We start from the raw sequence: 72,089 nt of genomic DNA, 5'->3' as shown, positions 1-72,089 counted from the left end.
CTATGCAGTGACATTATTAATTATCTACTAGGCATTTAAATGCTCTTGTCCAATTTTCATTTTTGTAAGTAGCCATAGGTGAGCAATAATTATAGTCTGGTTCTTAAAGTAGATATGCCAAATGAGGTAGCTAAGCATGGTGTTCTTTAACATAAATAGAGGACTAATCTAGCATCAATAATAAGACTTCCATTTTTTTCTTTTCAGTTTTATATAGATACATTTTCAGTTTATTAACATTAAAAACAGTTTTGGTCATAAAATTGGTTACATAAACCTGTCTAATTCAAATGCAAAAAATTATGTAGACACAACCTGGGTTACTTTAAGATAAAGACCCATTACCTACAGTGCAGGATAGTACAGACCCAAATTAATAAAAGGGGTAAAAGACTGTAAGGTTATAGGCATTAACATTAAAGCCTGGTACTCTTGATTTAAGAGTAGTGAGACTGCTTAAAATCAAGACTTAAAAATTAAAGTTAAATTTAAAAGGCCAAGGAAAGCAATATTTGGCTCTTGTCTTCCAAGTCAGTCTGAATCCAGGGAACAGGGAACTTCTCTAAAGAGATTTGAAACTCTGGGCCACATAACCTCCTGCTCAGGGAGATTAATGAGACGACTGGAGGACCAGAAAACCAATCGGTGAACTTGCTATGAAGAGGAGTCATTGGAGAAGAGAAACATCACTGATGCTTCCAAGGGAAGTCACATGGTGAGCCAGACCTTGACCCATCCTACTGCAAATGGCACTAGCAGAATTAAGAAGCTGCTTTCAAGTTCCCCCAAGAGTGATGCCCATGGGAACTCAGATGACTCTTAACAATAGATAGAAAAAAAGTCAGTTTGACCTGCTTCATCTTAAACACCTAGCAAAAACAGTTAAAACAAGCACAGCCATTTCTGGGCATTAAAATATATAAAATAATAGTAGTTAAATGTAACTTAAGAAATACATTGTGTTAGTCCTGAAGAATAAGTAAGACTAGAGGCTACAAAAGAGAGATTCTTAGGAAGGAATGCCTAATAAATATCAAGTCAAACTGCTAAGTCAGAAGATTTTTAGTTAAAGGCCTACAGATCTTCCTAACCATCTACATAGATAGGATTAAGGTTTTCTAATATAATCATCTAGCTCTAAGTACCAGAATAAAGGGGTCACTAGTAAACACAGAGGTTATACCAATAAAAAAGATATTTTACAAAATCAGATGACATTAAGTAGCTTAACTACATCTTATGAGGATGGACATCTGTGACATTAAAAAATAAATGTTGTATTTACATATCCCTGATAACTCTGACAATGTTAATGGTTTACATTCCCAAATAAAAGCCTTGTCCTCTCCAGCCTTGTTGTGGGGACAACTTCTCAGCCCTCACACCTCCTGGTGAGAGATTATTGGCTTCTGTCACCATGATATTCATTGACATGTTCCAGATGCTGCAACATTTATTTTGTACTGATATCTTTTTGTTTATCTCTCATAGAAACGCCCATCCTCGGATGACGTTACAACCAGTCCTTTCCCAGGCAGACATTTACCTATCTGATCCAACTTCTAAAAAGGAACTTCAAAACTTCTTGCTCCACCTCACCTTGCCCCCTCACAGCTCAAAGCAGCCAGAATAGTTGTTGCCCCTTCTCTTTACAGCAGTAAGGAGTTCCTAAAATTAGAAGTGGGAATGAAGCCACATAGGCAAGGGTCAGATTCAGAGAATGGAGGAATTGAAATGTTAATGTCTTCAGAGCCCTTTCTCCACCCAATCAAGACAACCAGCCCCTGATCCAAACTGTTGCTAAGGTAACCTGTCCCAGGAATTACCCCTCCCTACAAGGAGTTATAAAGTTGCTAATTAATGTGTCCTGGGCTGCTCCATCCTGCCTTTCCCCCTTAAGCCCACCTGTTTCCCAGCTTTGGCCATCCCACTGAGCATTTCGTGGGCCTAGTCATCTGAGCAGGAAGGAAAGAGATAAGGGAAAGAGAGCAGGAGAACAAAGGAAGCCTAGGACATATAAAAAAGCAAAACACCCTCACTTCTTGGGATACTGGGATACCAGCTATGGCTGGGAAAAGTCTATGTTACCCCTTTTCAAATAAGCCCTGCTTTATATGCCACCCCCCAAAAAAATCAATGTAGAATATAGAATAAAATCTTCTCAAAAGAGTTTAAATTTATATACAATTATGTGCTGCAAAGTAATGTTACAGTTAATAATAGATTGATAGTCCTATGCGATTATAATAGAGCTAAAAATTTCCTATCACCTAGTGATATACTTGAAGAAAATTAAATAGAAAAGTAAACCGAAGAGCACAGAAAATTCACAGTGGAGAGGTTAGTAGTAGTAGCTTTTACAGACCAAAGGACTTCTTCACCCAAAGGCTTTCTTCAGTAAAGAGCAATGTTGATGATGTATTACTTGTTTACAAGCAAATTCATCATTTAAAAAAAAAAAAAAGAAACACACACACTAAGCAAACCAGTGTAAACTTACTTCTGAAAAGTGACACTTCCACAAGAGAAGCCTCAGGCAGTCCTTTCAGGAGGATTCCAGAAGAACCCATTTTTACAATATAACAGTCTCATGTCTGTTACTGCCCCCTAAAGCCCTTCTAATGGGACAATATATGGACGAGGAAGATAGAGATATTGATGATCTGATAGAAATATTGATGATCTGAATCCTGTGTAGTCTTGGTTTAATGTGCATGTTTGTATCTTATTTTTAACAAAATTTTTTAAAGTAAAGAAAAAAAGGTTTGGACAAAGTTCATATAAAAATACAAAAAACAAAAATATTTTGTACAGCTCTATAATGTATGTGCTAAGATGTGTTACAAAAAAACTGAAAAGATTAAAAATTAATAAAGTAAAAGATGACAATAAGCAAGCTTAATTTTTTTGAAGAAATAAAATATTTTTTTACATTGCATGAATTATATTGAAATATTAAAACAATCTTGTGATTTAGGAATACACATGCAATGTATACTATTTATTTTTTAACAAAAGCAGATCCATTAATTTATGTAATTTAGTAGTAAGTGGAACACTTACTACTGCCAGAAACTTTGCACATATATTCTTTCTTTTCTTTCTTTTCCTTCTTTGTTTGTTCTGTTTGTATATACATGACAATAGAGAGTATTTTGTAATATTTTATATATATATATATGGAGTATAACTTATTCTAGTTAGGATCCTATTCTTGTGGCTGTACATGATGTAGAATTATACTTGTCATATATTTGTATGTGAACATAGGAAATGTAAGCCTGATTAATTCTATGGTCTTTCCTATTACCATTCCACCTCCCTTCCCTTCATTCCCCTTTGTCTAATCCAATGGACTTCTATTCCCCTCCCCACCCTCCCTTGTTATGGGTTAGTATCCACATATCAGAGAGAAAACTTGGCTTTTGTTTATTTGGGGGGATTGGCTTATTTTACTTAACATGATATTCTCCAGTTCCTTCCATTTAGTGGCAAATGCCATAATTTCATTCTTTATACCTGAATAATATTCAATTGTGTATACCACATTTTTTTTATCCATTCGTCTGTTGAAGGGAACCTAGTTTGTTTCCATAACTTGGATATTCTTAATTGAGTTCCTATAAACATTGAGGTGGCTGGGTCAGCTGTAGAATGCTGATTTCAAGTCCTTTGGGTATAAACCCAGGAGTGGAATAACTGGGTCAAATGGTGGTTTCATTTCAAGTTTACTAAGGAATCTCCACACTGCTTTCAATAGTGATTGTACCAATTTGCAGTCCCACCAGCAATGTATGAGTGTACCTTTTCCCCCATACCCATGCTAACATTTATTTTTACTTGTATTCTTGATAATTGCCATTCTGACTGGAGTGAGATGTAATCTCAGTGTAGTTGTAATTTGCATTTCTCTAATTGCTAGAGATATTAAACATTTAGAAAATATTTTTAAAGTAAATTTATTGTCAGGTGTTTCTAAAGTCTACAGTAATGAATGGTAGCATCCTAGTACTTTACATTCATTCATTGCTCACTCACCACTCCTCAGAAACAACTTCCTATCCTGCTAGCTCTATTTAAAGTAAGAGCCTATAAAGATGTGCCATTTTAAAATTTATACTGTATGTTTTTTACTATACCTTTTCTCTGTTTAGATATTCTTAGACACACAAATACCATAGTATTACAATTACTTATAATATTCAGCAAAGTAACAGGTTGTATGGGTTTGTGGCCTAGGAGTAATATATCATACACCTTATGAAGGTTGTAGCCTGTGCCATCTAGATCTGTGACATTTACATAATGACAAGTCACCTCTATATACATTTCTCAGAGCATATCCTTGTCATTAAGTGATGCATAATTATATGCACATGAGGGGAGAGAGAGAGGTTTGCATTCTTACTTATTCTATAATCTTCTGCTTGTGTGCTGCTTTAAACTATTAAAGTATACCTTCAGAGTAAGATCAAATCAATTAAATATTAAAAAATCTACCTAATAAATATTAATCTTTACAATAAAAAGACCTAATGATAAGAAATTTATATTATTATTGTGTTTGTGACTTTGGATTTGGCTGCACATTTCAGAGGGCTATAAGATCCCAGGTGACTCTCATCAAGGAAAATCACCTATGAGAACACTGAAATCATTGTAGAAATACAATAAATAACTTGCTAAGTCATTTCCATTTGATTGGAAGTTTTCATTTAATGTAAGTGATAGTTAAATTTCATCATACTCATTCTATCAATACCTCTTAATTATTGCAAAGGTAAACTATGATTCCCAAGGTCTTTGTTTTTGTCACTCTTCTTATTTGATCCCTAATGATATAGTTGTATATTGTTCTTTCTTGTGTTTCCTGAATTCAAACTCATTTCTCCAAAGTTTCTGTAGATGATGAATATCAAATTTGTACCATTGATATGGTAAGTCCTTTATTTCTCAATAAAATAAAAGCATCAATGATATGGTAGAGAAATTCCAGAGAACCAAAAGAAAAATTAAAACTAAAAGATAAAGAAAAATTTATACCCTATAGTAAAATTAGCTAAATTTTCACTGCATAAACACTTTTTTTACAATTTATCAGAATAGCATTCTATTCAACACTTCCAACATTTTTCAGAAGTCAATTCTTTCATTGTCTGTGGAAAAGAAAAAGATGAATTCTGGCAAGAAGCTCTTACATGCAGCCAGAATCTCATCTTCTAATCTTTAGAGTCTTATCAGGGTTCTTATACCATATGTACAATTTTATATGACTGATTATAGGTGCACTTATTCCTAGGCATTTTTGTTTCTTTTGTTGCATTCTGAATAAAATTTTCATGATTACATAGTAACATTGTAAATGATGTAGAATTTGAGAAGTATCTTCCAAGACTTAAAAATTTAAATTAATTTTCTATAAAAGAGTGACACTAATGTATATTATAAACTATATTGCAATAATATAGACCAAAAAATCATAACATGAACAAAATTTGAATTCATATTTATGTTCATTTTGGTATTGCTAAGAGCAACAGAAAGATCTATCTAAATTCAATCATGTGAAAAATAACATTAGACGTGAATGGATGAGACTCACCAATTTAAACTTAGAAATTGGGACTGATGGCACAATTCATGTGTGCATAATGTGCTGGGTACTGGGTTACAACCTTAGCAACACAAAAAAAAGATGATGTTAAGGAGAAAATTATGCTGAAAATAAAGAAGAATTTTAAAATTATGGATCATTCTTCCACCTATAAATACACTTAACAAAAAACTAATGTTATAAGTGTCTTCTTTTAAAGTAAAAAAAATGAGTAGACTGACTAAGAAACATTGCACAATTTAGAAAATATCTACCTTTAATCAGTACAAAATGCTAGATTACACTGGGCATTAGATCTATGTTGAGCAAAGTACCACATTTGGGACCAAATTTCCAAAGGCCAGAATAACCCTCAGTAAAGAAAAATGTGGGAGAAGTGGTCCACAAGTATCTAAGGCACAGAAAATGTCTGATTTTCTAGGTATGATGAATATATTCCCAACAGTTTCATGAGCTGGGATAAATGAAAAGAAGTAGCCAAATGTCAAAGGTGCCAGTTCATCTCAAGACATTATCAGCATATTTTCTCAACTGTTCTTGCTGGCAGTATTGTACTGTGGGTGTAGTAGTGTAAAATAAAGTGAATCACCAATACCCTGAGTGAGATTTTAGACCTTCCAGAGCCCTGTCCCAACTCTGCTGACCACAGTAATAACTCCACAACTACCGAATGCTTCTAAAATAAATTTGTTTGTGCATTGAGTTTTTCAACTTTAACAAATTTTTTTTTCAAGTTATTATGTTCTGAAGTTTCCAATTTTAGATGCAAAGGTAACTGAGCATGTGCAAATATCTGTAAATTGCAAACAAATAAATTTGCATTCTTTTTCTAGGATTTTATGGACTATAGTTTCTAACAGTCATTCACAATAGAAGTCAGAAAATAAAATCCCTATTTATTCCCAAGATATCATTACACAACACTCTTACACTGGCTACTTTGCATAAACTTGTCTCAGGGATTTAATGCATAAATCAAGTAAATTTCCTGCAGCCTGTACAGTGCTTTTGGAATGGCTATTATAATAATCAAGTAGTCATACATCTAGTGGTAATATTAGGGTTACTAATTACAACAAACTGTGTTTTGCTTCGAAAATGATGATGGAATTCAAAAGTAATGTGTTATAAAAGAAATCTCATGAAAAAGCAAATAAAGCAACATGGAAATATACATGGGTCCTGATAGAGGGAGTGAATGAAAGTAAATCATATGCATATCAATTTGTGAATTGTGGATAAAAAGATACATCCTATGATGTACCATTTCTGAAGAAAGAGGAATATAACAATTTTGAATGAAAATTTACTTCAAAATACACATCATGTTCCATATCAATATACTTTCATCGATGTTAAACTGAGTCACTTACTTTAGAAATATTAGGGTTAGTACTCAATATTCTCTGAAGTTCATTTTGAGTATTCAGAAATGAATATCTATGTCAAGAAAATGAATATTTCTGAGAAATATCTTGTGAAAAATTGATTATAAATCCACACAGATGGACATGAAAGAATCAAGGTAGTATATGACATATATATTTCATGTTTGCAAATCCAACATATATATATATATATATTTTAATACATTAAAATATAATAGTATGTATGCCAATTGAAATTCATAATGGGATATATATCCTTCACATATGTACCCAAAATATTTATTTTCCTCTACATTGTTTCATGTATAATCTTGATGAAGTATAAAGCACACCACAGCTTGAATTGTCAGCTACCTCAGTGTATTGGGGGGCAGTGAGCTCTTCATGAAATTCGTATTTTTCAAAGTGAGAGTACTCTCAAGAATATACCTGTGATAGCAGTAGGATTATATATATGTATATAGAAATATACATTGTGACCCAGGCGACAGAGACCGGGAAGCAGGAAGTTACATATTTGTTAATTTTGAAAATTCATGGAGAAGTAAAATGAGAAAAATGTGTGACAGGTTTTATAATATGTATCTCTGATGAAGAAAAAGGCAAATCCAAGTATACACCATGCCTCCTATCAAACGTTTCTACTTCTATTTTTTAGGATTATTTTTATCAATGTTAGGATAAGGAGTCAGAGTCTAGTAGGTTATGGGTTAGTGTCAGAGATTCAATATTTCAAATGCAAAACAGAAAATGAGTCTAATATATATGCGAACATGTAGCACATAAAAATCTTCCACTGTCATCCACCACAATGCCTTGACATTACTATCACCCCAAATAAGACACAATGAGAGGAGAAGAGGAAAAAAATCTGTGAATACATATCTGGAATTGGAAATTCTGAGGAGCTCACAAACTTGGGTGTGGCAGAAGAGATCCCAAAAGTAGAGGACAGGATAAACATTCCCCAAACATGGGAGCTTTGCTGGCCTAATGACTTCTTGACTATCTGCCTCTGACATTTGTGCACTAAAAATATAGCTTTGTGCTTTAGCTTCCTTTGTAGTGAGACCATCAAAGCTTGGTCTGAGTCTATGTGACAGGAGGACATGGGTTCATATTTTCCAATATGAACAGGAGGAAGCAGAGCTGAATCCTCTCTTTGTAGGTAACTGTGGCTGTTGGGGTATGAATGTCTCCCTGGGTGGATTGTGAAGCCTTTGGCTCACCCTCCAGTTTTAATTGCATTTCTTGCAGCTTCCCTGGAAAATTGGTGTTTGTTTTTGAAATACAAAGAGGTCAACCGGGACACAGTGCTGGAGGGAGCTCTGTCACGTGGGGTGAGTCAGGGTCTGAAGGAAAATACACAAACTGGGCTGCTATCCCATATATCTTTCAGACTTGAGCATAGCAACTTGATTCTGAGCATCACACCAAATCCTCTCCCCACAACAACATGCCTTTATATTTTAGGGTCTGCTGGCTGAACCTTGTCAGTCACATTTGGAAGCCATTGACAGAAACACAGGGGCCCACCACAGATGTTGGATCACACACCTGGACTCCATTGCTCCACGCCCAGTTCCCTGCTGGCTCCTACTCACTGGCATCTCTGTTCTTCACCCTGATCATGAATTCCACTCAGTCAAAAATGGCACTCGCTGGTTCAGTCATGATGAGCAGCAGGATATCTAAATGTTCTCCAGGGATTTCTGCTCATGGAATTCTCAAAAACTTCATGGTATTAGCCTAGACATATTTCACGAATGATGAAGTTGGCACTGTGGGTTTTGATTCATTCAGGAGCCATTAGGTGTTGAGGAATCTGCTTTCAGTAAAAGCTCTGGAGATCGCACACAGACAAGACTTTTCAAGGAGTGGCGAAAGGTCACAAGAATCCAGGCCCATTGGGGTCTAAAATATGAGGTTCATGTGAGTTTTGACTCTCAACTATAGCTGAGAAGGCTTTAACAGCAGAATCATGTGAAATCCTGGCTGAGATTCCCAGTGCTGTAGAGAAAGCCACCCTCGGCCTAGATCTCAATTTCCAAAGGCTCCTCTAATGCCTGGCCTTGTAAAATCCCAACTCAATTCATGGCAATAGTTTTCTGAGATCAGTTCCAGAACTCAGTCTCTAATGGCATCACACCAGAGTTCAAGCTGAGGTGGACCCAGCCATTTTTTCCAACCAAAACACAAAAGACCGCTATTCTAACAAAAACACTCCCACATGGCCCTCATCTTCTTCCATACAGACACCCATCATAACATTCTGGCTGGGGGTTTGCATAGGGGGAGCAGTCTAAGATGGTGTGCAAAGTAAGCTCTCATGCCCATCATTTGCCAAATGTCTTGGTAGCCTGGACACCCTTCCTGAGAAATAGGATGCCGCAGTCCAGCTGCAGCAAAATAACTGGGGGGTGACGAATAACTTGTGTACATTGATACAGCAGGAATGGAAGCCATTTATTGTAGAATAAGAGCGGTATTTATACATTTTACACAGCCTATCTAATTAGCATAAAATAGATACAGCAGTCAACCAATAAGGAATCTCCACACTTAATGGCTCACTTTTGTTACTTCACAAACCACTCCCTCTGGCATTTTGCCAGGCACCTTGCAGACTTGTTTACAGACTCTAACATTTCTCTGGCAAAATAACAGGTGCCAATCTGACTTGTTTACAGACCTTAACATTTCCCCCTTTTGTTTAATTTAAATAACGACCATAGTGTTTTTTACAGAAACACCATAAATAACCTGCTAGAAACAGAAAGGGAGGATACAAAATGTCACAATACCAAGCCAATTGATGGCTCCATGCAAGAAGCCTTTGGAAAAATTATACCAGCAATGACACCATTTGTAAAGATATCAAGTTACAATTTGTTGTAAATTATAGTTTGTTGTCTCAGTCCAGATAAAGCAGTGTCTCGATAGATTAACTCACAGACCAGGTAAATCACAGTCCAGGTAAGTTCTGCAGGCAGCTAGCTTAAGTTGTAGCAGTAGAAACAGCAACAGCTCCGAAGTCTCGTTGGGTTCTCAGCAACACTGTAAATTCTTTCACCTTTGTTTTCACCGGCACTGGGATGAAGGCAGGAACTCCGGATGGCTAAAGAATATCCTGTAGCATTTCACTAAGAAAACAACCTTCTGAACAATTTAGTACATTATTTCAAGGTTTTTTACATTTGAAACAAGCCTTAATAGTGTTCATTATTCATCAGCTTCCAGGTGTGGGAGAACCAATGTAGTCACTGGCATTGGAAATGATCAAACTTCAGGAATGCCAGTAGCATCTTTTGCCAGCTGTAGCATTCCAGGCAGCCCCAGATGGCCCTGGGGAGAGTCCCAGACTCAAACTGCTTCCGGGCACAGGGAGCAAGAGCCTGCAAGACTGTGCCTCCAGGTCAGGTCTAGATTTGGGCTCGCAATGGCATTCTGCTCCCCCCAGGCAGGGGGGCGAGGAAGAGCCGGCAACTGACCCTTGGAAAATTCTTGCTGCGCCATGATCAGCTTGGGCAGGTGGCAGCTGCCTTGTTGATTCACATATCCTCCGGTATTGAAAAGTATTCAGTAATAGCTTTTTGCTGTAACTTTTTTCCTGATAATCCTTCTTCTTCTGAACTTTCTCTTTCTTTCTGACTAGAGTTTCTGGGATTTTATCAACACATGCCCTAACTATTCTTGGTTCCACTGGGGTGCCTTTTTCCCTTATCAATTTACTTCTCACCCCTTCCATATTTTCGTCACAAAGACAATACAACATTTCAAGACAAAACAAGACGCAAACATACTGTATCAATCTTCTCCATTTTCTCGAAATGGCCATTTTTCCTCTCGCCCTATCTGCCTAGGGACGAGAAGATTGCTCCCATCGAATCTATGGATGGGCAGCTTTTTTCGTCACTTACCCCCAAGTGTCCCGGGGCTCCCCGTAACGGGCCACTATCTGCTGCAGTCCGGCTGCAGCAAAATAACTGGGCGTGATGAATAACTTGTGTACATTGATACAGCAGGATTGGAAGCCGTTTAGTGTAGAATAAGAGCGGTATTTACACATTTTACAAAGCCTATCTAATTAGCATAAAATAGATACAACAGTCAACCAATAAGGAATCTCCACACTTAATGGCTTGCTTTTGTTACTTCACAAACCACTCCCTCTGGCATATTGCCAGACACCCTGCAGACTTGTTTACAGACTTGTTCACAGACCTTAACAATAAAAGAGATAAAATGGGCCTGTAGTTAATACTGCTCTGCTTCTCAAATTAGAGGCCTCCTGCCTGCCAGGGGTAGATTCTTTATGTGTACTGGACTCATGAAAAAACCCAAACACCTGTGTGCTAGTTACTGGAGGTCTTGCAACAATTCATTTGACCCAGAGGATCCCTGTTCTTACTTTATACGGGTCAGGAGCCTGACCAGAGGAAGGCAAGAGACTTCATCCAATATTACACTTCTTTTTCAACCTTTTAGATTAGGATGGACACATGAGATTTTTCTTGAGTTTCCTGGGGTGCTGAGAATGTAATTCACAGCCACACACAGGGCCAAGTGTCTGATTCAGACACAGCTTTTACAAAGCACTTTACCTCAAAGACACAGATTAGGCCTCTTCATTTCCATTTGAAACTGTTTTCTTGAGGATTCCCCAAGGAATGCCCCAAGGCAAACACCTCCCTGACATTCAGGGGAACAGAACAATAGGGAAGAAAGAAGCCTGGAGAAAAACTTGGCTTTAATTGAACACTGTGGCACTGACAGCTCCTAATCATGCAACTTGGGTTGCGATCTATCCAAGCAGGGATTCTCCAGAGAGATCCTTACCAGTCATGCTAATTTTTGAGTTTTGAGAGATGCTTGGCATTCCCTTCAGCAATACAGTCCATGGGCATGTCACACAGCATGAAGGTGATATACATCTTGGACACAAAGCCAGGAACCCCTTCAGAGAGTGGCCAAAATTCAGGAAGAATACAGGAACTTTGGATCTTGGTAGGTGTTGCCCATCTGCAAGGCAAGCAGGAGTCCATTCATAAATTGGCCATGAGGAGTACTGCAAAGATTTCCACTAGACAGGACACATTCACAGCTGCATTCTTCTCTCTACTCTCTGTAAACACAAACCCAGTGGGATCCACTGACATAGAAAGACTCACTAGTCAACAGTCCATTTCAAACCAACCACAACAACAACAGAAAAACTTTTTTCCTTCATGTTCTCAGAACATAAGACAAAATGACAAATTGAAACACACACCCACTAAGACACACAAACCGCCCCTGTATTTGGTCTGCATCTATCCACTCTGTCCTCTGAGTAGTGGGTGAAAATATGTGCCCCAGCTGTGGCCTGCCCTGTCTCAGCTCTTGTCTCCTTGGCCGTCTCTGTGTAGTTGTCAGGAGCCTGCAATGAGCCAACACTTGTTTCTCAGGAAAGGTCCCTGTTCAGACCATTCAAGGCATTTGGCTATCCACACATCACTAGGTGCCAAGAAAGAATGACTCTGGCCTTGGTACAGACAAACAAGTGAGCCCACTGAGACTGGAACTGCCTCTGGGTGCCTTGCCTCCTGAATCCCAAGTTCAGAGAGTTCCATCACCAAGGAAGTGAGGTGAGGTCACTTCCTTCAGGGAAGTGAATGAGGTCACTGCCTTGGCAACCACTTTGTCCTAACAGTTGTTTCCAAGAGTCCCATGAGATGGAGGCTGCCCCACCTTCCTGTGACATTTTCACAAGACATAAAGCTCTATATACCCTAGGAGCCTGGGATCAGCAATCCACACAGGCCTGATTGTGTCCATCTTCCCTGCATTGAGAAGAGAGAGGCTGATTCAGCCACATCCCTTCATCCTGACTGGGTTGTTGGCCATGGAAGAGACCTCACAGGTCCTACCTAGCTGCCTACATTTGCTCCAGGAAGCATTTCGGCATCTACCTTTGAGCTTCTCAGCAGCTGTAGGATTCCCTACATACCTGTGTGGCAAGATCAACTCAGGACCTGCTGTTATGTGAAAATAGATTGAGGGAACAGAGTATGGTTAAGGGTCATATCATGTTCGATTTGGGTTAGGAGTCATTCTGCTGGATGAATACGGGTATTGGGCAACTGGGATATTTGTAAGAATGTAAGGTGAAATGTAAGTATGAAAATAGAAAAGTAGGTAAGATCTGAAGCACAAAAGGGTGTTGGGCCCTTGATTTGGATACATAGTTTTTAATTATGTTCTGCAGAGATGAATCCTGTAAATCCATATACAATGGCATAAGATCTTGTACCTGGGACTACTGAATGTAAAAGAGAACTTCCAGTGAAATAGAGAGAGTAGGCAGGATTCCAGACTAGGGTAAGGAAGAAGAGTGAGTTTAGGATTTGGACTAAAGGCCCTTTTTGCAATCCAATGAATTTCCATTGGAGTGTAAATGGGAATGTCAGCACACAAGAAGAGTCAGTCACAACAAGGCACTTGGGGAAATAGATATCCATAGGGATGTTAGGAGATCGGGCAAAGTATAAAATGAGTGATAAGATCAGGGATATTTTCAACGGGGGGATGGGTGAATACACTATTCTAGGAAGAAACAAGTGTATACTCACCGTAGGATTGAAATTTGAAAACAATAGGCAATGCAGATGTAGATGATTTTAGTAATTCATGCCGTCATTAAAATAAGGCTTTAGTAGAAATATAAGATAAGTGTGAGTTTTGCATTTTGTGTCCAGAAGATGATGTGATGAAAAGAATACATGGAGCAGGTGACATGCATATTTCTTCCACCTTTTCTGGGAGCATGTTTTGAAACCCTATCATTCAGAGTTTGGGGATAAAAATAGGTGTACCCTGGGTCTACGTATATAGAGATGATGCATGAATAGACCATACGGTGAATAAAAAGTATAATAGTTTACTATTTTAAATAATGGATTGAAATGATATTTTCAAAAATACATGAAATCTGGTATTCACATGCAAACATTCAATCCAACTAGTCATACATCTACTGGTAATATTAGGGTTACTAATTACAACAAACTGTGTTTGAGTTTTGCTTCGAAAATGATATTAGGACAGTACGTGGCACATCAAAAATGCTCACAAGTGTTAGTTATTTCTTATTTACATAGCAATTGCATGTGGAAGAACATTTCTTCTGATCTTTGCTCTAGATCTGTGAGCAGATGATCTAGCTGGAATAGCACAGTTTACACTGGATTGTGTGTAGTGATTTCTTTCTTATCCTTGTTAGTCTTCAGATTTTATGAATTTACTTGACTTGTTCTCATATTACACTATGAAATTGGATATGTTAATTCTTCACTTAGAAATCTTCCTTTTAATGCATTGGCTCAATTTACAACTATCATGGTTTTATCTTTGATGCAAAAACATGCACCCTTTTTCATCTAACCTAAGAGCTATAGATGGTATGGTGTTATTTTAGTATTTGATCTTCTTTTATGTTTATTATTTCTTCACTCATTGATATAGATTCTCTAGCCATTTGTTTACTAGAGCATGATAACCTCTAGAACGAAAATTCAGTCATTCATTCAATAAAATATTTCTTCAACAAAGATCTGTTTATTCCTTGTGCATACTACAAAAGGAACAGTTCCCACATCTTTCAGGATGCTTATTGTGTAGTCAGCAAGACAGAGCCAAAAGCACATGATTATGATTAGAGATGTGCACCAATGTCATAGGTTGGCAAAAAGAAGGCCTGAGGGAGTTCAATAAATCTAGCCAGATTTAGGACTCACTGAGTATGTAGGAGTTGACCATGCAGAGAGAGAGCACATCATAGACCATTCTGAAACACCTTAAATAGGCACCTTTCTATGTAATCTATGATCTTAATTATACTCAGCTTCCTTCATCATGGAGCACAATGTTTGACATTCTACCTTGAATTAAACAAGAAATTCAGACTTGCAATCACTGCCTCCATATTAAATTATTCGAAGCATAATGATTACATTAAACCTTACTGTGTAGTCTCAGGCAAAAAGATTGTTGGTAAGGAATGTAGCATCAGCCCTACCATTTCAACTGAAAGATCTAGATGATGACAGGTTATAAAATTGACTCACCCCAAAGTAACAACAAGTTTAATATCAACTTGGAAAAAAATAATCTTAACATCAAAAAGACTTTGAAAGCTGTAAAGCAATCGTCTTTTGACTGTCAAAAAAAGGGTAGTAAAGAGGTAAGACATAAAAGAGGTAACATTCTTGGGGGTTTTGGGGGGTGGGGTAGGGTGGGTTCTTTTTTTTGTCTTTTTTGGAACTAGGGGTCGATTCCAGGATTTTGCAAATGCAGGGCAGACACTTTGCCACTGAGCTACATCCCAACCCAACATTCTTAATATATAAAGAAAAATTTTAATTGTAATAACCAAAGTGGAATACATGAGAGGAACAGACAACATGAGCGAGTGTGCATGCGTGTGCACACACACACACACACACACACACACACACATTTAAAAATACCCGTTAAACATATAAAAAGATACTCAACTTTATTTTTAATAAAAAACATAAATTAAAGCTACTGTTGGTGAGTCTTAGGGGAAATAGGTACTTATTAATCACTGGTGGAAATAGAAATATGGTACAGTTCCTTTGGAGGGAAATTGAGCATTCTCTAAGAATATATAAGTACATATTTTTTCCTTAGCAATCCCATTCCTGAGAATTTACTCTGAAGATGCACCCGCAAAATACAGGAAAAAGAGGGGGAAACACTTGCATATATACCAGATTCTCTGTTGAGGTGTTTTTTATAATGATAAAAAGTTAGAAATAATGTAACTGCCATATGAAGATTGACTGAATAAACTATGATACATAGGATGCTGTAGAAAATAATTCAGAAAATCTCCATGAACTAATGAGTGATTTTTCAAAATATATTATTAGCAGAATTTATCAAGGTAGTTCACATTAGCAGATTAAGGGGAAAGATTTCATAATGTTGTCAACAATGCAGGAAAAGTTCTCAGTTAAGTTTGAAATACAGCCTTGATTTTAAACAATTCTTGGCAAAGAACAGAAAAACATCCTTAACTTGATAAAACATGGCTACATGACATTTACAGCCCAAAATCATTTAATGATGAATTTGAACAAAACAAGAGTGTCTATTACTTCTTTTCATCAGAATTGTTTTGGAAGCCCTAGCTACTGCACTAGGATAAGAAAAATGAAATATAAAAGGGGGGATGTTCTTTATTTGCATATTTATGAATATATAGAGAATATGCAAAAAAACCTATTCATAACTCATTAATAATATAATGCGGTTTCTGGATATAAAATCTGTACAGACAAATCAATTCTATCTCAAACAAGTAATAGTTGCTTAGAAAATGAACTATTATAATATTTATTGTAGTATTAAATAATATCAAGGACCTTATTATAAATTCAACAAAATAAATATAAGAATTTTATGTAGAAAATAAACCTTTGTTGAAAGAAAGAAAAGAATATCAAAAGGAAAAGGAAACTGGAGTAATCTTGAAATTAGGGAAAAAGATGGAAGAGTGACTTAATAATTGTTATGGTTGGTGAGATGTTTAATTGTACGTTCTCTTTTACTTTTTTCATTTCTCTTGATTGAATTGTTTATGAGAATGCATTTTATAAAAACAGTGAAGTCATTATTCTTTTTTTCATTTGTTCATAATAGTTATTCTTGACATTAGATTCATTTGGACTAATTATAAATGCATGGAATATAATTTGCTCCAATTCAGTCCCTTCACCCTCCCCATCCTCCCTCTCACTGTTCCCTTTGATCCACTTTACTGATCTATTTATTTACATTTTTAAGAATTAGTATCTTATAGATATTCAAAATGATGAGTTTCATTATAGTATATTCACATATGTGCATTGGAAAGTTAGTTTGGGTTCATTCCACAGTTTTTCCCTACCCATTCCCCATTCCCTTCTTTTTCTTTTATTGATTTTATTTTTTTAAATACACGACAATGGAGTGTATTACAATTCTTATTACACATATAGAGCACAATTTTTTATATCTTTGTATAAAGCATATTCATGCCAATTCATGTTATACATGTACTTGGTTTTTTTTTTGCATTACAATTCTTATTACACATATATACCACAATTTTTCATATCTCTGTTTGTATATATAGTAGGTTGACAGCCAATTTGTGTCTTCAGACATGTACTTTGGATAATGATGTCCATCACATTCATTCCACATTCATTAGGAGGCTAATCCCCTGCCTCCTCCCTTTCCCTCACTCCCCTCTTCCCTATCTAGAATCCATCTATTCATCCCATGTTCCTCCTCCCTACGCTATTATGAGTGAGCCTCCTTATATCAGAGAAAACATTTGGCATTTGTTTTTTGGGGATTGGCTAACTTCACTTAGCATTATCTTCTCCAATGCCATCCATTTACCTGCAAATGCCATGATTTTATTCTCTTTTTAAAAAGTTCATTGTGTATATATGCCACATTTTTAAAAATCCATTCATCCACTGAAGGGCATGTGGGTTGGCTCCACAGTTTAGCTATTGTGAATTGTGCTGCTATAAACATTGATGTGGCTGTGTCCCTGTAGTATGTTGTTTTTAAGTCCTTTGAGTATAGTCCAAGGAGAGCAATAGCTCAGTCAATGGTGGTTCCATTCCCAGATTTCCAAAGAATCTCCATACTGCTTTCCAGATTGGCTACACCAATTTGCAGTCCCACCAGCAACGTATGAGTATGCCATTTTCCCCACATCCTTGCCAACACTTATTGTTGTTTGTCTTCATAATAGCTGCCATTCTGATTAGAGTTGTATCTTAGTTTTGATTTACATTTCTCTGATTGCTAGAGATGTTGAAAATTTTTTCATATATTTGTTGATTGATTGTATATCCTCTTCTGAGAAGTGTTTGTTCAAGTCCTTGGCCCATTTTTTGATTGGGTTACTTGTTTTTTCACTGCTTAGCTTTTTGAGTTCTTTATATACCCTAGAGATTAGTGCTCTATCTGATGTGTGAGGGGTAAAGATTTTCTCCCAGGATGTAGGCTCTCTGTTCACCTCACAGATTGTTTCTTTTGCTGAGAAAAAACTTTTTAGTTTGAATCCATCCCATTTATTGATTCCTGGTTTTAATTCTTGTGCCATAGAAGTCTTACTAAGGAAGTTGGGGCCTAACCCATATGATGAAGATTAGGGCCTACCTTTTTCTTCTGTTAGACACAGAGTCTCTGGCTTAATTCCTAGGTCCTTGATCCATTTTAAGTTTTGTGCATGGTGAGAGTTATGAGTTTAATTTTATTTTGTTGCATATGGATTTCCAGTTTTCCCAGCACCATTTGTTGAAAATGCTATCTTTTTTCCAGTGCATGTTTTTGGCACCTTTGTCTAAAATAAGATGATTGTAATTTTGTGGGTTAGTCTCTGTGTCCTCAATTCTGTAACATTGTTCTACCAGTCTGTTTTAGTGCCAATACCATGCTGTTTTTGTTACTATTGCTCTGTAGTATAGTTTAAGGTCTCATATAGCCATACTCCCTGCTTCACTCTTCTTGCTAAGGAATTCTTTAGCTATTCTTGGTCTCTTATTTTTCCAGATGAATTTCATCATTGCTTTTTCTATTTTTATGAGGAATGCCATTGAGATTTTGATTGGGATTGCATTAAATCTATATAGTGCTTTTGGTAGTATGGTCATTTTGATAATATTAATTCTGCCTATCCCAAGAGCAAGGTAGATCTTTCCAGAAATAGTAAATGAATTTGGCAAAGGAGCAGGATATAAATCAACACCCATAAATCAAAGGCATTTCTGTATATCAGTGACAAAGCCTCTGAGAAGGAAATGAGGAAAACTGCCCCATTTACAGTAACCTCAAAAAAAAAAAAATAAGATACTTGACAATCAACGAAAGAAGTCAAAGATCTATACAATGAAAACTACAAAACCCTAAACAGAGAAATCAAAGAAGATCTTAGAAGATGGAAAGATCTACACATTCCCTTCTTAAAAGGAGAAAGGGAGAAGGAGGGAGGGAGAGGGGAAAGAATATGATAGCCCAAAGGGTGGGGTTTTGGCTTGCTGAGAACTTCTAACTGAAGGAGATTGGAATCCCGAAAGCAACCTCAGAAGCAAAGCTTCTGCCCTCCTCCTGCCCTCCTGTCCTTCACCCTTCTCTCCCAAAGCCTTCTCTCATAAAACCTAGAAAGCTCTCTCTCTCTCTCTCTCTCTCTCTCTCTCTCTCTCTCTCTCTCTCTCTCTCCTCTACCCTCCCTGCTATTCCCTTCCTGTCCCCTTACCCTCCCTTCCCCCCTCCCTTAAAAACCCTCATTCCAGACAGGACCTGCCTTAGGTCCAGAAGGAAAGAAGGCTATACAGAGAGGCCAAGAAGAATCTGACCAGACAGGGCTTGCTAGGACCCTGGCAGCCTTTTACCATTAGCTCACACCCCCTTTCCAGTCATTTCTACATGGCCATCCATTCTTCATGGAACATAAACATAAAAACAGGAGTTTTCCCTGGATCTGTAGGTCTTTATTTCTGAAGGCTTTTAGGTCAAATAAACTTCTATTAAATAAATGTTATGATTTTTAATATGTAAAGATATATACTAGTTCATAAATTAGAAGAAGTAATTTATAAAGATAGACTCTTTCTGAAACTCATCTGAATTTTTATTGCAGTTCCTGGACCTTTTATACAGCTATAGAATTAAGATACTGTATTAGTGATAAGAGGATAAACAGTTCGGTAAGACAGAAAACTCAGAAAGTGATTGCCACATGATTTATGATTGAGGTGGGACTGCAGATCAGTGGTGGAAAATGTCAGTCTTTTTAATAAGTAGTGCTGAGACAATTGAGTATTTATGTGAAATTGAATGAAATTAAAGCTCCTACTATACACCATAGACAATAATTCTGTGTGACATATAGAACATATAGAATTAAGTGTGAATGGCAAAACAATAAAATGCTTTCAAGATAATACCTTTATGATTTTGGAGTGGGGTAAGTTTTCTTAAATATAACATAAAAAGCACTGATTGTAAAGGAAGATATTAAGAAATTTGATATTACTAGCAGTAAGTATTTATCATAATCAGAAGAAACCATGGCAGACAAAAGTCATTCTTAACATTCAAAACTAATAATTGGTGTTAGAATTTAGCAACCCTTGCTATCTTTTGGAAGAGTGAATTGGATAGGGTGTGGGGAAGGACACTCCCAGGAGCCTGATCATATCTTTCCTAGATCTGATGCTAGTTATACAGGTGTATTCACTTTGTGAAAGTTCAGCAAACTGTGCTAACAATTTGTACATTTTAAAATGTATATGCTCTACTTCAACAAAAAGTCTTTATAAAAGAAAACTACTAAGAAGCTATTTGTAAGACATTTGTCTAGCAAAAAAATAGAGACCTCCTACAGCTCAATAAGATAGACATCTCAATAAAAAATCGAGCAAAATATTTGAACACACTTCAGAAAAGAGGAAATCATTTATTTGACTTATTCAAAAAGGTGCTCAACCTTATTAATCTTCAGAGGAATGCAAATTAAAATGATTGATCTCTTTATACCAAAATTGGCTAACATGAAGAATCTGAGAAAACAGTACCTAATGAGGAAGTGGAGCAATGGGAACACTACTGCACTTGGGCTAGGAATAAAAATTGGCACAACCACCTTGGGAAATGGATTGTTGTTACATAGTAGGTATGGAGGTAACATGCCAGGTGACTTAGTGATTCCTCTGTTTCAGAAATGGGTGCTTATGGGCACCAGAAGATGTTCAGAAGAGTATTTATAATAGCCTTGTTAACTATATCCAAACAGTTGAAGTAATTCAAATATCTATCAACACAAGAATTTGTACATAAACTGTAGCATATTTATACAGCCATGTACTACATAATAGAATGAACTTTTCTGCAGAAAAATTCATATATAATATACATACACGTGAATATGTATGTATATAAATATAAATGTATACATATTCACATTTTTCATAAAATTTCAGAGGTGTTTCTTAGCTCTCTGAAGTTCATCCCAGATGTCCAGGTATAAGCCCCTCTTGGAAAAGTACCCTCATTTGTCAATCAAAGAAGATGCATAAAAGGTATTATGTATATATTTAATGCTATCAGCCTGAGCTCATTTAGGTTTGTTAATGCAACAGTGGAATGCAGCCTCCAGGCCTTCCCATTCTTGCATTTGTCTGTATTGTCTTCATATTTGTTTAAATTAGAAAGTAATACATTTTTAACAGCATTGTTGAGGTATAATTTGTATATCATAACATTTCCCTTCTGTAAGAATAAAATTCATTGATTTTTGACACCTCTATAGAGTTTTGCATCTGTCATCACTATACAAGTTCAGAACATTCCCATCACCTCCCAAAATTTCCTCAAGCCACATTTGCCATCAATCAAATGTGTATTTTCAAATATAGTGTGTTGATTGCTTCATTTATTTCAAATAACTCATCATTAAAAGTAGCATAACACATTGATGAATAGAAACTTGAAAAACATTAACCAAAATCTTTTGTTAAATGTATTTTGAGGTTCTGTATGCATACTTGATTAAAATCAGCTTATTTGCATCTGTTCTCTATTGGAAGTTTCGAAAAAGGGAACATACTGAACAGTTGATTTCTTCCTTCATATGTTCTTGGTGGGTGAATGTTGTCATGTTGTTCTGGGTGGGTTTTTAGTTTTAAAAATTTTAGTTGGTTTTGGGGAAAATGTTCAGTTATACAAATGGCCCTTTTATATGGCAGTCTGTATAGTACTAATTTCTGAGAATAAATCATACAAAATAGAATGAAGAATAGAAGTTAGACTATATAGTTAAATTAAAACATAAATATCAAATTGTAAATTATTCTTTATTAGGAGTAACTAAAGGAAAGAATGTATTGATCAACTCTGATATTAAATGTCTCAGACTTTAGAACAGAATAACAAGTATTTTAAAAGCTTTTCTTGTCTTTGTTCTACCACTTCATATTAAGATGCTGAGTATAATATAGAAGTACATATGGAATATAAATATTATGTGAGCATATTATACTATTATGTATAATTGGGCTTCCTCAAGTGATGTTTTTAACAAACTTTTATTATACATACTATACACTATTATTATAGAAATTATTATTTCTGCTTAAAGGTGATTGTATGGTTGGGAAATGCAGATATATTATGTGTAAAATTAAATATTTTTCTAAAAAAGTACAAATCAGATGTTCATGAATTTTGGAAATAAAAATACATAATGCCTAGCTAGTTCTTAAGAGGTAGGCTATATCTTCTGTTTGTCAAAGTATTTACTCTGAATTATTGGTGGAGCTAACTTTTATTGAGGTTTCTCTGTTGCCAGGTACTTTATTACCAAGGTTGCCATCAGAACCGGGAATGACATTACTAACTATCAGGATTGAGAAAATTGGTCTGAAAGATGCTGGACAGTGCATTGATCCCTATATTACAGTTAGTGTAAAGGGTAAATAACTGGCAAATTGCATTATGCTTTTTCTCATATGGGACAAAGTTTTTGACAGGGGATGGTCTTGTATATGTGACAACTTACTTTAATGCATTCTATAATGAGGCAAAATCCTAGAAGAGATCATAACAGAACATAGTTCTGAAAGACTTACAAAATATATTTCCTACTTGCTTTTGAGTTTGTATAGATTTTTGCTCTTCAGATTCCAGCTAATGTGCAGACTAAACATACACATTGTCCTTAACAGCAGCTACAGCCTTCAGGATGTAGATTAACAATAGCACTTCTCACCTTCCATGGGTGTGTAGTTTTCTACACAAAGCCCCATGTCCTGTTTTCCCATCTCTCCTGCTTCAGCCCCTCTTCTTCCTGTGCTACTGAGGTATCTACATAGGTGAGTCCTACAGGGGCAGATGAAAATCAGGGGACAGGGAAGTAGGGTGCGTCCATAACATCCATGCCCTGAAAGCAATCCCGTGGGATGATGATGTGATTAAGGAATAAATTATACCATTTTACAGAAATAACTATAATTAGTACAAATGGCTTATTTTAATCTGTAGTTTTGCACCAAAGGAACAGATCGGTGCTGAAATTAAATGGAGGAACTTTTATCAATTGCAGAAATAAAGTCAGATCCATGGGTTAATTAGTGCTAATTAAAAGAAAAATATGACCACAAAGAAAAAGATTTATTTAAAGAACATAATCCACAGCACTAATACTGGTACACTTTTAAATTCCGATGTTACCACTTATCAAATATATAGTATACTGGAAAATATTTACATTGTTTGATAGACCATTTGTAAAACTGCATACTCATTCAGAAAGTATACTTAAAACACAAAAATATTTAATGATGTTGTAAATGTTAAGTTACCTTTGCATATGTTAAACTGAAATATTTTTATGTAAATATTTTTTAACTATTAAATGTACTAAATTGTTTTTGAGCTTTTTGAGACACATAAATGAATAACACATAAACACTGAGGAGTTATTAAATGAGTCCATGTTGAATTTCATTAAACTGAGATTTTAAAACCCAGAAAATTAAAACTATATATAACGTACCATCTGGTTGTTGTAAATTCAGGGTATGTTGTAAACAGTATAACCAGAATTTAGATAATATATATGAAAAATTATTCATTAACAAAAGGGTTTTTGTTGGCTGTTCTCATCCATTTTTGGTTCTTAACAGGGAAATTATGATAAGGTTAGGTTTAAAGGCTTTTCTAAATAAGCCATATACTTGATCAAAGTTAGAAATTGGTGGCAGAGCTCCATTGTGGCAAATTATATACTCCAGATTTTTTTTTTTTTTTTTGCATAGAAAAATATAGTGGGCTATTCCCTAAGGAAAACATGTTTGTTCTTTTTACCACTTCACTATGAAGATCAAGTTTTGTCCACTTGGCCATGTAAAGGCTTCCTTGTCCCCTTCATGAGATCTCCTATCCAGTCTATATTCATTTCTCTCCACATACCCCATGAACTTCAACAACTCTCACATACTTGCTCACACCAAATAGGAATCTCTTAGCCTGAGAATCTCCTCTCAGCTCTTTCCATGCCTCTTTAGGAACTGTAACCTTTGCAGTTTCTAGATTTTCCATCTGTATATGTGAATGCTCATAAGCAGAAACTTATTTGTTTCTCCAGATCTGAATGGCATAGATTTAACTCCTGTGCAAGATACTCCTGTGGCTTCAAGAAGATAAGATACATACGTTCATTTTAATGTGGACATTGAGCTCCAGAAGCATATTGAAAAATTAACCAAAGGTTTGTAATTATCAGTTACTGACTTCTTAAGGACTTCTTAAGGACAGTACTTATCTGGGTTTGTGTTGATAGTGTACTTAAAACAAGATCTTATTTCACATAGTTATGAATATTGACTTAAAGTCAAATCAACAATTTTTTTTAAATATGAGAATTAGCAGTTGCATTATCTAGTTGTGTAATAATGTGGTTAAATATTATTTGACAGGGAAGTATTTCTCATAATACAGAGTTAAGGAAGCAGGTTCTCTAATAATTACCTTAAGTCCTTTTAGGAACCTAATGATTACTTTCTAACAGTTAAGGAATTATTTTTTTTCTTTCAATAAGATGCATTGGGTAAAAAGATACTATAACTGGCAGTTAGTTTGTAAGAATATGGAAAGGACAATCTGGGCATGGTGGTTTCAGGAGGGAGAGAAATAAAATATCAAAGGAACTCTTTTAAATTTCTATTGTAATATAGGTGCTTATTGAAACCATTTCTATAGGTACTGCTGATACTTAAGTAACTTCTGTTTTTCTTGTGGTATTTAATATTTTATATTCTTTGGTAGTTAATGATTCTACCTGTGTACATAACTTACATTCTTGCTATACAATTTTGTTGTACTTTGTAGAATTAAATGATATGGAGAAATGTCACTCAGACATGGTAGAAGAGCTTGGAGTGACAGCCACAGTGAGTTATCAACAGTTGTGTCATCAGACTGTTTGACACATGTTACTTTGTAAAATCATAGGCTTCTGGTGACACATAAGAAATGTGTGGTCTCTGGCTTATGTGGTTTGTTTTAATTCCTTAGGTGCAGCTATCTTCTTTGAATTCAAACACTACAAGCCTAAAAAAAGGTTTACCAGCACCAAGTGTTTTGCTTTCATGGAGATGGATGCGATTAAACCTGGGCCAATTGTAATAGAACTGTAAGTGACATACATATAGGATTCATACTGTACTAATGGTTACTAGTTCATGTTTCTTCTTAGTCCCTCTTATCTAGAATGTAACATTGGAGTAAATCAATCATCAAAGTATTTTAAACAATCATCTTTCTATTGTGGTTACAAATACAAGAAACCCACTGACTTTAAAAGAAAGAAATTGCAGTTATTGAGCAAGAAACCACTTTATCTTCAGCTACATCAAACTTTGCACAAGGAATGATTCTGACATGAGTAATGTGGAATTTCTGTGAATTTTACCACTCAGTAGAAACCACCATAGTTCTGGGTAGCATATTCATCCTTCAGGAGGCAGGAAGTGAGCCGTACCTATAGGCCAGTGAGTCCATTGCAAAGCTGTACCACAGAACTAAAGTCCAGCACCTCATTGTTATGACTCCTTTGGATACAAGGTTTATTGTAGATTTTGAAACATGTTTTTACTTTTCTATTAATTGTGCAATTAATAGTCTTTTTCCTAATTTACCACTGTTCCTACCCTGCTTCCTGGAACAATACTGCTGTAGTAGGTATGCTCATCTTCAAACTTTAAAATACAGCAATAAGAATGTGCTAGAGTTTACACATTTGCTCACTTTTGCTCCAATATGGTCTTTTGATTTGAATTAACTTCAAACTTTTGAATTGAATTGGGTAGGATAGTACCAGATTGCTTTGAAAGGAAATTGGATCAGTTATGGTCTATCTCATAGGCTGTTCCTTAGAGCTGGCCTAAATTCACCCTTATCTGATAGTTCTACTTAGAAATAGTGTGCCTTGACCAGATCAATATCTTATAGGGGAGTGCCCCCCAGATTGTAGCTGTGATTTTTTTCCAGATGACCAGATTGTTTTTCTGAAAGTAAGCATATTTTTAGTCATGTTGATTAGTTGTTCTACATCACATTGCTATTGTTTCTAGGGTTAACATTAATGATTCTAGGGTTAACATTAAAACCATCTCTCTCAGAATAATTACGAATTTTTGGGTGGGTTTAAATCATGTCATCTAAATATAATTGAGTCAGATGCTAATGAGATACTGCAGGAACAACTGCTGTTTTTCTGACAACTGATTGTGAAACCTTAAAACCTGCATACCTTGTCTTTATAAAGTGATGAGTATGCAAAATCTGGAAAGATATTCTATTTTTTTTAAATATAGGTAGATACAACTGCCATTTATTTCCTATTTAGATATATTGACATTCATATGAAAATATGCAGGTCATTAGCCTATTGTAATTTCACCATTTACATTACTTTTAACTTAATGATGAGACATAAATAAATCTTTCATAGTACACAAGGTGGATATTTGATACACAGAACAAAGTTTTGTGAGGAGCTTTTTTGTGGGTTACATGTAGAACCCATGTATTTTAATATTCACTATTTTAAATGAACAATGCATGAAGGGAATGCAATACTTGGCCTATTTTTAAACTAGTGTAAACCCTAATAATACCATCTGTTTGCTTTTTAAAACGAATAACAGTTATTTTAGCCCTTGCACTTCAAGACATCTAGTCTTTAATTTTTCAGTTGTCTGTTAGGTCAATTTTGTTTACTAGATGAATGTTAATAAAACTATATGAGGCTGAAAGAATTCTCAACCAAATTTAGTCTTTTCTTTCATCTGGATTGGGTTAATTTCACAAGTGCAAAAATAGTTCAGTTTACAGTAGTTCTAGGAAATGAAGAATTTGCCTTAATAAAATGTTCACTCAACTGAAACTCTGAGTAGTCAAAATTTCCAGACTGTAAACTTCTCAAGAGAAGGGCCTCATCTTCTCCATGTCATGCTTTCCAAGGTGCTTGGCAGCAATCTGTACCCTGTGGAATACTCAGTACCTTTTTGTTTGATGTTACTGATGTTGAAGTTGCTCCCTTAAAATCTACTATTAAAATGTAGCAAAACTGATACATTGTTCTTTCTGTTTTTTCATAGACTATAAAACATGTATATCAAAGTGATAATTTAAAAAAAAACAAATTTTTTTTTGGTTGTAGATGGACACAGTACCTTTATATTTATATGTGGTGCTGAGGATCAAACCCAGTGCCTCACAGGCAACCCCAGCCCCTCAAAGTGATAATTTATATGAAGAAACATTTAGCATCCTTCACATAACCTCTATTTATTTATGTGATGCTGAGGATTAAACCCAGGACCTTGCCTGTGCTAGGCAAGTACTCTATCACTGAGCCACAACCCCAGCTGCCACCAAAGAATGGGGTTATATGAAAAAAAAGAGGATGCTTTGTATGAATGTCTTTCATCAGCATTAAACAAACTTAAATTGAACATTGTCATTAGCTTAGCTTTAATTCAGACCTGAATGACCAAACCTCCCCTGCCAAAAAAGGTGGTTTTATCTTGAAGCAATTAACACAAAACAATCTGTATCTCACAAATTAGTTGTTTAAATTTACTTTCTAGTGTGGGAGGGGATGAGTCACTGGACAATAATTACAACTATAGCAGTAATACTTTCAGGTTGAAACACTACTGCTTCACAAATGAAATGATTTTAGTAACTAAACTCAAACACAATTTGCTGGAGAGGACTTCTAAAACTTTTGAGATACAAAAGTATAATTGAATCAAGGGACAGGATTCTCTCACAACCGGTATATGGGCAGCTACCTTGGGCTTTGCTATAGAAGTGGTACAATCAGATGGATGTAAGGAGAGGCAACTATGGGTGGGTTCAGAACTGCTCAGATAAACTACGTAGAACGCGTTATAGCTTACTAATAGAATAAATACAAAAAAGGCTTTAGAGGAAAAACTACTGTTGCTGTGAATAAAAAAAAATCTGCCTTTCCTTGAAAATCTATCTTCCTAGCTGACATCACCTTTATTTAAATGCTATTTTAAAATTAGAAGTTATAGTAACTTCAGCATTGCCTTGTGTCCTGTAGAGGTTGAAAGATACATTCAAATTGGTGTTTGTGACTTAAATTTTATTTTACATGGCTAAAAATGGCATAAGGTATTATATGGTTTTCCTCTTACACACAGCTGCTGCTTCTGATATTAAATGGAGGCTATGTAGATTGAATTCTTCCTAACGGACTCAAATTCTTTTTGATTCTGAGTCATCTTCAGTAGTTTAGAGATTTTGTTTCACAGAGATTTTGTTTCACACTGAAGCTTTTGCCCCTATTTTGAGAATACTTAGGGGACATAAAAAGAACAATGATATGTTCTAGGTTCCAACAATCCTATTACTTTCTAGAACTTTAAAGAATGGAAGAATATGGTCTAGCAGTAAACAAAAGTACCAGGCTTTTATAATTTTATTTAAATCTTAAACCTCTTAAAATGTACTGTTAAAATTGCTGTAATTAAAATTACAGCTCTGGAGAGCTAGTTCTTAGGAACATTGTTTTAAAGACAGTAGTTACAGATTCAGGATTTGCTTTAATTGATTTTTAAATAAAATATATTTGAGTATCTGTTAAAAAAAAAGAATTTAATTCAGCCCATAGTTGCTGATTAAAGACATTATAAGCTTTAGAGTTTCATTCATTCTTTCTCAGAGGATTATACTTTTCTAATTTTTTTTATCATATTCCTTGAAAATCAGTGGCAAGGTATGGGAAAGAGAAGAGTGTGTGTGTACATTTTTTTTAAAGAAATTTCCTTATTATTTTTTTTAAATTAATTTTTATTGTTGGTTCATTTCCTTACTTTTTATAGACACAACATACCACCCTATATTTTACTGTTATAATGCAATAATGGCAAAAGCAGTAGAACTTCAGATCAAACAACTCTTGCTACTAATGTAAACTCATTTTCAGAAAACCATTCTCACATGAACAGTGGTTAGAATAAAGTACATGAATGTGCTACAAAAATAGAGCCACAAGACTTCTCACAAGTAAAAGAAATTCCTCTGTATAAGTCCACAGTTGACCAAGGTCCAGCCTCCTTAACAGTGAGCAACAGGAAATATGCTGCCAAGTCACCATCTTCAGTTCTGAGAGTGAGTTTACATGCTTCCCCAATGGCACAAAGTTTCATGACGATCCAATGAATCAACAGACATTTGGGAAATATTAATAAACAATTTTTTATGAACTATTACAACAAAGAACTTCAGCAAGAAGGAAAATGAAGTTTATGATCTTTGAGTAAACATTTTTAGCGTAACAGTCTCTGTGACCAGATATTTAAAGAGAAAAATCAAGGTTATAAAACACCATTTCTCTGTTATCAACTGGAATACACTAAAAATAGGATAATGGAAATACATGTTCTTAAAGCATTTCCACAGGAAATGTCCACAATTATGACATTCTAAATCATTTAGCAATTGTATATGCTACATTAACTAAAACAAAGGTATTCCTTATTGCACATTTTAAAGTTGGAAGGATACTCTAGTTTAAGTGGGGGATATTTAGGGGGAAAATATTTTGGCTCCAAATGTATACTGCACCAAGGCAGCTTCATTCTAAAAACATAAGGCATTTAAAATAAACTTTTATATTTTCAAGCCAATAATCCTTCAACACAATGAATAGTTCATAGTCCACTTTCTGACTAAGTGTCAGAGGTTAATTTTATGGGCCCTGTTTTAAGGCCTGTGAACAGCCCTCACTACTCTGAGAATCGGGTGTAGGTGGAGGTTCATCTTTAAAGCCTGAAGACATTAAGTCTTTTGCAGCAGGTGGTGGCCCATAGTCTTGGGGACCATGAGTTGGAGGTGGTAATGGGGCACCAGGAATGAAGTACTCTCTTGGGCCAAATGAGCCTAAAGGTCTAAATGGTGCAGGTCCTGGAAAAAAATCACGAGGGTCAAAAGGCAAATCCCATTGTCCAGGTGGAACACCTGGTGCATATTCTCTGAAGCCTATTGGTGGACGCATACAAGGACCTGGAAAATAAAAAGGAAGTTATGTAAATACCCAGAAATTTCTGAACTCGGGTGATTTCAAGTATGTTAATATAGTCTTTAATTTCTCCCAAGCCTAGAACATCAACTGGTGAACATCCTGACTTGCCAGATGAGGCAAACTGAAATGGAAAAAGTTTAGGTTATAGCCTGGCCAACCAGCCATGAAGCAACATATTGAGGATTTAAACATGGCTCTACCTAGCTCCAGGCTTATCTTTTTTCTTTTCCTACTATATAATTGCAGAATTATTTCTATCTCACAAGAGCTCCATTTATATTTGGAAGTACTATATTACCATGACAAGATGATAGATTATGAAATAAGAACTTTACTACATCAAAGAAATTTTGATAAAAGGAAATCCCACTATTTATTACTGTATCCATTAAAAATTCATGAAGTATTTCAGCATGGACTTTACACATGCCATCAGAATCAAGGTGCATGCCCCCCTGGAAAAGGCCTTCCACAGCCACCTAATTAAATCAGCAACATTTATTAGGTCACTGTTAAATCCTCCTCTTTAACACTTCCCTCTGACTTTTCTCTAGGTAAGGAGGGTTTGACTTTTCCTTTTCTATATTCTATAACCTACTGCTTATGCTTCCATTATGGGTGATTACAAACTTTATGCTATAGGACTTTCATATCTGTGACAAAATTTTAAGTTATGGCATGTGTCTCATCCACCTTTCCATCTATTGCAGTGCATATCAACATATTTTCAACAAATATCTGCAGAAGTAATATTTCTGGCTTTTCTCTATATAGCCCCTTATCCTTGTCTATGAGATAGCTATTGCCTATCTCAGTATAAGATTATGTAGTGTCCCATATATCCCAGAAAACTGGAGGAAAAGTTAAAATGTACTCAGTTGTATCCTTTCATTGTTAAGACCTGAGATAGCAACCAACTGTTTTAGCAAGCAATAGAAATGAAAGATGAATGTGATTTATAAGTCAATCACTACTGTTCAGATCATCATACCAAATGGTGGAGGAATTGGCCGAGGCCCAAAAGGCCCACCGAACTGAAATGGCGGTCCATACCAAAAGGGAGGTGGTGGAGGCCGTCCCATTGGAGGTTCCATAGAGGGGCCCATGAAGGGTACCCCTGAGAAAGGAGGGGGCCCTTTCATAGCCATATTAACCTGCAATTTAAGATTTGAAAGCAGTTAAAAGTTTTAAAATTCCTATGTATTAAGACAAAGTACCAACACCGATAAAAGCTAAAACCCAAAACAGGCACCTGTCCAGAGAACACCATCAGTGCAACAAAACTCTACCCACCCCTCCTGTGTATTCCCACTGACAGCTTACAGAAGTTAGAAGGATTCCACAAGAGGGAGCAGTTTGTTACTGATTATATCTGCACAGGAAAGGGAAAGGCAAGAGGACTGGCAGAGGTTATTAACAGAGGTGTTTTCTGACCAGTATGTCATGCTGTATTCACTACAACCTATTTCAAAGGGAGTCCCCCCCCCTCCCCATCACTTCCCTTTCATCACAATAGCTCATTACTTCCATATTAAGAATGAACAGAATAAAATGAAAAATGCATTCTGTACCCATGTAATAATAGCTACTATTCAGAGTATCTTCAGTAAGTCTTTTATATATTATTCAACCTCTGAGATCTTTAAGTAGACTGTCTTGTTTTAAATAAGAGGGAACAAAAGCAAATGGATTATCATAAATTGTTGAAGGCCACACTGCATATTAAAGGATCTCAATCCCAGGTTTGCCTCCAAGCCATGCTTTCCCACCTCTACTCCTCTCTAACAACGGGTCTTTGCTCTCTTTTAAATCTTCTACTACAAAGGGGTTTGGGGGTCTTATCTAAGCTGCCCTTAGATTGCTCCAGAGATGTATATTCCTGGAATATGTATACACTGGAACTTGAGAAGTATTTTCCAACACAATGCTATATACACAAATTAGGAAGACAAGGCTTTAATATTTACTTTCATTTACTGTACACCATTTGAGATATTGATTTATCATTTCCTATGAGTAGTGGGTTTGAAACTAAACAATTAAAAATTTATTTTATTATAGAGCTGCAGAAGACTTACCAGATATAATAGCAACACAGTTACCAGAGAATGCACTTATGTGAACAAATGAGACCATTGCTTGGGACTGGCTCAAGAGGTCATTTCAGATTATCATTGTTGCACTGAAACAGTATTTCAATTTCAGAAAATCTGATACCAATCTAATTCAAATCACTCAAAATAGGGTTTGCACAAATGGAGGAATTCTTAAATAGCATTCTTCCAAACAAAAATAAAAATGATGAATTATATAATTTTTAATGAATTTACTTTGCCTTAGAACATTCAACACAAAACACCATATAAAGTTAGAGTGATAACTTTTCACATTCTGTAGTTCATTATAGTTGTACACACTTAAGCCACATTTCCAAGTTAAGGAGAAAAGTAAGCTCAATATTGCATGCAGTTTAAAGCAAACAAGATCAGTGTCATGCTCTGAATATCCTTCCCAGAAATGCACAGAATAAAACCCAATTCAGTTCTCAACCTCTAAGTACTTACTCCAACTGGATGCTCAGTCAAAGAAGTAATGGTAGAAACTGAGGGGGTCTCAGGTTCTTGGGGAACAGTTTGCTTTTTAAAAAACAAATGGGATAGTACAACTAGAACACAAAGAAGGATAAAGCAAAGAGCAAGTACTGTAGGAAAGCAACATGTTCCTGCACGACCACGTGATTCACAGTAACTACAGAACTTACCTTGCCCTCATCCGTCACCTTAGCTGGAGAAGAACTTCTGGAGCTGCTGTTCATGTGAGCTGGACCACATCCTGGGTCTGTTAGAGATCAAAGAATGGATTCAGACTTATTCTAACATGAAGAGAATAAAAATCCTGCATCCACAATTACAGATTCTTTGAAATTACTTGGTCTCTTTACCAGAGGCAACAGATTTCCCAGATGCCTCAGAAGACCATTGAGTACGAGGTAAAGGTCCATCCATTGACCTTTGGGAAAGAAAGATCAGAGCCCTTGTATGTATTTTTCAGAAGAAATAAACCACTGGTGGACAGGTCAGGGTTCAACAATAACTAGAAAGCAACATTAAAAATGGGTTGTCCAGGGGTTGGGGTCATAGCTCAGTTGTAGAGTGTTTGCCTAGCATGTGTGAGGCACTGAGTTTGATTCTCAGCACCACACCATCTACAATTAAAAATATTTAAAAAATGGGTTGCCCAATACATAAATCACAATTTATGAAGAGACTTAAGTAAAATAAAGAACTGCCTTGGGTTGTTAGAACAGCAAATTAAAACTTACTGGTCCTAAACTTTAAGCTATAGACTTGAAGTATGTGTAGGTTGGCTTTTCTTTAGTCTGTATAACCTGACTTCCAATCTTACCAAGACTACAGTCCTATTTAGAATTGGAAATAAGACTTAGTATTTCATATTGGAAATATGTATGCTACATAAAGTTTTTTTTTTTAAGTTTTCTTTATTTTATTTTTTTATTTTTTATTGGTTATTCAAAACATTACAAAGATTTCAGAATCACACCGGTTACACATCCACATTTTTACATAATACCATAATAGTAACTGTTGTATTCTGCTACCTTTCCTATCCTCTACTATCCCCCCTCTATGCTACATAAAGTTTAAGGCTACTTTTATAATATTTGGGAAAGGAACACCATAGAGATTTAATTTAAAGATAAAGGTTTACACTTCACAGTGTAAAATTTAAAGGAAAAAAATAATACAGGGACCTCCAGGAAAAAAAAAAAATGTTTTCTATTCTAGAACAGATTTTACAGAAAACATTCACTAAGATAAAGTAAGAAATTATCTTCTATATATTGTACAGGCCCAAATTCTATGTTTTCATTAGAATATTCAAAAGGGAAAAAAAACAAAACCTTGAAGCAGTTTACTATAAAGCAACATGTGAATGCTCACCAAATCCATTTCTAGGCATATCTCTTTGATTAAGAGTAGCAGAAGGAGGTCTCCCAGCTGGCTCTGCTGTCAGTGGAGGGGAACATTCTCCACCACTCATGGGGGATGGACCAAAAGAGCCATTATGGCTCAGTGGACCTAAAGACAACAATGCCGTGTTACTACTTTAGGCAGCCTTCTCCCTGACACCAACCACCACACCTCCCGCTTTAGCAAATCATTCAGATTATTTCATAACTATTACACACAGAAATAAAAAGTAATTTACATACATTCTGCACCAAGAAATAAAATAGCTCCTTTTACAAAGTGCCCCCTACCTCTCTGAGGAGGATTTTGTAAATTTGGTCTCCCCGGCATTGGTTTTACAATCACAGGTTCATATTGCTGCATTGCCATCTTTTGGGTCATTTCCAGTAGTCTTGAATATTGAGAAAGAATGGACTGAATTATGAAACAGCAATCATAGATAATATCTAGCATAACCTTAAAACACTATAAAACATACAGTAAGATACCAAAAATCACATACTTCTGTCTCAAATTAGCAGCTTCCCTTTTCTCTTCAGCTATAGCTCTTTCTGCAGAACGAGCTTTGAGCTATTAAAGAGAAAATATTCAAATTCAGTTGCGGTAGGCTATGCAAAAAATAAAGAAAAGGGGGAAAAAATCTTACCCAATTATCATGAGCTTTCTTCTCATGTATAGCAATCTGAAAAAGACAACACATTAAAAAAATGTTTTTAGGGACTCATTATAATAGCCTATAATTGTTTGTATTAGATATCAAAGAATTCTGCAACTACAGGACAGTATTAATTACTACCTGGTTTTTAAATGAGCGCTCAGTTTTCTGTAATTCTTCTTCCATCTCTTCAATTCTCCGCCTAAGAATTACAACAATTGAATAAAATTTGAAACATTCTGACCATTTTCCCTTTATTCCATCAGCTATACTTTTAAAGACTTTTATCATACATAAGAAAAACATTTCTATAGTTATATGAATCCAGTGTGATCAAAACTAATACTACAGGCCAGGTCCAATGCCACATGCCAGTAATCCCAATGATTGGGAAGCTGAGGCAGGAGGATCACAAGTTCGAGGTCAGTCTCAGCAATTAAGTGGGAACCTATGAAACTGAGACCCTGTCTCAAAGTAAAAAAAAAAAGGTCTAAAGATGTAGCTTAGTAGTAAAGCACCAAAAATAAATAAATAAATAAATAAAATAAAAACCTAATACTAATAACTTCTTTATCATTTAATTGCTAGAGATTCTGAAATGATAAATTATAATTTCCTTAATTGTTCATCAGTGTGTTCTCAAGTAATTCTGCTAGAAATATCTTCCTCCTTAAAACGTTTTTTCTTTTTTTTCAAATTATATCCATAGAAGATTTCCAAGGTCTATCAAATGCCACACTTTTGTGGGTCTTGATATAACACACAGCAAACTGATTTCTTAAAGAATTACTACAACATACAAAACCCCCAGAACTGTTTGCATTGACCAAGTTCCCTATGGTCTTGCCCATTGGGTACAAGTAAATTTTTGTTAACATTTTTCATTTGTTAAGTTGAAATTTATTTTTTCTCCTGTGTGAATTGAATGTGTTCATATCCTCTCGTTATTTATACTTCCATGCTATTTTCTTCTATCTACATAATGTAAAAAAAAAGATTAAAAAGAAAGCTAACACTAATTCATTAGACATTGACACCCTGCTTTAGAAACTGAACTCACTTGTAATTTTTAACTTCCTGTACAGCGGAAACCGCCTTTTCATCTGCAGCTGACAGCTGCTGCTCTTTTTCTAGTCTCTCACATTCTTCTTGACTCAGTTTCCTAAAATAAAGCCAGTTATCAAATCAAAAGTTTCTCTTTGTGAATATCACTTCCCCCAATTCTATAAAATGCTTAGGCACATAAAATAGGAATTCAAACCTGCAATTTCATAAATCAAACTCTGGCAAATCACTTACATTTTCTAACTTCTCTTAATTCTCTACTTACCAGTAAATAAAATAAATGTGAAAACAACATGTGCCCCAAGGGCAAGTCTCCTGTGTGTAAGATAATAAAAACTCACTTTACTTCAATGTGGAAGATCAGGACTGATCAACCTAACATAATTAAACATATTAGGATAAAGCAGGGGATAATTCTTTTCTCATTTCTTCCATGGGTAGGACACTAAGTATATCTTTGTCATGGAGGAACTCTTTTCTCAATCCAAGACTGGTACCATAATAAAGATATAGACAGTCAAAGAAAAAATCTTCTAGAATATGTCTTTTAGCTACGCAATTAACCACAGAACATTTTTCACACTTTAGATATCTATTTCAAAAGAATTGTAAATTAAGCAAAAAGACAAATCTGAGTTTTGATAATGTCTATCAACCAGAAAAAGAAGCTAAACTGACCCACTATCAGAGTATTATCTACTGACAAGTTTTAACTCTGATCATGAAACTCAAGATGTTCATCTACTGACACAAAGGTAGCCACATTTAATGATTTAAAAAATACTATTTTCTGCTATCCTTGTACTACTTTAGCCATAGTTCCAATTCAAAAGATAATTAACTTGAAACTTAATTTTCCATAAATCAGAAGAACTACAGTAAAAAAGGATTACTGATACCAAATAGAAAAAGGGGATTATATATTCTTATATAGCTTCTCATTTAATTCTTCAGCAAGTATTTTATGAGTGGCTATAATATACTAGTTACCTTGTAAGATGCTAAAGAATAAAAGAGCTCACTGTTTCAGGTATAAATGATGCCTAAAGGAATATAATAATTTTCCCCACTGGCTTAAGAAAGAATATGGAGAAAACTGAATCTTGAAGGACAGAGAGAATTTTGTTTCCAATTATCAAAGAGTTAGTCTGAGAGCACTAAAAACAATCAAAACATCTTTATAAGAATATAAAATTGTGTTTGAAGGGATCCAAGCTAAAAAGTCAGTGAAGATATATGTATGTGGCCAAGATCCATTAGAAAAAGGAATCTCAGAATTACAAGTAAGGCTGGCACTTTAAGGTACTTTTCTCCTATTAAAGATAACACAAAGATATGAGTCTGAACCAAGCCTTCATTAAATTCCTGGGCTTAGAGGAAAAAAGAGGCTACCAATAAAGGGACCCTTAATAAAAGCCCTAGTCTTTGAGTTTAGATTAGAAAGTACTGCACACTTAAGTGATGAACAGGCAAAAAATCCAAAAGGAACAATACTGAAACATTGAAAAGACAAGTCATTTTTGAATTATCTTAATTGCTGACTTAGTTTAAAGTGAAATCTTACTCAAGTAAACTCAACACTTTTCTATAAGAAGATAACTTCGTCTTAGTCCTCAAATTTCATCTATAATTATCACAACAATGTTGGCCAATCAAAACTGACCAGGCACTCCATAAGACAAAATTCTGTGAGAAAAAATCCCACAGAAAAGGAAACCAGCTAATGGGGTTATCCGCACATGTTTTAAAATCACTGTGCTTTATATAGTCAAAAAAGTAAAGTCAAGATTATGAATTTCAGGGCTGGGAATATAGTTTAGTTGGTAGAGTGCTGCCTTGCATGCACAAGGCTCTGGGTTCAAACCCCAGCACCACAAAAGAGGAAAAAAAAAGATTATGAATTTTGTCAAAGGTTTAGAAACTATAAAACCAATAAATAGTTGGGTGTGGTGACCTACCTACAGTCGAAGATACTCAGGAGGCAGAGGCAGAATTATGAGATTAAAGATAGCTTGGAAAGCAGTAAGACCCTAGTCCCTTATGAGAAAGAGCAAGGAGTCTGGGGAGGTAGCTCAATAGTAGAGCACATGGCTCAAGGTCCTGGGTTTGAGCTGTAGTACTGAAATAGGACTGGGGTTGTGGCTCAGTGGTGAAGCACGGGCCCCACATGTGTGGGGCACTGGGATCAGTCCTCAACACCACATAAAATAAATAAAATATTGTGTCGGGCTGGGGATGTGGCTCAAGCGGTAGTGTGCTCGCCTGGCATGCGTGCGGCCTGGGTTCAATCCTCAGCACCCCATGCAAACAAAGATGTTGTGTCTGCCAAAAACTAAAAAATAAATATTAAAATTCTTTCTCTCTCTCTTAAAAAAATCCTATAAAAAATAATATATTGTGTCCATCTACAACTAAAATAATATTTTAAACCCTGAATTTTTTAAAATCCTAAACTCAATGAACGATTTTAGCAGCAGATTTGGGAAGTAAAATAAATCCTAGCACTTTTAAGACAGGTCAGAAGAAAATATCCAGAAGAAGTAAATCCAGAATGTAGGAGGCAGGGGAAATCAAATTCGAATATGCATTATTATAATCAGAAGAGAGAATGAGGTAAAATCAACATTTAGAAAAAGACTCGAAAATTCAAGAAGTGTTTAATGGTCCCAAGCAACATAACTGCAAGAGGAAAAGTGGGTGGGGTGGGGAAAACTACACCTAGGCACTTCCCAATACAACTGTTAAAAAAACAGAGAAAGGACTACAGAAACTAGGGGAGGGATAAGACCAAACAACAATGATAATGGACTCCTTAAAGAAAAAAATTTAAAACAGATGGTAATTAATTGGATATTTTTAAATTGCTAAAACTAAGTAACAGTCAAAATTCAGTAGCCAAAAGAAAGATCCTTTAAAAATGGAAACTGGTTTTAACTCTAATCATGAAGTTCATGTCAACCTAATACAGATTATAAAGGTAGCAATATTTAGTGGATAAAATACTATTCTCTGTTTATCCTTGTACTACCTTTGATACACTAATCAAATCTATCATTAAAGGACAATGTTCAAATAGAATGAAAATAATTTCAAATAAGAAACCAACAGTGTAGAATGCAGAACTACAGAAACTTTAAATATGTTTATAAATTGAATGAATGTCTTGTGGAGTTCACAGTATACGAAGTACTAACATATAATGCCACAACAGTTATCTGATTCAGGAGCTACTTAAAGCCCATAAAAAAATAATAAACCTATTAATCTATGTCAGGTTTTTATTAAATCCAGAATATATACCATGGCCTTTAAATTATGAGAAGATGAATAAAATTATAATTATATAATTATAATTCCATTATAATTTATGATTACATCAAGCTTATACAGGGGATGAGGAAAATAATTAAAAATATTTAAACTATTAAAAAGATAAAAGGAAGAAAAAAAGAACAGGTCATCAAATAGAAAGCAAATTCTTCATAAACCACAGGCACATATTGACATGGACAGACTTATATTTTAGAAAGTCCACTCAAGCGGCTATAGAGAAAACTACTAAGAATTTGAAATAAGTTATATACAAATATAAAAAATGGAGAATGAAGACAGATGATCTAGGTTAGAAACAGAAAAGATGACAGAGGCATGAACTAACATAGTACCTGGGGATGAGTAAAAAGAGTACAAACCACAGATGATGACTGAATGAATTTTGGAGGAGTTGAGAAAAATAGTGCTACAATTTAATTGCATTACAAAGAAAATTAATTGCCATTTAGGTCATTCAGATTACTAGTAGGGACAGAGAAAACAAGTGTTCTTTTTAAAAAAAGTGATAAAATGAGAAATGTTTCTTTGAAACAGGCCAGGAATTTAGAACTGGCCTGAACAAAAATTTGAGATTCTAAAAAGGTCACCTGGAGATCACAGAATTTTAGAAAAGTTAATGAAAAGGTTTCAATATTTAATGCATTAATTAGGCAACAGAAGTCAAAATACCTAAAAATAGTTAGGTCTGTAAGAAGGTCTGTCTTTGCTTTACAAGATATATATATATATACATATATATGCCGAAGAGTAAAATCAGGTGCAAACAAATAAAATCTGACACAACCTATTTTTAGAGAATTCAAGTATTTTTGTGGATTAAAAACTTCAAATGAACTTTCAAAAAATAACTAGCTCCACACTAAGAAGATTAATATATAAATATATACTCCAAACAAGTACTTCTGTAATCATAACTCCTAAGGTCCTTGCCACTGTTCCATTTTGTGTGAACATCTGAGATATTCAAGTACAAAACTTGTATCATCAATAAGTAAATATTATTCCTTTTTGAAGTTTTTATTCTACTAAAACATGTCATTCCAAATCACTCAGTATTTTTAAAGGTCCAGAGTTAGAGATACAAGTTCAAAACATTAGAATTACATAACTGATCACAATGAAAGGTAATTAAAATAAATAGGGGGATCAGAGAAAGGGTCTAGAACTTTGGGAGGTATTTCCACATCAGTGACTGTTAATACCTTTTTACCACTTCCTGCCTTCATATGAATTTGACAATTGATTATGATGTCCTCACAGCCTTAGTTTATGGTTCCAACTACCTCAGGACTCTTAAGACTGACAATGGAAAGAAAAATGCAACTTATAGGAAACAAAACACAAAGGAAAAAAGACAAATCTCTACTTATTACAACTAGAAGAAATTGTAAATAATCTTAAGAAAAGATAAAATTATCTATTAGTTCACACAGTGATAACAATAACAAACAATGAAAATCTTACTTTTGTAGTGCCATCTCATTTTTCTGGTAGAGTTCATTTAAAATCTCCACTTTCTGCCTTAGAGTTTTGCATTCCTCTTCCAGTCCAACTTTAGAAGACTGTAGTGAATTGCAGTCACCTTCTAATTTCTTTATTTGGTCTGTAAAGGATAAAACAGCTTATCTCTATATGTGTACAAGGACTTAAGAACTTGTTTGAGGGAGTAGTGCCAAGAAAAGTAAGAAGCATGAAAGCAAGAAGCCATTCTTTATCTTTCCAATAAAATTTTAAGTCTTTCCAACATGGCAATTTCTTCTCAAGAAGAACCCACCTTCTAGATTACATTTTGTGGACATCGAGGCTCTTAGCTTAAGTTGTAAAAGTTTTAGATCCTCTTCAACTACTGATTTTGTAGTTTGTGTCTAAAAATTGCAGAAAAGAGAGGTATTCTTAAAAGTGAGGCACAGGAAGAATTCACAGGCACTATGGGACTCTTACAAAGAACTATACCCGAGAGACATCCATCATCTGCTTAATTTGATTTTTGATCTTCTCATTCCGATCACCTAAAAAACAAAAGACTTTAGCTTTTTCTTTCCTTACTTTTAACTCTATATTCTCCTAACTTCCCCAAACTAAATAATGATTGTGTTCAAACACCAGAAGAAAAAAAAATCAATTAAATAACTAAACTGATTAGACTAATGACTTTTAAGAGAATTGCAAGCTTAGATTTAAAAAAAAAAGAGAGAGAGAGAGGTGAATTTCAGGCTGGGGTTGTGGCTCAGTGGTAGAGTGCTCACCTAGCAAGTGTGAGGCACTGAGTTTGATCCTCAGCATAAAAATAAATAAAAGTACTGTGTCTGTCTTAAAAACAAAACAAAAAAAAGGTGAATTTCTAGTTTGCACAACTAAAATGTTATCTATGCTATTCTTGTAAGATAAAAGCTTTTCTTCTCTCTCAGATCTATCTTCACCTGGGCAAGTAAGTGTCTTATTTAGAAAGATTCAATCCTCTATTTTCTCCCTGAATCTACTACCAGGTGTGGTTTGAAATACTTGCTATGTAAGCAATATCCAACTTGGGAGAAAACATCTGGAAATATTTTCCTCATCAGTAAACACTGTTACACTCCCTCTCTCTAGCTTTCTGATAGTCTCTAGCCTCTGTTCTCACAGCCTTAGTTTATGGTTCCAACTACCTCCGGACTCTTAAGACTGACTGTGGACCTTAAAACCACAGAGCCATAGAGATGATGAGTATCAAAATCAACTATCATCTGCATAAGTTAAGAAATAAATTTCTCTTACTGTACAATGTTCAATACTCTAAGTATTGTATAGGATGTGACTATTGTAACTGCAGTGTACTTACTAGTTTTCAATGGGATAGAAAAAGTCAGTGTTCTTCACATGCCTATTGCTACATTATACCCCAGCAACCCACCTCTGCCAATGCAACAGACATATCTATAGATCCAGTGATATGTGTCTACAACCCTGAAGCTTAAGAAGAAAATCAGCCAGCTGAAAAGTGGCATCTGTATAAATACTTAATTAAATACAGGAAAGCAAAAAAAGGATTCAACCTCCCTGAGACTGATCTTACCTGCTACCTCTCCATTGGTTAATTCATCTGACTCATCTTCTCTATTTTGATCCTCAGATTCAGATTCACATTGTAACCGATTCAACTGTGTGATATAATTAGTCAAAGCCTAGAAAAGAAGCAAAAGGTTGGAAGACTCTCGATTTTAACTCAGAAGATTTCAGGAGAATTCATGAGATGAAACATGTATTTGGAGTATAAACTCACATTAATAGTATCATCTTTCTGATTAAGAAATACAAGTAAATCTTTCTGGGTCTTCTCAAATGATTTGATGTGTTCACTGAGCTCAGCGTGTGATGTACACCAGTCTTTGACTTCCTGCTGCAACTGAAAAGTCAAAACACATGAATTCCTGTGGGTTAGGGAGGGGTTTCTGCACTGGATACATCAGGACTACAAGACTTAGACAAAGAAATAGAGAACCATACTCCTCGGTGGCCTGCCTCAATCGAGGGTGTTGAGACCTTGGTTAAGGAAGAGGGCAGAGTGGCCATAACTCACAGCTGCAGTAAGAACATCAGAGCTCTCAGGAAGTTGACCCTGTTTATTGCATTCCCCAGAAAATTGCTGCCAATTCAAATAATTTACCTCCAGCAGGAATGGCTGGGCACATATGACTGTCTCCTAAATTTAGACTCCTTATCATGTAATCTTCCCTTGGCTGGTGAATCAGTAACTACTCAAAAGAGGATCATAAAATACTTAATTTTCTGTTTTAAAAAGTTTCTTTGAGGCTATGCAAGTTAATAACTGATTGACATTTGATAAGAAAAGCAATAATCCAAAAGTCCAAAACAGATGGAGAACATATATATGCACTCAATTTAGGGAGCATGTTTAAAATTTGCATATCTAGAAAAGGTCCTACATGAATATTCCTTACCTCAGAAACAGATCCAAGAAAGATACAAGATAATGATATTCACTTCTCTAGTTTACATTATGTATGACATCAAATTTTCTTTACCTGCTCTTTTGTCTTCATAAGCATGGTATTTTCTTTCTGAAGCTGACAGCATTCCAACTTCACCTTCTCTTCACGAAGCTTAGCTTCATTAAGGACAATTTGAAGCTAATGCAAAACACTACAGTTAGTGAATTAATTCCAAAGAAAAAACAAAGTTATTCTTTCCCAAACCAGACATCATATAGTTCTCATTTTTTGCACATTTTAGCACACTTCAAATTTTTGGTCCGCAACAAAACTAAGATGTAGTATTAATATCCCATTAGCAAGAGTTGGCAGCTTTACCTCTGAAAGTTCAGAAGTATTCACTGAAATGACATCTTCAAGCTTCTCTATAGATTTCTTATTTTCCATTATCTGCCAGGTGAAAACAGAACACAAAATATGCATTAGGATTTCAGTAGAAATACTGATATGTGTGTGTGTGTGTGTGTGTGTGTATGTGTGTGTGTGTGTGTGTGTGTGTGTGTACACACATATATATACTAAAAAATATAAACACAATAAAATATTTGTCAAGCCATCCCATTACATTTCAGGTAAATGCAGGGGATCCAGCTTTGGACTAAGCAAAAAATCAAGAACTAAAAGAGATGAGGGAAAATGAAGTCATAAATATTTCATGGCATCCACAACCTTACTGTTTATGAGATAACCAGAAAAAAAGGTCAAAGTATAGAAAATCATAATGCAATAATAAAATGTTTTAAAGCATAGAAAATTAATTAATTACTGTTTCAAATAAACCAGTTCAAATTAGCAATTTTTTTTCTAGTGATAGAGAAAAAAATTTCCCAAGAACATTTTTAAAATTTTCTTATTTGAAGTAAAAAATGATAAAATTTCAGGGAGAATAGACTAATCTCACATACAGAAGAATTCCCAAAAATTTATAAAGATATTCACTCCTTAAGGAAGTGGACATAACTCTGCAATCTTTGTTTGCAATGCCTGGGATTGAATCCTGGGCCTCATGCATGCTAGGCAAGTGCTCTACCATGAGCTGCATCCTGAGCTCGTAACTCTTCATACTTTAACTGTGGGCTGTGCATGGTAACTTCCAAAAAATATAATATGAAAAGGATTGGAAAGAATTTTTACAGTGGAGAAATCTGATAAATACTACCTCAGCTAGGTGATCAAGCTTACTTGGGGGTAGGATATTTCAGAACACACTCTCTACTATCTTTTGCAACTTTTATGTAATTACAGAAACTTATAGAAATTGAAAATGAAATATGTAAGTAAAATTTTTTTAAGTACAGAAAATTGATTAATTCATTACTCTTTCAAGTAAAAAGTAAACAAATACTGTTCAATTGGACAATAGTTTTTTATTGATCTGCATGTTTCCAAGGGCAGAGCAAAGCAATATGAAAATTATCCAAGGTTGAGAATAAAAATATTTCCTAGGCCCATAAAAATAATTTGTTGTATCAGTACTTAAAAGTTCCACAAAATGGGCACAGAAGTGGGTTCAACTTCCTTGACTCCTAATCTTACTTTAGTTAACAGCTGAACTAAGTTCAACTTAACCAATTTTACAAAATATTTCAAAAGCCAAATTACAGCAACACTTAGCAGCAAAACTCTTACCCAGTCGTGATTCTTAGCTTTCTGTTCTCTTTCAGATTCTAACATAACATGAAGACTTTTAGCTCTCTCATCCAGAAATTCTTTAGCTTTTTCAAGAAGCTTTATTTTATCCTGGGAAAAAAGGTGTCAAGATTACTCACTCATTACATTTACTTTTGAGTTTAGAATGTAATTCCCCCCAAAGAAGGGATTTTTACCTTATATTTAGTTGCTTCATCAGAAAGAATCATATTTTGTTTCATGGTTTCTTGGACCTGTTTCTTTGATTCCTTCATCTATGTAAATAAAGCATTCAGAATTAAGATACACAAATAATAGTGCTACTATACAAGTTACTTCCAGACAAGTGACCCTTTCCAGAAGAAAGCAGTACTTAATACATATGACTGCTTAGAATTTGGATCATTTGTAGGAAATAATGAAACAAAAATTTTAAAATACGATTTTTAAATTAAAACAGGTAGAAATGATTCAAGCTAGAACCAAGGGAGAAAGAAACAAACAAAAAAAAATTATACCTTCTCTTCATACTTTGAAAATTTGTGTATCAGTTCTTCATTTTCTTTCATGAAATTGATTATCTTTTGGGAAATTTGCTGTTCAGTGACTAAAAGGGGGAAATACACAAGATTATTACAATCACTAAATGAAATTCAATTACTCAATCTACTAAAAGCAAAGACATATTATATGGTACTATGAGGAAATACTTCTTAGCATAACTATTATGCTTTTAAAAAGCAATCTATTATTATTAGCAATAAGAGTATAAAATTATTAAAATTTAAGAAAAATATAAGAACAATGATATTTTGCTGGGCGCGGTGGTGCACACCTGTAATCCCAGTGGCTCAGGAGGCTGAGCTACAAGGATCCCAAGTTCAAAGCCAGCCTCAGCAAGAGCGAGACACTAAGCTACTAAGTGATACTTGGTCTCTAAATATAGGGGGTTGGGGATGTGGCTCAGTAGAGTGCCCCAGAGTTCAATCCCAGGTACCACTCCCATCCAAAATGATATTTCAATTTAAGCTTATTTCACAGATGGGAAATACAGTAAAGTGTTGTAGCTTGATATTCCTCCCTTCTCAAAACACTTTCTTTTCAGAAAATGGAATCATTTAATTCTTTGCAAAGAAAAACAGAAATGAAAGCATACTGATTCACATTACCATTCTTTAAATTATCTACTCAATTACTTAATGCATGATTAAATCATTAGCATAGAAATACTCTTCAAATGTAATACATCTGCATTACATCAATATTAAAAGTTAATCTGCCCCAAAATAAAACTTATCATCTCCCTATCCACAATTTGTTCCTCCTCTTTATCTCCTATCTCAGAATTGGAACCATCATAATCTACTCTATTATCCATGCTAGCAACCTAGGAATAGTAAAATTTTCAGGAGGTAAAAAAGTAATAGACATTAAAAGTCACTGTATCTACTTCTAACATACATAAAACACACATCAAACACCAATACAATACAAGTTTAAGAAACCTAAAAATTTACCTTGATATACTCTATCTTTTACCTAGAAGAGAGAAAAAAGATTAAATTTGATGTCAAACATCTGCTCAATAGAAACAGCATTCTTAAAACAACAGTCAGAATCATAACCAAGTGAGAATTTAATAACATTCTGGTTCAGGATAATAAATTTATAGGATTAAAAATAAGTAAAGGTTAACAAGCATTTTAAATTTAATTGGTAGTGATATTTCATAAATAGGCTCTGACATAAAAACACTAAGATATGTACCTTATTTCACAGTAAAGATGTGTGTGTATTTGTGTGTGTGTGTGTACTCAAAATCATTTACTTGAGAATTCTAAATAACCAGGATAAAGTCTAGAAACAATGACTATTCAAAAGGAATCTGAGGAAACAATATTAAAGGCATAATCTTTGTACTAAGATATGCCACTTTCACTCACCAGAAAACATCTTAGAACTCCAATTTAAATTTGGCTATTGGCTGAATTTAGAAACTAAGAGGCTACATCATCTTATTTCTACAAACCACTAAATATATAGCAAGAAATCTGAAAGGGAAGACTGCTAGAAGAAAATGCACAAGCAACAAGAGAAATGACAATTAACATATTCTGGAAAGGACAAAAACAATCATTTCCTAAAGACAGCAATAAACTGCCTGATAATAAAACCTAAGCAGAAATTTTTTAAAAACATCACTAAATTTCTTTGTAACTTAGCATATACTTGTCCTTTCAAATGTTATAAATGGTGATGGGATACTCAGATGTGTCCATGGATCATCCATGGGATCTTCGTAATAGGAAATTGCATTCAGAAAACTCCAACACAGAAAGAAATGGCATTTCTTTAATGTCATAGCCTTGCTAACCTTTTACTCAAAATGACAACAGAGAAAAATGGGAAGTAGCATAAAAGCAGTCATCTAAGGAAGAGATTAAAGCTCCAAAGTCAAATGCTGAAACTGAGGAGCAACAACTAGGAACCAGATCCCACATAACCTAGTGAAAAGAGAAACAGGTCCCGGGGTTCTTGAAATGAGAAACAAGAGAGAAATATAAAGTGTTTTCATGTTTTTCCCTTCTCTTTATCCTTCTATTTCCTTTTTCCTTTTAGCTGAGAAAAAGTTCAATGAGATTGAACTGTGAAAATTCCTCACAGGAATCCAGGCAAATGATTCTTCTATTTAAGAAGGGAATACTTTTTAAGAGATTTTACACTCAATTGTACAAGGAGAGGAAACTTATCTTAACAATGATATGTCTGATATAATTAAGAAATCAGAAAAAGAATACTCAGATTTGAAAAGATTTGTATCCAATGCTTTTGGCTTCTTTAACTGTTAGGATTTTCATATGCAAAGTCCATTTACCTAAAATAATTTTCTTCCAATTATGTTAAATAACTATGAAACAGAATGACCTACATTACAAACGTAAGTATGTATAAGCTTATATATATACACTTATACATATGTGTACACACATACACAGAGATAGACTAATTCTGCTCAGAAAAAAAAGACTTAATGAACAAAAGATTTAATGGATTTTTGGACAACACATAATCTATACTTCCAAATAAAAAGGTATTTTCTGAATATATGATCAAATCATAAAATCTGGGAAAAATATATATATAAGACTGGAAAAATTATCTCATCTCCTTTTTTCTCATTTTACTGTATTTCTTTGTAGCATTTTCCCCTGTTTATATGTGTTTATATTAACATACAGTTCATCAACATTTAAATCTTAGTTTCTGCTTTTTTTTCCACTTCACATTTAATTGTGAGCATTTTCTGTACCTCAAAGCTTTGAAATAGATAAATCTGCCTACTATTCCATTAAGCAAACATACAATAACCCCTAAGTGAATTATGTTGTGCTAAGTCTTCAATCTAATACACTGTCCCACTGAAAAACATTACCAAAATCTTCAAAGCATAGTTATTTCTTTAATATAGATTACTAGACATATATGCTACATAAAAGGATATTGATCTAACCTATCCCATCTTTTATCCCACTTTTAAGACTTCTGATATGTATGAAACTACTGGTCAGGATGGCTGTAAGAATTACCAGTTCTACCAACTGCACCCACACTAAATTATTTTATAAGGTTAGTTTGACTTAAACCACTAATTTGTGTTTTAGCAACTGAAAAGGAAAAAAAGTGGGGGGGGCAGTGACTATATAAAATAATCCTTGTGCTTATGTGCTAAGGTATAAGTAAGTTAATTTACTCACAACAAGAACAGTTCTCCAAAAAAAAATGACAAAGGATACCAATCCAAAAAAAACAGTGAAAACTACAGGCTCCCATGGTAGTCCATAAAAATCAGGCCCAGGTTGATACTCATCAGGCAATGTAGTAAACAGCTGAAACAGACAAATTAGAAGAAATGAGAAACCTTAAATTTATAACAAAACAGTCACAAAGAATCATGGCAATTCTAAACCAACCTCCTCGTCAGAAATCCACCTCCTCAATATTTTCCAATAGTTTCTTCAAGAGAAAGGATACTGGCAGTCTCATATTTTTTGTTCACTTGCAGTGTTTTCAAGTATAATGAATCTAAATACTTTTTTAAAAAAATTTATTTATGTATCTTTAGTTTCAGGTGGACACATTATTTTGTTTTTATATGATGCTAAGGATCGAACCCCTAATCCTAACCCTAACCCTGACCATAACCCTAAATCTAACCCTAACCCTAACCCTAACCCTGTGCCTCATGCATGCTAGGCAAGCGCTCTACCACTGAACCACAACCTCAGCCTGAATCTAAATACTTTAAATTGAGCATACATTTCCAGTTTGTAACAGGCCCTATATCATCACATTGTCCAGCACCTGGCTAGAATCCCTCTGGATCATTCTTTTCTCTTAGATAACCTGGTTTTTATAATTTAAAAAAATCATTTAAAACAAAAACTTAAATATATGAAAGAACTAATTAATTTTATGGCAACAAAAATAAAAACAATAAAACAATAAAAAGATTTCAAGCCCCTTTGGGTATCATTTGATAAGCTAGAAGAATACCTTACTATTCTGAAAAGTGTTTAAATTAAGAAAAAAAAAACAAATACTTATTTCCTGCCTTATCTATACAAACCAAACATCTGTGTAAAGAATAATCAATCATAGCCAGGCGCCGTGGCACACACTTGTAATCCCAGTAGCTAGGGAGGCTGAGGAGGGAGGATAGCAAGTTCAAAGTCAGCCTCAGCAAAAGGGAATTGCTAAGCAACTCAGTGAAACACTGTATATAAATAAAATACAAAATAGGGCTGGGGATATGGCTCACTAGCCAAGTGCCCCTGAGTTTAATCCCCAGTACACCCCCCCAAAAAAAAGAATAATCAAATTTTTATTTATGTAGGCATCCCAGCCTTTAAATGAAGAAAGAAAAATCCCAGCAACTCAGACGATTGCTATTTTGCAACCTATAATATATTAGCAAATCTCACCAACATCACTGTTGACTAGTAGTCAACATCAAAGGAGAGGACATGCATATGTCAATGCAATATTTCCTATTAAGTTTTCATAAGAAACAGAATTGAACCTAAACCTGACTACCAATTTCCAAGAAACATAAAGCAACAGAGAGAGGCTGAGGTTGTTAGCTCAGCACTTGCCTAGAATGCATAAAGCCCGAGGTTCAATCCCCAGCACCACCAAAAAAAAAAGGCAATAGAGAAAACAGGTTAAATTGTTGTACCAGGGGGATTGTCATTTATTCACCAAAACTACAATATATCCTAGAAGTCCCACAAACATATTTTTTTTCAATTATTGCAAAAAGTTACAACAAAAGGAGAAATCAATAGATAGTAACTTATATGAGACTTGTTCTCCCACTGAAAGCAACCAGAAAGTTGGAATATTTTTTTGGTACCAGGGATTGAACTCAAGAGCACTTGATCACTGAGCCACATCCCCAGTCTCAGCCCCATTTTGTATTTTATTTAGAGACAGGGTCTCACTGAGTTACTTAGAACCTCACTTTTGCTAAGGCTGGCTTTGAACTTGTGATCCTCTCTCAGCCTCCCGAGCCACTAGGATATTAAGGCATGTGCCACCATGCCCAGTCAAAATATATTTTTAAAGAGCTATTTTTCAGATAGAAAGCCACAAGGGACATGCAACTGTCACCCCTAAGAGCAGGAGAACAAATAGGTGAGCATTCTACCTTGAGGCACCCTCTAGACCTCAGTTTGGGAAGGGGAACCCAAATGGGGCCTAACAGTCTCACTGAGGAGAAAGAGACCAGAGTTCCAGGAGATTAAGCAGCCAAAAACATGTAGAGAAAACTACCAGAAAGATGGGAGGCACAAAGAAAAAGAGTTCCAGAAATCTGCATGGAGGTGGTCTTCAGTTTGGGGCTACATTCTAAGCAGTACCTGTTAGGGCCAAGAACAACTATAAGCTAACCAATCCCACAGTTGGCACTGAGCTGGGAGAAGTCTGGATTCCAGCTAGCCAGAGAGAGTTGACATACAAAAACAGTATGGTCAACAAGCTCATGAAGAAGTATTTGATCCAGGCATGATGGCACATGTCTGTAATCCCAGCAACTCAGAAGGTTGAGGTAGGAGGATCCCAAGTTTGAGGCTGGCAACTTATCAAGAGCCTAAACAAGTTAGTGAGACCCTATCTCAAAAAACAAAGACATACCCACTAGAATGGCCCAAGTGCTAGTGAAGATGAAGTCAAGTGGAAGTCTCCTAAATTGCTGGTGGAAGTATAAAATGATTGTGGTCATTTTTTAGCATGGCTCGACAGTATCACATAAGATAAAAACATACATTAAATGTAGGAGGCAATTGCACTCCTAGATATGAGTCCACTTATAGGGGCATATATATGAAACAGTACTGTAGGAAAAATGAATCTATACTTTAAAAAAAAAAGTTATCAGTGGTTGCCTGGAACAGGTGGTGAAGGAACTCACTGGGAAGGATCCCAGGGAAACCCCTTTTCTAGTGAAAAAACTGTTCTATATCTTGATTATGGTAGTTTTTACATGGGTATCTACATTTGTTAAAACTCAGAGTGTGATTGCTTTGGCAGCACATATACTAAAATTGGGACAATACAGAAAAAATTAGCATGGTCCCTGAGCAAGGATGACACCCACATTTGTGAAGCATTCCATAGTTTTGTGGAAACAACCCTTCAACAGATGAATGGATAAAGAAACTGTGGTACATATACAAAATGAAATGTTACTTATAGCATTAAAAGAGAAAAAAATTATGGCATCTGCGGGTGAATGGGAATATCAGGCTAAGGGAAGTAAGCCAATCCCCAAAACCAAAAGCTGTATGTTCTCTCTGAAAGTGGATGCTGACCCATAATGGGGGTGAGGTGGGTGGCAAGGGGCATGGAAAGAATGGAGGAACTTTTATTGGGCAAAGGGGAGGTAGGACAGGCGAGAGGGCATAGGGATAGGAAAGATGGTGGAATGAGATGAACCTCATTACCTGAGGTACATGTAGGACTACTACATGTGTTGTGCACAACTAGGAAAAGTTTTGTTCCATTTATGTACAATGAATCAAAATGCATTCTGCTATCATGTATAACCAATTAGAACAAATTAAAAAAAAAACTCACTGATATTGGCTATCAAGGAATTACTGTTAAGTTGGGTGATGGCCCGTGGGTTCATTATACTATTCTCTATGCTTTTCTTTAAAGCTTTTCTAATTAAATTAATTTTTTAATTAGTACACAGAAATAAACATTATAATTATTGAAGTAGGTAACATGACATTTTGATGCATGTATACACTATGTAACGTTTAAATCAGGGTAAATATATCTACCTCCTCAAACATCATTTATGGTAAAACTTTCACAATCTTTTCTTCTAGTATTCTGAAATGTACAGTATGTTATGGTTACCTATAGTCCCCTACTATTCTCTCTGCTCTTATTTGAAAGTTTCCATGATAAAAATACTAAAAATAATTTTTAAATTAAGATATAACTTCAAATATTTAAAGGATTTCTATGTAGAAAAGAATTCAATTTTATAGAGGAAATCATGTGGAGGAAAATTTGGAGTCAATACAAGGATGAACTAGACAACAGAAGAACATAGAACATATAGCCTTGTAAGAGAGTGACTCATGCTAGGAAATACTGGTGTACAGGCCTCATAACTACTCGTCAGGGCCACAGTAAAGAAAATTACAGCAATGAGTGAGAAACTAGACTAACACCCTTCCAAGGTTTCTTCTAACACTAAGATTCTACTAAGATTCCATTGATCAATGAATCTGATTGGTGCACATCTCCCAAACACATCAGAGCCTATTACTCTCCAGTCCTATCAGATATCATACTACTTGTTTAAGATTTTACATTGACTTGTTCATAATTTTTGCATATATTTGTTAAGTCCTTTTCTTAAGGCTTTCAAAAATCACAATAATGCCTTACACCTGTTAGACTCTTTTAGTCCTCGCACAATGTCCTGTACATACTGGGCCATCAAAATGCCTTTTTGAAGGCTCCTTTCAAATCAGTCTCGTAACATTGTGCCTCTTCTTTGCCACTCACGTCAATGTCTTACCTATCACCGCAAAATCACTGACCATACCTGCACCACATTCGTGTACCCCGACCCAGACCTAGAGGAGGGCTCTGTGCATACCTAAAAATATGAATAAAAAATCCTTCCCATATCGTGAGGCTGTAAACTTTCCAAGTGATGTTGATTCATTCTGATAATCAAATTATGACTTTGGAAGACTGCTTTAATCACTGGAAATATCATTATTCTAACTGCCTGGCTTGTACATACTCCTTACCCAGGTGGCTGCCACCACCATGAACAAACATGGAGCCAACTGAAAAATGATTCATTTCTCCCCATCACATCTTTTCCACCCTGGTGGTCTTTCCTCCCCAGGTATTCATTGTCTTTATACCACCTCTGACTGCCTACATGAGAATTAGGGGGTGCTTGGGGGTAAAACCCTACAAAATGCCAGACACCTCACCAGACACTTTACCTTGTCAAATCATTTAATTCTTATGATTGGAGTAAGCATTATCTACATTTTTCAGATGGGGAATCTGATATTCAAAAGTTTAGTTATTTGCCCAAACTTCTAAATGATAACCTTGGGATTTGAAACCAGATCTACCTGGCTACAAAATCTATACATTTTACAAGGAAAACAACAACATCACTTTTCTTACACAAGTCTTGAAATAACACAACCTACAGGGAACAACTTCAGTTGAGAAGGATTACTGTCACAATGGCCCTAGGACCATCTTCACCTCCAAGCTCTAAAAGCTTTCTCATTCCTATAATTAACTCTAAAAGTCCAACATCAACAAATACCATGAGGGGGAGGTAAGTCCTAAAATGCTTAGATAAGCTTCTAGACAGATTAAATGTCTTGTTTGGATCATGATTTTCTTTAGAAAGGTCAGCCTTAAGTGACTCTTTCTAAGAAACAGATCTAACCTAATTCCTTTCATTCTTAAAACTTTCTAAGGATCCCCACTATTAATGGTCTAATGCTACTTTGGCTCATGACTTCCTTTAAGATTTGCTGGCCTCTCCAACAGACCATTCCCCTCCAACTTCACACTTTATACAACACCAACTATTCACATTCTCCTGGCCTCCCCAAATATCCTTTTCTTCATGTTTCCATTTCTCTGAACACATTTCTTCTGACTGCCAGCTTCCCCCACCATCCTCCACCCCAGCCTGTCTAATCAACAACAAACCACATGTCACACTCCTGTTTGTCCTTTGCCTGTGCTTCAAACACATCTCAACTAATTTCTGACCTTATTGATCACCCTTCCAACCATAATAAATGCATTTATGGACAATAATGTTCTACCATCAAATAAATACCTCTCTTTCTGCCATTATCTTACTGTGTTTCAAGAACGAAAGGTTCTGAGGGGAAGAACCAAGTTTTTACAGGTGTACAAATGTCCAGCCTTGGTAGACAGCAAATCTTCCTCATATGCTAAACTAAGTAGCCATTAAGCCACACCCCTATGGCTTTTGTTTTAGGAGCTATCTACTCAAAGGGTCAGGAATCATTTTCATAAGACATTTTAAGTTCTTCACTTCATGACCAGAAGCCACTTAAAAACTAATAAATAATCAACATTCTAATTGAAGAAACTATGTCAAACTTACCATCTTAGTGAAATAAAGCAAGTATGAATATAACAAGGAAAGCATGTTGTCCAAAAGGGTGGCATCTGGTGGCTCTTCCACCTTTATCTCCTTTAGTTGGTCTTCTGTATCAGCATCATCAACAGGAGTACCTTCTGTTATAAGTAGCTCTAAAATTGAAAGGGGAAATGGCTCTTTTATTTTATGCTATAGAATAAGAATTGTCTCTCTTCAGTTTCAATATTCATCGAGTGTTTCACTAAATATATGAGTCACAGTGTCTGGAATATGTGGCTCTCCTAAAGACAATTAACACAGAGAAAAAAACTTCAAAATCCTAATTAGAGCTGTCAGACCCTTCAATTATAAAATGAACAATCTCCAGTCTACTCTCCACTACTTCCATGGCCATACAACTGCTATCAGAACAATATTTACTAAAGGAAAAATTTTAAAACCAGAGATATATAGACAGGGTCACATTCAACAAACATGGATTTAGTGCTGGTGAAACTTTGTGTTAAAAATTTTAGGAAAGCTGAAAGAGAGGGAGTCTTGGTTTGCAGATTTACAGGTGGAATGAGCCAAGGCTTAACACAGCATCTGGCACCTGGCAGAGATACTCAACAACTATTTATTGAGTGGACAGATGACAGCTATTTAAAAAGAACACAGTAATACCAAGAGAGACTAAAGGGAATTGGGTACAGACCTGCATTGAGGCTCTGTGAATGAGGTAGAATTCCAGTTAGACCTGAGAGCTTGTAGGGGTGGAATTTCAGTATGAGTTACATGAGCCTGGAGTATGTTTGATTAAACAGCTAGGAGTCCAACATGCAGTTATTAAGAAGTTGGACCAGTTGGGCTGGGGATGTGGCTCAAGCGGTAATGCGCTCGTCTGGCCGTGCGGCCAGGGTTTGATCCTCAGCACCACATACAAAAAAAAAAAAGATGTTGTGTCCGCCGATTCCATTCACCACTATTTTTTTAAGCTTTTGCCTACTTTTTAAAATTTTTTTTTAGTTTTTGATGGACCTTTATTTTATTTATTTGTATGCAGTGCTGAGAATCAAACCCAGTGCCTCACATGTTAGACAAGCACTCTACCACTGAGCTACAACCCCAGGCCCTCCATTCACTATTGGTCTATGAATTTGACTGCTGGTGAAGTCTGCCCATTGGCTCAGCATCTCAGCACCTGAGAGACATTAAATGACATTTGGGAAGATTTTACATATAAAGGTGATTGACATCATTTTGTGGTGGAACCTAAAAGGCCAGGGAAATAATTCATGCTTAATTTTGTAAGCCAAGTTTTTCCTAATCTTGAAAGTTTTGGAGCATGAAAATAACAAATCTTAATGGTGCGTTATTCATTTTCAGATCCTTATGGAGTTAAACACAGTTCATAAGTCAGTAGTGTTCATATATGGATGCAATGTCTTCTGGAAAATGGGAGAACTGATATGTTATTCCTTCTCAAATTAACTGAATCCCCCCCTGCTATGAGTTCTCCTACACTCTGTGTGCAGATGGGGGGGGGTCAGGATCAGTGCTGCTAAGCCCTGCACTTGTGCAGGATAATGCTATAGCTATGCTTACAGACCAGAACCTTTAAAAACACAAAATACAGTAATTATGGCTTCATAGCACCATACTGGATGGATAAAATAAAACAATTAGTCATCATCTAATTTACTGATAAAATGAGAGTGAGCAACACAAAAGTAGAATGCTCTTGATGCCATTATTGGGGATTTTTTAAAAAAATTGTTTCTCATCTCCCACTGGATACTGTGCACTATGATGAAGTATTCATAAGTGTCAGTCTAAAATGGATTGCAGTTCTGTACTGCTTCCTGTAAGTATATACTATAAAGATCTGGACGATTGACTGCATTTGAAAAAGTTTAATTACCATGTCCAGGAAGCAAGTCAAAACAGGACTTGAGGTATATTACATTCCATTTAGAAGAAAAGGGAAAAAACACAGAATTTATGAGACTATGAACAGTGATTCTCAAGCTAACTTGTACCAGGCCAGACTTTCATGGAAGGCCTGCTAAACACAGATTGTGGGTCCCACCCCCAGAGTTTCTGGTGCTGTTGGTCTGGTTGAAAATTAGTTTTAGAGCATAAGGCCTTTGAAGAATAATATTTTAGTTGTAAATGGTTTACACAAGCTAGTCATAGCTAAACATTTGCTTTTAGGTGAGTTACAGTCTCTGGCCTATTTTTGATTTCTAGTCATCTTTATTCTTGATTTTCTCTCACTTAAGAGATTTTTTTTTGAACTCACATGTACCTATATCACTCTCTGCTCTATTTTGTACCTTTGGCAACAAATATCCTTGAAAGTCTTCATTATGATAATGCCTCTACTTTGTAGAGGAAAATTGGCAAGCTTTACCTGGGTCTACTTTCTCAGTATTTGGGATCTGAGACACTTCTAAGACACCCATGTCCTCAGTCACATGTTGACTCAAGAGGCTGGGCTCTTCAGGATGGTTCATATTTAAATGATGACTCAGGAGGCGAGGCTCTTCATGAAGATTTCTATTAAGATTATTTGTGTTCTCTTTAGGAAAATCATCTTCATGGGGTGGCTGCATCTCTACACGGGAGAAGAATGCATTGAGCCAGCTGGATGACACTATCTACCCCCACTTAAGCCCAATGATCAGCACTCCCCATCAGCACACAGCTCCAGAAACCTCAACACTGCCCTCCATGTCCTGACATGCGCCCATGAGAACAACTGGGCAAGGATACGGGAGGGTTACTTGTTTTCATCCCATTTAAAGGATGACTAAACTATACAGTCAAATTTATAAAGAAGCCTTTAATCCAAAGTATTTCATAACCAAATACATTTATGATAGAGGCTTCAATAACTTAACTTCCCTTGGCAAACCAACATACACCCACATGAATAAATGTGCAGAAGAGAATTCTGGTCCAGAACAAAAATGTGAAATGTCTATTCTGCTCAGAAATAACAGGAACTCTTTCATCTACAAGTGTGCTGGTCTCACCGAGCCAGTATAGAGAAGGGAATTCCGTAAGTCTAGCTTGCTAATGTGCCTTTCAAATATGTTCAAAGTAACCTAGGAGCCAAATGGTGAACCTATCTCCTTCCTGAGCTCAGGACATAGACCAATAGGATCCAGAGCAAAGATTATCTCTTTACAGCTTCATATTCTACCCTGAACATTCACTTGTACTTTGCATTCTTATCCAAAATATATCTGCTTTGATTAAATGTACAACTGTTTTCTTCCCCAAATTATCAGGTAAAATTAAGGATTTACAAATCAGTGATATATTAGGTGACAACATAATGCATACTATGGAGCACTTATTTGGAAGGCACACAAAGACACCTGACATACACACCTCACTACAACACAACACAGACCCACCTGTTGTGTTTGGTCACATCTGTTTGGACACAGGCCATTTCTCAAGTTATGTTACCCCACTGAACCTTACCAACACCATGTCTTAGTACTGAGGAAGCATCAGTGATGAGATTGTCCAGGTAGCCCACGTAGGATAGCGCTTGATAGCAAAGAATAGCAAACATTCTACCATGCTGGAAGCCTGATTTTGTTCACCCAAAACTGAAAGGAAATATCATGGCAGCTGCTTTGCTTTTCTGAGCGTATATTACTCCAGCCTTAGGGTTACCTCTAGGAACTGCTTAACATATATTGGAGACATCTTTTTTCTTTATTGGAGTGGAACAAACAATTCAAATTATAAAATTTGTTTTTGGTAACACCAATTTAGGCATAAAGAGCTCAATGGTAAACTTCTTGGCCTTTTTAGCATGAATATTTTAAAATATGTACTGCTTACAATTTATGGACAACACGGTCATCAAGTTACAAGGTTACTAGAAACCAAGCGGGAGGCCATAAGAAGTATTCTGGGCCAGTAAATATATAGAGGAAAGAGGTTCCAACAAAACTAGCGACTGAGTCTAAAACTGAATTGGCTTATAAAAATCTTGAAGTATTTATTATTGTTATTGCAACAAACCTCTTCATCTGAATCGGAATGGCTACATCTTCCCCAACGCCCACCTCCAATCCAGGACTGGGAAGCAATTCTGTCTGCTTCCTGTGCACAGAAGAGGCTGCAGTTCCCAGGTGGCCGGTGCAGATCCTTGGCCTCTTTCAAAAGCAAAAGATTACTGGCCCACCTGCTACCCTACCTCAAATATGAAGGGAGGCTTCTATGCACAGAAATGACAGGATTAAAGCAGAGTCAGGGCCGAGACCTCGGAACACATTGCGTGCCTGGACTCGGTGCTCTTCCGAAGCCTAAACTCTAGTCCCTATTAAAAGGCAAAATCAGCCCAATCCCCAGTGCAGCAAAAGGACAAAGGGGCCAGTGAGCCTTTCCCAAGTAGCCCCACCATCAACCTGCCGCTGGGATTAGGGCCACCGAGCCCTGGAGAGCATCTGCCCTGATACCGCACCAGACCAGGTCCCTGTGGCGGGGGCAGAAAAGCGCTCTGCTACAGCGTGGGGAGCCCCAGGCGCGCGGCGCGCAACCCCATCACCCACTGAGATCCTAGTCGAATCCTGGAAGGGAATAAACTGAGAGCTGTCCCTGGGGAATCCTGTTTCCCAACCCCTGCCTCAGTCAGTAGAGAAAAATAAAACGCTGGCAATAAGTGGGAGTCAAAGCCCCCCGCAACCCGAGAGGGCTGGCTGGGGCGCCGGCAGAGCCGGAGGGGACACATGCAGGGTCCCGAGGCTCTTGTCCCTCCTGCGCCCCAACCGTCGTCCTGCGACCCCCTAGCACACCCCGCGGGGTTGGAGACTGGGGGGGATTGGAGCCCCATGCAGCCCCGAAGAGCCACTGCGGAGACCCGGGGCCGCCCGCCCGCCTGCGCACTCACTGCTGCATTCGTGGTCTGCACAGAGTTTGTGCTTCCAGAAGCGCCTGCCGGTGCTCGGGTCGGGTTGGCCCAGCACTCGCCAGGTCAGACAGAGCACGAACAGCCAGAAGAGCAGCCCTGGTGCCGCAGCCATGTTGTGGTCACCTCGGGGAGCCTGTGACACGGTGGAGTAGGCTGCGGCGGGCGTCAGGGCTCAGGGGGCGCGGAGGGGCGGCGCCCGGGAAGGCTTCAGCCTTTCCCAGTTGACACGTCAGCAGGGATATATAGGGGTCGATGCACTGGCTCTACTGGGGAACACACGGAGCCGGAGCTCCCCGTCCTTCTCTAGTGGAGACCTTCTCCTCAACTGAAGACCTTCTCCTCTAGTCGCTGCCGTGGCAACTAGGACTCTCTTTCTCGTCCAATCACCTGCCTTTGCTTCTGTACCCTCACAAGCCACCCTCCGCGTGATTCCATTCGTCACCCACCCATCCCCCGCCACTCCACCAACTGGTCCTTTCTGGCTTTCCTCAACGTCTCATTTCTGGTCCATCCTGAACTAGCCTACTCCACTTCACCATCATTCCCATCCCCCATTCCTGGTCTGGTACCTCCTTTTCTGAACTACCAAATCCCACCCATGACTTGTGAGAGCTAGTCTATGGTTTCAAGCTCCCTCCCCTCAAATTCCTAGAGGTTCCTTGAAGCTCCACCCCAAGATCCCTCTGATTAGGAAAGGGGAAAGTGGGAAAGTGAATGGAACTGTGAGTGAGGGTGTAAACTGGAGACTATGGCCTGCTTTTTTTAAGGCGGGGACAAGTGAGGGCAGAGAGATGGACAGTAGTCTTCGGGCTAAGATCTTGAGATTCTTATCTTTATCCATAAAGGAAGAAATCATTTAATTCAACAGCATATTTTTAACTTTCATTTTGTGCTACCATTCATGCCAGACGCTGGACAAAGCCCTAGCATGGTGTGGGAGTGGATGAAAATCAAAAGACAAGATATCTGGTCCTGGTCCGAAAAAGTCCACAACTTAGTGGGAACCAACTGTCAAAACCGATTGTCAGAGAAGAAAGCTATTAGCTAACATTTCTTGAACACTTTCTTTATGTCCAGTTGTTATTCTGAAGGTTTTATACATATCAATTCATTTAATCTTCATAACAATAGTACCTTACAGTAGTAGTAGGTCCTATTCCAATTCTTATTTTAGAGTAAATTGAGGCAGTCACACATCCAGTGAGTAATGGAGCTAAGTTTCAAACCCAAGGAGTAGACTCCTTTTCATCACAACCCATCAACTAACAAGCAAATGTTGTACTTTCTGACAAGAGGAGCAAAATCTGATTTAAATCATAATATAGCTGAATTACTGATATGTACAGTTAAGAGGGGGAAAGGCACAAGCTAGCCAGCCCAAGGAAGAGTGTCTGCAATGCTCCCATCCTTGGTGGAGCCATTCTCATTTGTCTGTGACCAAGGGCTTGTTACTATAGTCTCTGCTAAAGTTATTCATCAACCTCCAACAATGAACCCATCAGTTGTTTCCCCAAATTAACTGAATCTTTAAAACTTAGAGAAAAGAATGTAGTCCACCATGTTCATAATGTTAAATAAAGAAAACAATGGAAAAAAGGTGTGTACAAACATTTGTCTACAGGGGCCATGAGAGGTCCCCGTTGGTCCAGTGTACTTCTGTGCTTTCTGGAGAACCAGTGGATCATAGAGAGAAACTGAGTCATTCTTTATTTCTTTTCTACCGTGTATTTATTATGTTATACAATGTATCTAGTAGGCATCTCTAACAACATGTTGAAAACTGAACTCATTTTTCTCTCAAAATCTGCTCCTTTCAGTCTTCCCTATCTCAGAAATAAGAATGACAATTTAATTCCCATTATCCAGGTGCTCAAAGCCCAAAACTTACAAACCATCTTTGATCTCTTTTCTCTCACATTCCAACTCCAGTCCATTAGACAATATTATGTCTTTATTTTTATAATTTTATTGAGATATAGTTGACCTACAATAAATTGCAAATGTTTAAGGTGTACAATTTGATAAGTTTTGACATGAACATACCCATGAGACTATCACCAAAATCAAAAGAGTCTTTCATCCTTCTTTGTAATCCCTCCCCTCACCTTTTCTGGCTGTCTCCAAACATCTCCTGTCATTATAGATTGTTTTGCATTTTCTAGAATTTGATATAAATTATACAGCATTTTATTTATTTATTTTTCTGACTTCCTTCTTTCCAAGTAAGCATTTGAAACATGCCCAGAATCTGACCACTCCTCTGCATCTGCTAAGCCAATATACAGGCCAAACCCACATCATAAGTCACCTGAATGATTTCCATAGCCTTCTTCTGTCCTTGCTTCTGTCCTCATTTTCCCCAATATCTATTGTCCTGATGGCAACTAGACTGATATTTTTAAATATAAATTTGATTGTGTCTCTGTTCAAAATCTTCCTATAGCTTCCCATTTCCAAATAAAAGGCAATGACTTTAGCCAGGCCTGGTCGTACTCATCTGTAATCCCAGAATCTCAGGAGGCTGTCAGGAGGATCCTGAGTTCAAAGCCAGCCTCAGAAATATAGTGAGTCCCTAAGCAACTCAGTGAGACCCTATCTCTAAATAAAATATTTTAAAAAGGACTGTGGGTGTTGCTCAGTGTTTAAGTGCCCCTGGGGGTTCAATCTCTGGTATCAGGAAAAAAAAAAGGAAAAAAAGCCATGACTTTATTATGGACTGCCCTGCCTTATTATGAACTGCTCTTAATCAATGTGACTCCCCTCATCCTTTTCTCCCCATTTCCTAACATTCTTCTCTTGCTCTGTTAGTTCCATTTAAACACACCAAGCCCACCCCTGCTTCAGAGCATTTACACTTGCAACTTTGCCTCAACCTTAACTCCCCAAATCATCTGACTAGCTAACTACCCCCTCACTTTATCATGTCTTTGTAACAGTGGCATTTCATGTGATAAAGGCCTTCCCTGGCCACCCTACACAAAATAGAGCCTCTTGCCATGACTACCAAGCCCATCACCCTGCCTTTCTTTCTCTATAGACTTGCCTTACCACTTTAGACTTCTCTTACTACTTGCCTTACATTTGTTTATCTACTTGACTGCTCCAACCCAACCTCAAACACAATTTCCAACACGAGCAGGAAATTAGTTGTTTTGTTCGCTACTGTTACATCAGTGACTAGGGAAATGCCTAGAATGTATGAGAGAGTTAACAAATGATTTGTTGGATAAACTCATGGTTCCAATGATATTATAAATATACTACACTATTAACCTAAACACATATATTAACTATTAAGCCCCAATATATAAATAGTACTGAGAGGAAATAAGCTATGGGAACAAGGCATTTAAGGTCCACCTCTCAGCAGCATGCATCCTCAACTCCAGGAATGTACCCCTGAATGTTTGTGTTGAATAAAAACATAGTCGTTGTGGAGAGTAGTTGTTTGGTTACATGATACTGGAATATTTAAGCAGATCTTTAAAAACTAGTTTTAATTTTTTCTTATTTTTCTTATTATACAATATGGTATGTTGTAGAATTTTTCTTATTATAGAATAAAGATTAATGATAATTCATTGGTGGAAAAATCAGAATAGCAAAATGATCTAATTGCATATTATCTTCTTGATATTTACTTTGACTCATAATCAGATATAATTTTATATGCATAGTTAGTGCTTCCAGTTACTGAAGAACTAGCTGCTTAGTTTGTAGAGTTTTCAATATTTTGATTTATCAGTATCATTTTTTAAACTTATTGCCTTAAAGACATATTAACTAGTCTGGTGGATAATGAGAAGAAAATTTCTCAACTGGCCACAATAAGGTAGTGGTAGTTCTTTCTACCAGGATACATACAATTAGTGGATGAATCAGCATTCACTTTTACTCATAGCATTTAAATATGTGGCATTGATGTTTAATATAAGGTTATGTTAAAAACCTTCAGAAAAGTAACAGGATAGAATGTGGTGGTGATTGTTAGCATGGAGATAAATAATCTCAAGTGCATTATTCTTTAATACCTCAAAGGGAATTCTTACGGGGTAAGGGTTGAGTAATTGTTAAAGGTAAATGTATCCAGTTTGGGTGGAGGGGACATAAAATTGTAAGTATGAAGGGTTCCTAATGTCAGAGTACAATCTAAATGAGACATGAAAAACATATCTGAAACAAATAATTGGCAGCATAATAACATATACCATTGGAAACTTGTGAAGACACTTGCCTAGGAGCATTCAGAAGGCCTAACGCTGCTGTTACCAGGAAGAACCTCATCTATTGTAAATGATGTGCCAGAGAATAGTGTTAAACATTATGGAGGACTAAATCTCTCCAAGAGGAGCAACAGATTTACCCTCGCATATGAAACATTGGAAAAAAGTGGACAAAATACAAACAACAGTTCTCAGATATTAGATAATAAGCAGCATAAGAGTGACCTCTAAGATAAAGTTAAGCATGAGAGATGAGTGCTAGGATTATCCCAATTTACTCCCTGGAAAGAATTTTTCAGGCCACATTCAGAGAAGGGAAACTCAAATAGAAAATCTCCTGAGTTGAAGAGATGGATTTTAAAGTCTGAAGAGACAGATGCAGCTAGAAGTCACAGATCAGAGTAAAGGAGAGAGTAGAGAACTGCAGAGGGAGAGAGAGTGTGTACATGTACTAGCTCTCTAGACATCTATGGAGAGTTCCCCTGAAGTCTGTGGTTAAGTTACAATGGGCACACATGTAAGGCCAGAGAAAGAATCTTCAGAAAGGAACAGGATGGAAGGTGGTGGTGATTGTTGGCATGGAGATCAATTTTTGTAATCACCAGCTGGAATGGAAAATCTATAATAAAAGGGCATCAAGTAACATAGTCAGTAAAAGGCAAAAATTAGCCCAAAATTGAAGGTAACTCCTGTCTAGCAGAATCTTAAAAAGATAAAAATGTTTCCAAGATAGTTCAGAAAAAAGCTGTACACAGCTCAAGAATATTTAAAAGAATACAAAATATGTTTCCAAGATAGTTCAGCAAAAAGCTGTAGACAGCTCAAGAATATTTAAAAGAATATAAAATATCCAATACTCAACAAGGTAAATTCACAATGTTTGGAATCCAATAAAAATGTATGAGGCATGCAAAGAGGTAGGAAAATATAACCCATGTTGAAAAGAAAATTAATAGAAATGATCATTAATTACATTGTGATAGAGTTATTATACAAGGACATTAATACAGTTGTATATCATATGTTCAAGATGCTATGGAAAAGCATAAGCATATAAAGGAGAAAAAAGAAGATATAAAAGTAATCTAATTCAAACTCAGATAAAACAATGACTAAGGTGAAAATTACACTGAATGAGATTAACAGCAAATTCTACATTGAAGAAGTCAATATCAGCAAACTGAATATGCAGTGATAAAGACTCTCCAAAATGAAACACGGAGAAAGAGACTGAACTGAACAGAGCATCAGTATGCACAGCTTCAACCAGTCCAATATATGTGTTATGGTAGTTCCTAAAAGAGGTGAGAAAAACACATTTGAAGAAATAATAAATAAAAATGTTCCATATCTGATGAACACTCAGATTCAAAAAGCTCAATGAACAAGAAAAATGATAAAGATGACACAAATATACACTAAATGCTTAAAACAAGTGCTAAGAAAAAAATTGAAAAGCATCTACAGAAAACAGATACCATTATGTACAAAGGAGTGAGAGTAAAATCTCAAAATTCATTCAAGAACCATGCAAACCAGAAAACAGTACATCAATATTTTCAAGTTCTGAAAGAAAAAAACACTGACATCCTAGAATTGCATTCCAAATGAAAATATATTTCAAAATGATGTAGTCTTTAATGCAAAAGAATTAAGTTAAACCCTACCCCACATAAAAATTACCTCAAAATGGACCACAGACATAAATGTAAGAACTCAAAATGGACAACACATATATATGTAAGAACCAAAACCAAATGTCAGAAAGCATAAGTAAATCTTGGAGTAGACAATGACTTTGTAGTTAAGACACCAAAGGCCCAAGCACCAAAAGAAAAAATAATAAAGTAATAAACTTCATCAAATTTAAAACTTTTAAAGGCTATCATCGAAGAAATTGAAAATACAATCATAGAAGAAAATATTTACAATTCATGTAGTTAGAATATAACTACCTAGAATATATAAGCAATTCTAATTGTTCAATATGAAAAGACAAATGGCAAGAAATTAGAATAGACATTTCTCCAATGAGAATAAGCAAAAGCCAATGAGCAAATGAAAGATACCCAGCACCATTAGGGAAATGTACAACCTCAGTGAGATACTACTTCACATCTATTAAGATGGTTATAATCAAAAAGGTAATAATAAGTTGGCAAGGATGTGGATCAATGGGAGCCCTCACACACTACTGGTAGGGATAGACTATAGACCTAAAAGTAGCAGCTAAACCTCTACAACTTCTGGAAGAAAATATAAAAAGCTGCTTGGCAGAGACTCTCTCTGCCTCATGCTCTCTTTTTTCTCTCTCTCCTCTCAGAAATAAATCAGACTTAAAAACTTTGTCTCATGCTGGGTGTGGTGGTACATACCTGTAACACCAGTGACTCAAGAGGCTGAGGCAGGGGGATTGCAAATTCAAAGCCGGCCTCAGCAAAAGTGAGGCACTAAGCAACTCAGTGAGACCCTGTCTCTAAATAAAATACAAAATAGGACTGGGGATGTGGCTCAGTGGTGGTATGCCCCTGAGTTCAATCCCCAGTACTAAAAACAACAACAACAACAAACTTTGTCTATTCTATATTCATTGTTATGGAAATGGAAAGGTAAGCTGACAGACTAGGACAAAGTATTGGCAAAACATATATCTCTCAAGAGAATGATATCTAGGATATACAAATGATTCTTGCAACTTATTAATAAGAAAAATGACCCAATTTGAAAGAATGGGCAGAAGATTTTTTTCTTCAACAAAGTAGATACAAATATGGTGAATGTGCACATGAAAGGATATCCAACATAATTTGAAATGTAAATCAAAACTGCAGTGTTATTACACATACAGTAGGATGGACAAAATTTAAGACTGATCATAACAAATGTTGACAAAGATGAAGACTATTGTATCTCTCTTAGAACTGCAGACTGTAACATGTAGTACAAACAATGGCACAAACTGTTAGAAAACTGTTTGGCAGTTGCTTTAAAAATTAAATCACATCTGTCGAGATATTTACTCCAGAGAAATAAAAGCATACATCCACACTGAGACTTGTGCACAACTATTCATGGTGGTTTTATTTGTAATAGACAAAAAATCCCCAATGTTGGACTGTGGGAACATGTCATGCCTCAGAACCCTTATACTCATATTAACCATATAGTAGGCATTTGATTACTAACTATTCCATGAATGTAGAGATTGATTTTTTTACTGTTAATAGAACTTCTCTTTTATTAAATATAACAGACAAAAGAAAATCACGTATAGCAAAATGAATTATCACAAAGTAAACATATCCACTAAACCCTAACCCAGGTCAAGAAATTGGACATCAAATGCACCTTCATGAGCCCTCACTCATTGCTCCCCTAATTATTCCCTCCGCTTCCCCAGAGTTAGGCACTATTTTAACTTCTAATAACAAGGATTAGTTTTGCCTGTTTTGTTACTTTATTCAGTGTAATCATACACATGTGTTCTTTGGTGTGTGGCTTTTTTAGCTCCATATGTATTTTCATAAGATTTATCCAAGTTGTTGAATGTAAATGTACTTCTTATTTTCATTGCTTAATAATTTTCCACTGTATAAATATAACCTGGTTTCCTTAAAAATAATACCCAATGTATATCAATAGAAAAACAGATAATAAATTTTGGAAACATAATTAGCAAGAATAAAGAACTATTGATAATAGCAAAAACAGGGAGATTCTGAATGAAATAAACTAGACAAAAAGTAATATGCATTGAAAAATTCTTTTTATTTTTGGTACTCCCTAGTACAAATATCCAAGGGTGCTCTACTGCTGAGCTACATCCCCAGCCCTTTTTATTTTATTTATTCATTTATTATTATTATTATTATTATTATTATTATTATTATTATTATTATTATTTGCTATCAGAGATGGAACTCTTGAGAACTCAACCACTGAGCCACATCCCTAGCCCTCTTTTGTATTTTATTTAGAGATAGGTCCCACTGAGTTACTCAGGGCCTCGTTAATTTGCTAAGGTTGGCTTTGAACTCCCAATTCTCCTGTTTCACCATTCTGAGCCACTGGAATTACAGGTGTGTGCCACCATGCCCAGTTTAGTTTTTATTTTGAAACAGAGTCTGGCTCAGTTCCCCAAGTTTACCTCAAACTTGCGATCCTCCAGCCTCAGCCTCCTAAATATCTGGGATTAAAGACTCTGCCACCACCTCTCAGCAGATTCAGTTATATTTAAAGGTAGAAAGTTATAAACCAGGTGAATCCTAGTAAAGGTCTTAGTAAAAAATTAATAAAAATAAGAGCACTATGCTTGGTCACAATATGATAAGTCAGAAAATGACAATATCCATTTTCTCTCAGGTTGACCAGAACAATATCATTTCTCAATGGATTTCAAAGGGTCTCCTTCCTTCTTTCCCGGCCCTCCCTCCCTCCCTCCCTCCTTTCCTTCCTTCCTTTCTGAGTTTTGGTGTGTGTGTGTGTGTGTGTGTGTGTGTGTGTGTACATCATCTTCTGTGCCAGTGTAAGAGGTTTAGGCAATGGATCAACCTTTACACCTGTGCCTAAGGACCCCAATCTTGGATCTATCTCCAAGGGTGGAGGTGACTCTAGATCCTCATTATGATCTCGAGAGTGGGAACTCCTAAAAAATAAACAGGTCTTTCTTGGTAACACCAGTTTCCTCTTTGGTAAGAGTTAGTGTAGTGGGAGGGTGGCAAGGGCCCTACCCTGCCACAAAATAAATGCTAAAATGTATTTTGGTACAAATTGTAAACATTAAAGAGTTAAAAGTAAGAGATGAGTCTTGGGATTTGAGTTAGACCTGGATAAGTACATAGGATTCAGATTCTAAAAAGAGAATAAAAGGCAAGTGAATTAAACAGCATAAGAAAGACTCAGCAGAAAGAAATATGTTTAAAGGACAGTAAGGACACCTCATTTTGCTAAGAGGAAAGGATTCTATAAAGGATGACATATTTGTGTGCTTAGGTCAGATTATGAAATTCCTTGAAAATCAAGCATAAGGATTTAGACTTAATAGAATAAAAATGCAGAAAATATTAGACTTTAAGTAAAGGGATCATATAACTTAAGTGGAATTTAAACAAGTATCTTGTCCTTAAATCCAGGGAAGATGGAGGTTTAGGCTGGGCATGACCAGTAGGGCTGAGGCATTCCCCACAATTAAAAAGTCATGTCGAAGTGTACTGTACTAATGGGAGTGAGTCATATACAACGCAAGGTCTTCTGCCAGCATCTACTGTTTGTCTAGCCCTGACAAATATTATTCCACTTTCAACTTTACAAAGAAAGAAACTCAAACATCTGAAAGTGACACTAATATATGGCATGTATATGAGTTCCTGTTTCTGGTTCTGCCTAATTTACCTTGGCATTCTTTTCATGGAGGTCAAATATTTGGTGTGTTGAAATAAATGCAGAACAGATATTGGGGACATGTGGCCTATACATCTCAATTTCCACAGTGCACTGTTTGGCTTTTTTAATATTTATTTTTTAGTTTTCAGCAGACACAACATCTTTGTTTGTATGTGATGCTGAGGATTGAACCCGGGCCGCACGCATGCCAGGCGAGCACGCTATCACTTGAGCCACATCCCCAGCCCTGCACTGATCCATTTAGTTTTCAGAAATATAAATTACTTCCTTACCAGAACAACAGCAGAATTAAGGAATATAGCCAAAAGGATTGTAGTAAGAGTCAGAAGTTAATTGTGTGACTATAGGCAAACCATTAACTTTTCTGAGTCTCAGATATTTCATCTATACAAATATGGGTCAAAGTTAAAATTGTATAGTTCATTTTTTAAGAAGAAAATGAGATAATATATGAAAGATTGCCCATTTATGTGGTTTAAATAATTAAACAGCAAAATCCTGGCTGTTACAGCCAATATAGACAATTGACAAAGCAACAAAAGTCTTGGAAATAAGTGCTTTCATCACTAAGGAGCCATTTTTAGATAGTGCCTAATCTGGAAACTGTTCTCTTCTCACTGAAACAAAGTAAGGCTGATAACATCCTCCCAAAGTGTGCTTGGAAGATCACAAGCACCTCTTGGAGGAGACAGGGAGAGTGGAGGAGAAAATATGTTCTTTGGGATAACATATAGTCTACCAGAGCATACATTGAAGCAAAGCAAGCCCTCCTGAATCTTCAGCATTTTAACTGATGCATGCAGTATAAAATTAGAAACAGGATCATAAACACTATTATGAAGACTATACTTAGTGGGGGACACTGATCAAACATATATGGGAAAGTAAGTTCTCTGTGATTAGTATGAAAGCTCAGTCTTACCCAAATCCACATGAAATTTGAAATGGTTTGGAATACATAAGAGGATCAGTGAATAACATCAAACCCAAATGATGAAATAGAGAATCTGAACATGATCTTTCTCTTATTTCTCACTGATCCCTTAGAACCACCAATAGAAATATAATATTAACTCTACATGTAAATTAAATTTTCTAGAAGTCATATTTTAAAAAGTAAGACAGATGAGCTTCATTTAATAATACATTTTACATAATTCAATATATTCAAAATGTCATCCTTTTAACTTGTAATCAAAATAAAAATATAACTGTTATTTTACACTCTTCATAATAAGTCTTTGATATCTGACTTATGGCACATCTCAGTTCCAACTGGGCACATTTAAAGACAGTCGCAGCATAAGAAAGTAGGGATTGTAAATTAACACTAGGCCATATCATATATTTGCACTTATTTTAAAGAAAAGCCAAGTTTAAAAGTATGTTTTAGGTTTTAAAATATTTTTGGCCAACCTCTCTTGGTACTTACGCAGAAGTAAGAAAAGATGATTGAAGGTATCTCAACATCCCTCTTTTTTTTTTCATTCAGAGGTTAAGATTTCTGTTGCAATAGCTAGGGATTGCATTGTCATTTCAGATGAATCTCAAGTCTGTAATCAAAAAGTATATGTCATCATTAGGTTCCTACACTTGTCATTCTTTTATTATTTTTCATTTTTATCTTAAATATATTTACTTCTTGACAAAGAAATAAATAATTATATTTAAATGGATAATAAAACAATTTGACTGCATAAAATCCCTTTTTGTTTTAGGTAGACCTACTGGTACAAACAAGTCACCTGGGAGACTTCTGAGTAAGAAACCCTGATCATTATTTTTAAGAAGCTCAAGACTGGGTCCTCAATTTCAGGACAGAACTGAAGGAGAGAAGAAAACAACAAAAAAAAAAAAAAAAAAAAACATTGATGATAAGAACTGAGAAAAAAACCCAGATTTAAATGGGGGGTAGAATCAAAGTGCAACAAGAAAATAAGATATGTAGAAAACTATATAAAATAAACTTAAGTATTACATTAAGTCCTACGTAGGACTATCATGGCAAGGCCCTGTGTTCAATTTCCAGTATGGCAAAAACAAAGAAACAACAATAACAAAAAACTAAGCTCTGCTATTTAACAAAACAATCATATGACCTTATTAGAAATTACCCACTAGAATTCAAATTGGTACCTGAACTTTTTTCTTTATCACACGGAGTTAAAATTATAAATAGTTATACATATACTATATGAAACCCTTCACAAAGGAAGAACATAAAAATGAAACCATAGCCCCAAAGAATGGCACCCAACACCGGGATGTGAGTGGGGGTACAACCTATTTCTTTTTTGACTGGAGATTCCTCTGATCTTTTTTGGATATAAGAAATTCATCAGTGTTCTTTTGAGTTTTGTTTTTTTTTTTTTTAAACTCTAAAAACCCCTTGGGAGAAAGAAATATTGAATAAAAACATCAGTATGCTATAAATAAGTAAATGTAATCAGAAACATTATTTAAAGAATTGAGAAAGACCTAAGTCCTAGAGAGGTGTTGGAAGAAGAAAAAAGGGTATTCAGTTAGATAACAGTGGTTCTGGTGATCTTCTGCACAGCAAGGTGATTACAGTCAAAGATGACATATATTTCAAAATTGCCAGAAGAGCAGATTTTAAATGTTCTCTTCCTCAAACAGTAAATATGTAAGGTAATGGATATGTTAATTAAACTGATTTGCCCATGCCGCATTGTATACACGTACTGAAATATCATAAAGCTCCTCATAAACATATGTCATTATTATTTATCAATTAAAATACAATTAAATTTTAAAAACATAAATGCTGAGCTAATTAAACTCTTGGGAAATGGTCTTCTAGAAAGAAACTGTACTCTTCCAGAATAAGCCTTTAGGATCACATTTAAATGTTGTAAATATCAATATACCAGACTTTCCTTACTTTGTTTTCAACAAAAGTCAGGCTATACTAATCTGACAAGTTCAGAGGTTAAAAAAGTTTTAAAAGTGTAGCACTGCTACCAAAGTTGATTTT

General features: G+C 35.9%; 1 protein-coding gene and 1 non-coding gene across 2 annotated transcripts; one reads left to right on the top strand and one right to left on the bottom strand.

The window, feature by feature from the left end:
- Positions 1-29,860: 29,860 nt before the first annotated feature.
- LOC143389797 (transport and Golgi organization protein 1 homolog) lies at positions 29,861-57,147 on the bottom strand. Its single transcript, XM_077108391.1, has 19 exons — positions 56,946-57,147; positions 54,557-54,705; positions 44,857-44,967; positions 43,261-43,365; positions 42,498-42,620; positions 42,291-42,399; positions 41,192-41,247; positions 41,013-41,103; positions 40,703-40,841; positions 35,901-36,002; positions 34,982-35,042; positions 34,832-34,867; positions 34,688-34,755; positions 34,476-34,576; positions 34,152-34,293; positions 33,135-33,202; positions 32,955-33,031; positions 31,185-31,347; positions 29,861-30,174 (listed from the first exon to the last, which is right to left on the bottom strand). Exons 1-19 carry the CDS (start codon positions 57,145-57,147, stop codon positions 29,861-29,863), a joined length of 2,217 nt encoding a protein of 738 aa, XP_076964506.1.
- LOC143389812 (U6 spliceosomal RNA) lies at positions 51,429-51,535 on the top strand. Its single transcript, XR_013090172.1, has one exon. It is a non-coding gene; the product is annotated as a U6 spliceosomal RNA (small nuclear RNA).
- Positions 57,148-72,089: the final 14,942 nt, after the last annotated feature.

The sequence above is a fragment of the Callospermophilus lateralis genome, unplaced genomic scaffold (genome assembly GCF_048772815.1).
Source record: "Callospermophilus lateralis isolate mCalLat2 unplaced genomic scaffold, mCalLat2.hap1 Scaffold_65, whole genome shotgun sequence".
In the NCBI taxonomy this organism is placed as follows: domain Eukaryota; kingdom Metazoa; phylum Chordata; class Mammalia; order Rodentia; family Sciuridae; genus Callospermophilus; species Callospermophilus lateralis.
This window is presented reverse-complemented; position numbering and strand designations above follow the sequence as displayed.

Excerpts from the sequence above, each read along its gene's own strand:
- LOC143389797 (XM_077108391.1), bottom strand. The coding sequence starts at position 57,147 with ATGCAGCCACCCCATGAAGATGATTTTCCTAAAGAGAACACAAATAAT. Across the intron at positions 54,706-56,945 it reads TACTGAGAAAGTAGACCCAG|AGCTACTTATAACAGAAGGT; the intron begins GTAAAGCTTGCC and ends TTTCAATTTTAG. Across the intron at positions 31,348-32,954 it reads AGGTGACGGATGAGGGCAAG|GTTAATATGGCTATGAAAGG; the intron begins GTAAGTTCTGTA and ends CTTAAATTGCAG.